Raw genomic sequence first — 66,813 nt, forward strand, 5'->3', positions numbered from 1 at the left:
ATCATAGTAGGTGCTCAATAAACACCCACAGTCCTGCCATCCCCACCCTCATCCCCCAATCCAGCCGCCCACAGAGCTGCCTGCTTCCCCAGGAGAGCGGAGAGCTGTGACCACACATCCTTCCAGAGCCAGGTGCACCAGCCCCTCCCCCACCTGGCTCCGAGTCGCCACCATCTGACCCATACAACCCTCTGTCCTCAACTCCCCAGCCCATCCCCACACTCTCCCCTAGGACCTGGCCCTGCCCACCCCCTCCTGGCCCTGGCCATCCTCACCTCCCTGCAGGCCTGACCCACCTGTTGCAGGCCAGCCTGCCTCAAGGTCAGGTTCACTGCTACACCCTCCTTCAAGGCGTCCTCCGCAGCCACCTGAGGCCAGGCCTGTCTCCCTCCAGGCTGCGAGCTTCCCAGGACCCGTGCAGGGAACAGGACACCTCAGTGCCTGATGTGGTGACCAGAGCTTCTTGCTCTCCCAGTGCCCCTGCCTGCACGCTCTGTGCGGCACAGCGGGCGTGCAGGACTGGGGTGCTGGCCTCAGCTCCCAGCGGCCTGGGGCAGGCTCCCCCACGCCTGGACAGGGGCCTTGGCCATGGGACTTGCTCTGGCCAAAGGGATAGGACATGAGCAAAAGTCAGAAACGTGTTTGACAACTGTCCCCTTATGGTCCTGCCTTTCGCCAAGAGAAGCCCAGAGAGCCACCGGCCCAAACAGGGTGAGAGGCAGCAGATCTGGACCCCACCCACAGCCTGGAACCCAGTCCAGTCGACCCTCAGACCCTCCAACAGGGAAGGGAGGGAGAAGTGAGTGCCCCATGCTCCCTGCCACTGAGCTTGTGGTGTTAGTGTGGCTAGTGGGGGGGGCGAAGGGGGCGGTGCCTGAGCTGTGGAGCTCCCTGCGGCTGCTGGGCTCCAGGGCTGTGGCCAGAGGCTGAGCCCTCAGGTCCCGTTCCTTCACCCGTCCAACTGCCTCCAGGGCCAGAGGCAGCCAGACCTTTCCCGGAACAGACTGTGTCTCAGGCACAGAGACCTCGCCGCCCTCCGCTCCTGATTGAGGGCAATCCTGGGAAGACGCTTGAAGGGATTCAGAGGAGAAAAGCTCACGGAGCAGTCTTTTCCCCCCAATTTTTTATTGTGGGAAAACACATGTAACATGAAGTTTACCATCTTAGCTATTTTGAGGCATGCAATTCCCTGGTTCTCAGTCATTCATATTGCTGTGCAGCCATCACCACATCCAGCCCCAGAACTCTTCCCATCTTGCAAAGCTGAAACTCTGTCCCCCTTAAACACTAACTCCCCATCCCCCAGCCCTGGTAACCGCCATTCTTTCTGTCTCTGTGAATTTGACTCCACCCAGTACCTCATTTAAAGGGGATCATACAGGTGTTTTGACTGGCTTGTTTCACTGAGCAAAATGTCCCCAAGGCTCATCCATGCTTAGCATGTGTCAGACTCTCCTTCCTCTTTGAGGCTGACCACTACTGCACCGTGTGTAGAGATCGCCCTTCGCGTGTCCATTCGTCCCTCGGTGGACACGGGGGCTGCTTCCACCGCTTGGCGGGTGTGCAGGAAGCTGCTATGAACCTGGTACCCGTATCTCCTCGGAGCCTCTGCTTCCGGCTCCTCTGTGTGTGTCCAGGAGTGGGACTGCGGGACCACGTGGGGTTCCAGCTTTTTGAGGAGCCATCAGACTGCTTTCCACAGAGGCTGCACAGGGGCCGTTCACAGTGAACCTGAGTTTGACCTTGACGGTGACCCTTGGCGTGTAGATGTGGGGAAAGGCCCTGCACACGGGGATGGAGGGAGAAGGTGCAGCCTGAGCAGCAGGCTGCGGGGGAAGAGGCTGGGATGGGGCCAGGGCAGAGGGCTTTGCGCATCTTAATGGTGGGTGTGGCCCTCATCTGGGGACAGGAGCCCCAGAAGGTTTTATTTTGTTTGTTTGTTTTTAAGATTTCAACTTTTTATTTATTTATCTTTAAAAATATTTTTTATTGCTTTCAGAGAGGAAGGGGGAGGAAGAGAGAGACAGAAACATCAATGATGAGAGAGAATCTTCTATCAGCTGTGGATTGAGCTCCCAACTCGGGCATTGCCGTGACCAGAATCGTAAGTTGATGCTCAACCACTGAGCTGTGCCAGCTGGGCAACATTTCAACTTAAATATATATATATCTCATTGATTTGAGAGAGATCATCAGCTGCCTCCCAACTGGGGATCAAATCCGCAACCTGGGTATGTACCCTGACCAGGAAACGAACCCGCGACGTTTCAGTGTATGGGATGACACTCAACCAACTGAGCCATCAGGGCCACAGGTTTTGAGCAAATGAATGACTGGACCCCTCTGTCCCCAGAAAGCTACCGGGCACTGAGAATGAAGCAGACAGTGGCAGAGGGTTTGGGGGGTTGGGGAGCCCAAGAGCAGGCTCTGGCTGGTTGAAGCAAGAGCGAGTGGAGATATGAAACCAAGGCCACAAAAGGAAGAAGAAAGAGCAGTGAGGATGGAGCCAGGCCAACAGGGCAGGGACCAGCGTGCAGCCAGTGAGGCACTTGCCGCGGGCACACAGGTTTAAATAAAGATATTTACATTTTATTTAAATGAAAGAAGTGACAGGGTCAAGATCAGGGAGGGGCGGGAGAGGCATTGCGCCAGTGCAGGGTTGGAGCCGGCTTTAATTGAAATTTGAGGCTTGGCTCATGGCAGAATGTTTGCATTAACGTGTATCTGAAGATACACGTTATCTGAAGATACACGTTATCTGAAGATACACGTGTATCGGCGTTGGGGGTGTAGCTCAGTGGTAGAGCACGTGCTTCGCATGTACGAGGTCCCTGGTTCAATCCCTGGCACCTCCACTTTTCCTTCCACCAACCCCTTTTCTCATGTGTTTCCTGTTCGTAGAAAAAGGGAGCCTAATGGATAACTTTTGTTGTTCTCCCACTCCCTGGGGCTTGCCAACTCCCAGCTCAGGGCACTGGCAAAAGGAAGGTAAGAGGGAGGAGGAAGGAAAAAAATGCATTAAAATATTACTTATCTTGCCTTAGCCATTTTGGCTCCGTGGATTGAGCATCGGCCTGTGGACCAAAGGCAACCAATTGATGTGTTTCTTTCACATCAATATTTCTCTCTCTCTTTCCTCTCTCTAAAAATCAATGGGAAAATACCCTCAGGTTAGGATATATATACTAGTGGTCCGGTGCACAAAATTTGTGCACATTAAAAGGGAATTAATTAGAGGAAATGTTTTAATATTGCTATTTGCCCTTTCTCTATAATAGAAGTGTCAGAGATGAAAGAAAATTAGTAAAATGTATATGAAAATATTCCTCCTGTCAGAGTCTGGGGCGTGCCGCGGGACCCGGAGTCAAGTCCCCACCCACCTGCATGCACCTCAAAATTGCATGAGACCCAGAACCGGCTGGCCCCACCCACCTCAAGCCCCGTCAGGTGGGGGGCACAGCCTGAGGTCGCCATCAAGCCCCGCCAGGTGGGGGGTGCGGCCTGAGGTCCCCCATCAAGCCCCACCAGGCGGGGGGCACAGCCTTAGTCTCCCACCCCAGCCTGGCGCCACGCAGCCTCAGGTCCCTGATGATCACTTGTTACGGCTCATTACGGGAACCCCGCCTCCGCTGTGGGCACAGCCATCTTGTGATGGTGTGATGGAGTGAGGGCCAATTTGCATATTACCTTTTTATTATATAGGCTATTACATATCCTGATCACTGAGTTTTTGGTGCCCCTGGAACTTCACTCCAGAGGTGAGCACCTCATTCACCCACCCTAGTCCTGGGCTGAGGGACAGATCCCTATGGTCATCCAAGGGCATTCACTGGGGGGCCAGTGATGTGCCTGCAACTGCACAGGGATCGGGGGTCCAATAATAAGTGAAGTGGTCATAGTTCTCTGTCCTCAGGTTTACGGCCACGTAGAGATAATAAATCCGAGGGGAGAGCCCGGGCAGGTGGTCTCCCCTGTGCTAGCCTGGAGGGGATGAAAGAGTGGGACACGAGGAGACAGACCTGGGGCTGCTGTTTTGCTTCATTGTTTTTCCGCCCACTCCCCGAACCCTATACCACGGGGCTTGAACCCGTGGACCACTGTCCTCTATAGAACCCAAAAATACCCGCCACCCATGGCCTCTAATTCCCTTGCACCCCGGGCCTTCCAGGCTCACCGATCAGATGCACTGGCCCAAGACTTCAAAACAGAACTTGCGCTGCAGAGCAGAGGGCTTCTGTGCTGAGCGCCAGGGCAGCGGTGCCCGGGGCTGGTGTCGGGTGTGGGCACGCTGGTCCCCGGGGGGCCGCCGCATCCTGTGGGTGTTCGCCGGCTGACCTCATGGGCCGTCTGGGACTACCGGTCCTGTCTGCTCCCCGCAGCCCAGGTCTCCAGCTCACTCAGGATTCATGAGTCACCCAACATTCTTCGAATACCCTTTTGAATATCTCTTCTTTGAACATCCTCTTCTGCTTAAGTTCACCTGAGTTAGTTTCTAATGCCTGCGCAAAGAATGTTGCCTTATATAGAAATCGGTGCCAGGGGTGGCTGCAGACAATAGGTGCTGGAGGAAATTCAGAGAAGCGGGTAGATTGTCTGATCTGCTTGGCTGCACCCGGTAAAACCCCAACATGTGACGAGGGAGCGGGCCTGGAATCCTATGCATGCAGAGGGACAGGGGAATTCAGACTCGCCGCCCGAGTCACCTGGAATGAAGAGCCCATGGAAGGCACAGCTTTGAGAGGGAGACTCCAGCCCTTGGAGAGAATGAAAGGCCGGGCATCGGACTGTGGGTGTGGCTGCTGATTCTCACAGTGCGGCCGGACGGCTGAAGAAACAGATGACAGGCAGTGCCCTCGGGCTCCTGGATCTGTCTCCTGCTTCAACAGTGTTTGGACAGAACAGACCCAGGGATGCCCCTTCTCCCAGCCTCTGACCCCCCTCCACCGTCTTTTCCAGTCGCCACTTTCGGAACCACTTCTGAGACCAGCCGACACACCGTTTTTTCCTACCTTAACTCCTCATTGCCAAACAAACGTGAGCTCCAAAATCTGTCAGCGTTATCCCACCGAGGTGGAGGCTGGCCCCCGGCCTCTGCGGCCTCCACACCTACCTCTCTCTGGGCTTCTGTTTCCACTGGGACGGTGTGGCTCTCCAGGGCGGGGCCCCTTCTTCCTCGAGTTGGTGGAGAAGAAGCCGAGGGCTCTGAGAGAGTCTCTTAAAGATGCAAAACCAGTGCGGTGGCCGCATTCTCTTCCAGGACGTGCAGGAACCCCCCACGGTGAGTGGCAAAACTCAGGGCGCCATGGCAGCCGCCCTGGCCTTGGAGAGGAACCTGAACCAGGCCCTTGTGGTGCCGCAGGCCTGGGTCCTACCCGCAGGACCTCCTCTCTGCGACTTCCGGGAGAACCACTTCCGGGGTGAGGAGGTGAAACTCATCAAGAAGATGGGCGACACCTGACTCACCTCCGCAGGCTGCGGGCCCCAGGCTGGGCTGGGCGAGTATCTATTCCCAAGGCTCAGCCGCAAGCACGACTAGGAGCCTTTGGAGCCCAGAGGCCTTCGAGTGGCCCCTCGGCATTCCCCTGTGTCTGGCTTTTGTCTGAGCCGCTCCCCAAACCACTACCCATTCTTTTAACCACCCTGAAGCCCTCTCCCATGCACTGGACCAAATGGAAGGAAGGAAGGAAGGAAGGAAGGAAGGAAGGAAGGAAGGAAGGGAGGGAGGGAGGAGGGAAGGGAGGGAGGAAGGACAGAGGGAGGGAGGGAGGGAAGGAAGGAAGGAAGGAAGGAAGGAAGGAAGGAAGGAGGGAGGGAAGGAGGGAGGGAGGGAGGGAGGACGGAGGGAGGGAGGGAGGGAGGGAAGGAAGGAAGGAAGGAAGGAAGGAAGGGAGGGAGGGAGGGAGGAGGGAAGGGAGGGAGGAAGGACGGAGGGAGGGAGGGAGGGAAGGAAGGAAGGAAGGAAGGAAGGAAGGAAGGAAGGAAGGAAGGAGGGAGGGAAGGAGGGAGGGAGGGAGGAAGGACGGAGGGAGGGAGGGAGGGAAGGAAGGAAGGAAGGAAGGAAGGAAGGAAGGAAGGAGGGAGGGAAGGAGGGAGGGAGGGAGGGAGGGAGGGAAGGAAGGAAGGAAGGAAGGAAGGAAGGAAGGAAGGAAGGAAGGAAGGAAGAAACAGAAGACAATCTCCTAAATCCTGAGCTCTTGGCCCCAGACCCAGTTCAATGACGGAGGACGCCCATGCTTGCTAACAGGGCCTCTTCATCTCGCAGCCACAACGATGAGAGACCCAAAAATGAAACTCAAAATCTGGGCCCCCAGAATGGCGACCGACCCATCGGCTGCTGCCTGGCCTCACCCGCTCTGCCCGGTGGAAGCGAGACTGCTGAGTATGAAAGAGCAAGCTCAGCATTTGCACGGAGTCACAGGGGAGGGTTTGGGTGAAGCTGAACCTCCCGAAACCCCACCCCCCACCCAGCCCCCCATGGCGGGCAGAGCAGCCTCTTCCCCCTGTCTGATGCCCGCCTCTCCCCGCCCCTCAGTGTCTTCAGACCACAGCTGGGGCAGAATTGAATATCAACCCAAACCAAAATCTGGGCAGAACTTTGCTATTTCATATCATCAAAAATCTGGTGGCAATGTGTGAATGGCTCCGCTGAGTGGGCTGTTAACACAGAGCACCAACCGGCGGCTCTGGCTTTCGGTGCCAGCCTCCTCTGGGGGTGGCGCTAATTGTTTCCGGGGCTGGCGTGTTGGCTGGCACCGGGCACTGGAGCCTGACGCAGCGGTGGCCCCCGCTCGCTGACGTGGAGATGACAGAAGTGCCGAGTGTAACGCAGAGACGGCGTGCAGATGAACCACGGGGGACCCCGCACCCAGCCCGCCCCTGTGAGAGCCCCACAGCCTCCCGAAGACCTCGGTGTGTGGGAGAAACCAAGGCCCTGGGAGGGCAGAGGCCCCTGGCAGGTGTGGGTGGGGTTAATGGGCCCCAAGGTCCCCGGGGCAAAATGGGTGAGTGACACGCAGGCTCTGGGCTTCTACACGCAGAAAGGTCTGGTAACCAGAGGTCTGGCTTGAGCCCCCAGAGGCAGACCCTGGTGCCTGCCCAGGCCCAGACCCCAGTGAGTCCACAGACCCAGAGGCCCCTAATGAGGAAAGGACCTGATGTGACCCCCAGGGGCCGTGGCCGCTTACAGGAGACCCGTGTGCCCTGGGGAGGGGGAGGGGCTTGGACCTCCCAAATCCCTGCTTCCTCGTCTGTAACACGGGACAATGGCACCGCCTGAAAGGACTGCCGGGTTAATTGAGTAGAATAATGGGATGGTGCCTGGAATACAAATGCATGTGTTGGCTGCAGCTGAACTTTTAATCCCTCTGTGATTTCTTGGTCATTCTTTCCATCTTCACTGCACTGTGATCAGCCATTTGCTGGGTGAGAGTTAAAAAATAACCCTGCCGTGGACTGCGGGTACAGTACACACCAGGCGCCATGCTTGGGCTCATGTCTCTAACCTACACAACAGCTCTGCCAGGCCGTGCAGTGGGAGCTAGCTAGCAATGCTGGCATGAGGACCTCATCATGCGCTGTCGCTAAACCTGTGTTCTCTCTACTGGGGCAACAAGCTCCTTAGAAGTTAATAAAACGAGGTGGCAAGTACAGATCTTGGGACATGGTGACAGTGATAAATAGAGAGGAGATAAAGGAGGGGGATAGGTGGGTGGGTAAATGGCTGGACAGGTGGATGGATGGATGGATGGATGGATGGATGGATGGATGGATGGATGGATAAGTGGATGGATAAGTGGATGGATGAGTAGGCAGATGGATGGATGGGTGAATGGACGGACGGACGGATGGATGGATGGATGGATGGATGGATGGATGAGTAGGCAGATGGGGGATGGGTGCATGGATGGATGGATGAGTAGGCAGATAGGGGGGTGGGTGGATGGATGGATGGATGGGTGGATGAGTAGGCAGATAGGGGGGTGGGTGGATGGATGGATGGATGAGTGGATGGATGAGGAGGCAGATGGATGTATGCATGGATGCATGGATGGATGAGTGGATAGATGAGTAGGTAGATGGATGGATGGATGGATGGATGAGTGGGTGGACGGCAGGAAGGAGAGGTGTAGACATGGAAGGAGATAATGGCTGGTAGACTTAGAAAATGGATTCAATATAGCCCCACCCTTGACGATCCCTCAGTCCAGGAAGCTGCAGTGCTAAGCAGGGAGCCAGCTGAGGAGCTGGAATCGCTCATCGGTGGTTAGTGACACCCTCAGAGTCTGCAGTTTTCGAGCCACACCATAGTGCGTGCGACGATCAGCCAGGCAAGCTGTGACTTGGACCGACACACTTGATTGCTCCAATAACAGACCTTTATGTTCATTCATTCGACAAGCATTTACTGAGCACCTACTGTGTACCAGGCACTATGCTAGACTCTGGGGACAGTGTCATGAACAAAATAACTCCATGTGGAGCTTCCATGTGGAGACAAGGAAAGAATAGATGTGGGAGGAGCCGACGAGGAGCAGTGCTATGGAGATAAATAAAGCAGGTAACAAGGGGGTTCTGGAAGGATTGGACAGAGGGGGCCTGCCGGTCTGACACTTGGTTGGAGGCCAGAAGTAAGGGCGGGGCCCAGTCAGGCCTGGAAGTCAGGCCGGGATCTAGAAGGAGCAGTGACGTTCCTAGGGTCACACAGTAACTGGGCTGCTGAATGGGGACTATAACTCACAGGTGTTATGTGCAGGTGTTGGGGTTCTGGGGCTCCTGGTCTGACCCTAAAACAGAGCGGAAACACACCAGATACGGTGTCGGCAGAGGGGACCTTGCCGGGATCCGGCCTGCGAGGAGCTGTGTGACCTTCATCTCTCTAAGCCTGTGGCCATCACTGCGCCGCTCATGTTCTTCTCCTTTCCTTAAACCAAGCTGCGAGTATTAAGGACTCACAGATACGTTACTTCATAAGCGGTGAACACTCGCTGTTTTGTTATTTATGGAGGCAAATGCTAAGCGTCCAACGAGGGCTAGGGACTGCGCTGGCACAGGCCTGGACCCTCTCATTTCATCTCCTGGTGAAGCTGGCCCCTCCCCCTCCAGCCAGAGCCTGCCCCGGTGCCCGGGCCCAGGACACAGTGGGTTTGGTGGCGAGGGGAGCATCCCACACACAGGGTGGGGCAGGCAGGGTGAGGAGTTTCCAGGCAAACCCCTCTGACCCGCTCCACCCACCACCCCACAGGCCGACTCCGCTTCCTCCAGCTCAGGGCTAGGAATCCCAGGATGAACTTAAACCGCGTGGTTATAAAAGCCCCAAGTAGAGGCAGCCATGTGCCAGGGGCTCCAGGAGGTGAGCGAATGAAGGAATGAGTCGATCACTCAACCACTCCGCCCTGGGGAACCCCAGTGTTGTTCACGCCAACCTCAGCCACGGTGTCGCCGGCTCCACTTCCACACTTCCAGGGCCAGGGAGCTCACGACCTCCAGCAGCAAACGGTTTCAGTATGAGACAGTCCTGTGAGCCATTCTCCACCCCCTGGTTCCCCCTCAGCCCCCGCCGGCCTGCAGATGGGACCCAGAACGCGTTTGAAATCTGTTTCATGGGATGTTCCCAGGTCTTCGCAGGGAAAGCGCAGAGCCCACCGCTGGACGTCAGAGGCCGCAAGGCTCCTGGCCTTCGTCTTGTTTCAGATGAGGCTTGGGCCCGAGAGGGGCTGTGCTTGCCCAAGGCCACAGAGCTGGCTGCAGGCTCAGCCACGATCAGACTGTACACCCCACTTTCCACTGAGCTCCTTCTCGATGCAGAGCTCCGCTGGGACCTCCTCCAGCCATCCCCACACTGAGGACCCCTCCCTACAGCCAGCCCAGCTCTGTGATGGGGAGCATCTGCTTCTCTTACGGGGACCCTCGGGCCGGGGAAAGCATCTCTGGTCACTGCCAGTGAGAGGCACGTGGCCGGGGCCTGGGGTCCAGGCCTCAGGAGCTGCTGCAGGGCCAAGACCCACAGGGACGACTGTGTGGCTCTTGCCCTCCCCCCCCCCCCGCCCCAGGCAGAGGCCTCCCTGGGAGCAGCAGGCCCACACGTGTGCGCACGCATGTGTGTGTGTGTGTGTGTGTGTGTGTGTGTGTGTGTATGAGCGTGAGCGTGCGCCGAGCCTCCCGGAGTGAGAGGAACACGCAGCAAGCTGTCAGCAAGTTCTGCCAACGCGGAAAGGGTAATCACACGCACGGTGCCAACAGACAGACCTCCAGCGGATTCATTTGGTTTGGTTTTCGTGGTTATTTTTTTTTACAACTTTAAATACGGAATATAAATAAATTTTACATTTAAAAAATAAAAGGAAAGCCCCCAAAAATATAATCACCGACTTTACAAACTGAAGGAAGCAGATTGGGGGGGTAGGGGGGGAAGTGCAGTAGAAGATGGGAAGGGAGCTCAGAACCCACCCCTAGGGGCCTGGGGATCTTTTCCCTTCCCCTCCCCCCAGCCCAGCCACCAGAGATGGAACTCAAAAGGGTCTAAGATGGGGGAGCGTGCCCCTCCCCACACACACTGGAGACTTCCCCTTGAGTTTTCACACCTGCCTGGGAGCGGGACTGCTTGAGCGAGGACGTGGGGAAATGGAGGCCAGACGGACGTCTTACCTCCGGCCCTCCATGAGCTCACTCCTGTCCGGCCACTCCAAGCCAGGGGCCGGGTCAGGGGCACAGCCAGTGCACACGGAGCCTTTGTGTCAATTAGGAAAAGACACGTGTCCTCCCCCTGCCCGAAGCTGTCATAATAAACACACAGATGGGCCGTGCCTGTGATGGGAGCAGTGGTCCCGCCTGGGTGCGCTGGGCAGTGCGGCCTGGGCAGGGCGCCCTGCACGGCCTTGCACGGCAGTGTGGGCTGGGATGTGACGGGAGCAGGCCCTCGGGTCACAGGAGCCTCCAGGAGGGGCGCCCCCTCGGTGGACCAGAGGGAGATGCAGGGTGGAGGTAGAGAGGTGAAACGGAGGAGGACGCAAAGGGGAGCGCGGAGGAGGCAGTGGATGCCCAGGTCCCCACCTGCACCCACCTCCAGGGCAAACTTCATCTCTAACCCCTCGAAATGGCTCTAGGCTGCCTGGCGCTTGGGCCGCACTTGCCCGGAGGAGTCCACATCTTCAAAGATGTCATATGTGTAAAGGAAAGAAGGCCGCTGCGCGCACAGGTGACCAGGGAGCGGCGACTGGGCCTGCCTGGGCTCTGTGGGAGGGGTTTCTCCAGTCTGTGCTCCCCCCTGGTCTCAGCCACAGGAGCACCGGGCACTCCGGCCGGCCTGGGGGTGTTCCCATCAGACTGCCCAGGGGCCAGGACCAGGCAGGCCGCGCCGAGAGGTCCTCGGGGCCGCGGGCAGGGTTCTCGGAGCCAGTCCGCAGCTCGGGGTGGCCCGGCCAGGGGGCCCCCTCCCCCCTCAGTCTCTTGTGCTCTTTTCCCAGGTCCTCGGGGTCGGAGGGAGGAAGACCTCGATGGAGTCCAGATCCTTCATTTCCTTCTCAAGCTGCCGGGCAAGACGCTGGAGGCCGCTGAGGGGAGACCCGCTGGCAGAGGGGTGGACGGACGGACGCGTGGAGGGGCGGGGGAAGCACCATTGGCCGTCCGAATCAGGCATCGAGACAGACGGACGAGGGGAACAATATTATCACTCCAAGGACCCCATGGGGGCGATACAGCAAATACCTTATTAAATAACCCTGTAAGCCAAGCAGAGGGACACGGGGGCTCAGAGACATGCCCTGTGCACAGGCCCCCTTGCTGGGGGCAGGGAGCTGGGGTCCACCGGTCATCCTGATCTCCAGCAGTGCTGGGGCTGGACAGCTGAGGTTTAGGGCGCCCATTCTCTGCGGACAGAGCTGGGCTGGGGTCTCCAAACCTCCCGCCCACCTGCCCCGTGGGAAAACTCCATTGATAACTGGGCAGAGGGGACCCCAGCTTCGGGCCCACATGGTGTATGGGAAAACGCCCCTCCTCACCCCTCCCACAGCCCAAGCCCAGGCCGCAGGGCCTGGGCCTCCATCTCCCCGCCTGCCCTCACCTGCCCGCGCTCTCCTGCAGACGCCCTAGGCTCCCAGGGTCTCCTTCAGCGCCTTCTTGTCATGCGTGTGCTTGAACTTCCTGTGCTTCCCCTTGGGGGGCCTGCGGACTCGCACCGTTCGAACGGTCACCCGAGTTTGGGGCGTCTTGGCTGCTTGAGAAAAAGAAGGTATTGTCAGCAGGCTGACAGGCCCTGTGGGGTAGGGGTGGGAGGGGGGTCCTACCCCTCTCCACCAAGGCCTGCCACAGACCTCCCCAGTGTCTCTGGGCTGAGGGAAGGGGCCAGACCTCCTGGGTTCGAATCCCAACTCCACTGCTCACCAGCTGTACGTGCTTGGGAACAGTTACTGACCTGCTCCGTGCCTCAGTTCCCCCATCTGTGAAATGGGGGTAATAAGGCTGCCCACCAGATGGGACTGGTGGAAGGAATGAATGGCAGTGTCCTGGCGAACAGATTGTAGCTTAAGTTCGTGGTCAGTGCCCCACTGACATGCCCTTTATTTCCAGGCCCCTTGAACTTGGATCTGTTAACCAATCAAAGGAGGCAGAGCGGCGCTGTGCCAATTCCAGGCGTGAGCCTTAAAAGGGCCTGGCAACTCCCACCTTTGCACCTTGGGGAGCCCTGTGCCACCACATAAGAAGTCTGGTTGCTCTGCTGTGGAGCCCACACAGGGAGGAGACGCCCTGGGTGACAGGGGGCGGGACAGAGGCCCAGCTGTCCCCATGCAGCCTCCAGTGACTGACTGCAACTACAAGAGATGCCAGCAGAACCGCCCTGCTGAGCCCCGACAGCCCACAGACCAGACAGAAGGAAATGGCTGTGGTCCTGGCCACAAAGTCCAGAGTAAGGCGTGATCAGCGACCAACTGGCCGACCGACCGGCAGCTGCTCTTATTCACTGTTGTCTTATTTCCTCTGCTTGACCCCCTACTGAGTTCTCCTCCCACCAACCCTGCAGCCCCTTGCAGTCCTGGGCTGTGGGCCAGAACCACACACAGAGCTGGGCCTTTCCCGCGGTCGCACCTGTCACCCGCCAGGCCCTGCCACCTGGAGAAGCAGCACAGCAGGCAGGCCAGAGCCGGCGCCGGGCCAGACCACCTGGGTCCCAATCTTTTGTGTTCTTTGGGGCAAATCATGTAAACTCTCTGGGCCTCCATTTCCACATCTTTAAAACTGAGCCCTGGCCTCCTGGGGTGAGGAGATAAGACACAGAAATAGCCAGAAACTCCGCGCTGGCTCATACCACGCACCTGGCAACGTTTGCCCTCACAGAGGGTGTACGTGTCTACATTTAACAGATGAGGAAACTGAGGCGGGGGGGAGGGGGGGCTGGGATGTAAGCCAGGGATCTGCCTCTCCAGTCCACACTGGGAAGCCCTCTGCTGGAAGTCGGGGCAGTGAAAACTCTCTGCCAAGCTCAAGGCCCGTCTCTTGTCTCTTCCTGGACACTCCTGAGTTCTCCCCGGCCCATCGGCTCTGGGGGGCCAACACCTGACCTCCCACGAGGCAGCTGCCCCAGCTCTGCGGTGCAGGGACTCAGGGCCTCTGCACCAGGAGAGCCACTGACGGGCTGGAGTTTCCCACCCAGAGACCAGGCCACCAGCAGGACGCTGGGCTGGCGAAGCCCGAGCCAGCTCAAGGTTGTCACACAGCTCAGAAGGGACAGAGCAGAGGTTTGAGCCCAGAGGCCTGACACTGACCACCACGTCACACGGCCGCACCACCCAGCCTGGGCCCAGCCCTGGACAGCTGCCAGGAGCACCATCCCACGGGGCCAACATGCTGCACCTGAAATGGCAAGGCCTTATCTACATGCTAACCGTGCGACGTGCCTCCCAAGGAAATGGTCTGGAAAACCACGTGTCACGAATGCATGTGAAAAAAAAAAAAAACACAAAACTATTCTAAACGTAAAGAATAGAAATTTTCCTGGGTAGAAAAGTCATTCTCCACGTTAACTCTATAAATACTCTACAATACATCGGTTTGCAGCTGTCAGGTTATCAGCCTTCCCAGGGCATCCGGGCCCCAGCGTGGCTCTGGGAACAGACTGAAAGGCTGGGACGGCCCTGCCTTCAGGAGGCTTGTTAATAAGAAATCACGGTGGCACCGTTCTGTCCCCTAACAATAGAAAGCTCCTGAAAAGCGCCTGGCCAGGGTGGCTCAGTGGTTGAGCACCACCCCATGCACCAAGAGGGTCCCAGTTCGATTCCCAGTCAGGGCTGTGTTAATTGCATTATCTTAATGATTCTCATTGGGTCCTTTCTGCAAACTTTTTAAAAATTATTTTTATTGCTTTTTTTTTTGAGAGCGAGTGAGAGAGAAATATCAATGTAAGAGCAAAACATGGACCCACTGACTCCTGTATGGCCCTGGTAGGATCTAGGATTGAGCCTGCACCTGGGCATGTGCCCTGACTGGAAATGGAACCGGCAACCCTTCGGTGTATGGGACGACACCCAACCAACTGAGCCACACCAACCAGGACCTTACTGCAAACTTTTGAGGGAGAAAAGGCAGCCGATACAGTCTAAAGCACCCAGAACTAGATGTTACAAGACCTGGGACTAGCTGTGTGGCCTTGAGCAAGACCTCAGCTTCCCTGGGCCTCTGTCCCCCACTCTATACAATGTGGAGGAGGCCATTGAAACAGATCATTTTTTGGTCCTTTTCAACTCTTTAAGCCTAACGATGCCCCTGATTTGTGAGACCTAAAGATGGGAATGAGACTTTGGTTCAACCCTGTCTCTCACATCCCTGCTGCACGGCTGCCCAGCCTCTGTTCACACACCTCCAGTGACAGGAAACTCACTCCATCACAAGGAAAGTGATGCCATCCTGGACCCCTGACTAGTACATGAGTTAAAATCTCTGTCTGCTGGCCTTGCCTCTTGACCCTAATTTCTCCCTCAAGGCCACAGGAATTAATGTGTCTTTTCATCCCCAGGATAAGGTGTCAAATATCTGAAGATGATATGCATGAAGCCTTCTCTTCTCCAGGCCCCGGTTCCTCCCCATTCCATGCTCTCATTCAACAAAGGAGGGGGCTGTGGCATCAAACCAGCTGCCACGGGAGAGGGGGCTGCCCGGCTGAGCAATCAGAGGCACACCCTGGACCGACAGGTACCTCGCTGCTCCTGGGAGCTCCCTGTGGTGCGGCTCACGGGTCGTGCAGGAACCACAGTCACACACCGGCAGGCCAGGTGGTCCTCCAGGGTCACGGTGGCCTTGTTGAAGATCAGCCTCTTCTGCACCATCTCAATCTTTCTCACCTGGAGGACAGAATCACCCCAGCGCCTCCGTCAGACCCGCGGGAAGGGGCTGAGGGAGACACCTGCCTGCTCTTCCCGCCCCAGCCTCCCCTGCGGGGATCTTTCCTCGAAAGCCTGGAGAGCTGAGAGCCGCAGGGCAGACACTGCGGCCCAAACAATAGCAGGACCTTGGCCTCTGCCCTTCTCGTAGCTTTTCCATCAAAACAAGCCCTCCCACCCTGGCCTTCGGCTTGGCCAGAGCCCCCTCGGACTCCCAGAGAGGGGGGAAGGCATTTCCGGGCGGGAGCCGGCCTGTGGTGTCCTCATTCCTGGAGCGCCAGCCAAGGTCAGGGGCTGTGGCAGAGGCGGGGAGATGGTTGTCTGGAAGGAAGTGGGGGAGGCTTTATCCAGGAGGGAGGCGGGAAGGGGGAGGGCAGCTGTCAGGTGTCCATCTTTAGAGCTGAAGCGTTGGGGACAGGAGATAGCATGACAGTGGGTGGCGTGGTGGAGAGGGACACGTCATCTCGGGCGCGGGGCCCAGGCCTGTGGTGGAAGGTGGGCGCGAGGAAGGGGAGGGGGCGAGGTGGGGCCAGCAGAGTGTTGGGTCCAGCCCCAGCTGGTGTGGGGGTGAGGCTGGCCGAGGGGTGCAGAAGCCCTCCCGCACGCACGAATCAGAGAGGCCGAGGCCCCTCTGACACTGCTGTGCCAGGCTGCGATCAGGAGCTCCCCGGGGCGGCCTCCACCCTAAAACGCCCCCTTGAGTCAGGGTGACCCAGTATTTCCAGGAAAGAGGAGTCGGCGTTCAGACTCCTGCTAAGGGCTGCCCCCCCACCCCGGCCCCCCTCGCCTCGTGCAGTGCCCTCTTTATTAAAGACACAGCTTGTCCCGGGGAGGTGAGCGGGCCTGGCAGACACAGGGGAACCTTCCTCTCTGTGCAGGGCCAGGACAGGGGAGAGCTTTGGCGGACTCTGAGCAGCTGCCCAGCACATTCTGAGCGGTCGGTGTGCTTGGAGAATGTCTCTTCCAGAGACACTTGGGGTTGTGTCCCTGCAAAGGAGGAGGCAGCACCGCGACTGGACGTCCTACACCAGCCTGCCTGGGGTCTGCCTGTGGCTCTGGGTCACAGCAGCTGGGCGGCCACAGAGGATGCTGGGGCAGCCTCAGCACAAGGGTCCAGAGAGCTTCCTGAGAGCGCCCGCTCTGGACAGAGCCGACCCATTGAGCCTGGTCCGTGAGGCACAGCCCCTGCAGGCAGCCGGCCAGCGGCTGGGCCAGTGCAGGGGTGGGGGTGCACCTGGGTGGGGGGTTGGGCCAGTGCAGATGGGACGGGGGGGGGGGGGGGCGCTCACCTGGACGGGGCGCAGCTGCACCTGGGTCGGACGGCACTGCACCTTGTGGTTGTTGCAGCAGCCGGAGCAGCGCTGCACCTCCACGCAGGGCGGCCACACCACGTAGTTGGCGTTGCTGCGGTCGATGAGGCTCCGGGAGATCTTGAACACCTCCGTGCGGATCTTGCACTCGGCAATCATGGCTGGCTCAGCGACCGTGGAGGAATCTGAAGGGAGAGGGGACTGCTGTCAGGAGGGAGGGCCGGCCCAGAGCCCCCACCTGGCAGGAAAGCGCAGCAGGCACCCCTGCGCTGCTCTCTTGCCGCGTGGCCGCCCAGGCCCCTCTTCCTCCCGCGTCAGGAGAGGCTCTGAGTCCTGGCCGCCGTCAGCCGTGGGGCTTGAGCTGGTCCCCACGTGCAAACGGGGTGACCTATACTCCAGAACCATTGTTAGGGTCCAGTGGGATCACTCGTGTGGTAAAGGTCAGACTCCTTCCGCCAGCCCTCACTCACTTCCCTCTGTGATTTCACACCCTGGGCGTTTGTCCGAATGTGGCCCTCACTTGTATGTTATCGTGTGATCACTTTGCTTTGCTGTTTTACACTGTAATCTTTCCTGACCTCATTGCTTCTTTTGCAGCCACAGTTTCCTCATCTAGGAAATGGGAGAATGGCAGCGCCTAGCCAGCACCTGCAGACCTCCGCACGATATGCGTGACACCTGGCCGCCGGCAAGCGGAGAGCCAGTGCTGGGCCTGTCACTGAGCACACAGAGACCCGAGGCTCGGACAGCCGATGAGCAGCCCGCGCCCACAGAGCGAGGAGCGGGACCCGGCACCGGCTCTTATACGGCGGTCCCCCGGCACCATCTACAGTACCGGGGGGACTGCAGGTGGGAAGAGAGGAGGAGGGGCTTGGGATGGGCACTTGCTTCGCTGGGAAGGCTCCCATGGGACCTAGGGATCTACATGGCCCTTGGGGCTCTGCAATCGAGCGGGAAGCAGTTCCAGGCTTTGCTCCGGGCCTGCTGTCCAGGCCACAGCCTCAGCCACAGCAGACACACAGCCAGGAGGGCAGGGGTTCAACCGAGAGGCACTCTTGGGATCCCAGTCCTACTGCTGCTAGTCAGCTGTGTGGCCACGCCTACTTCTTTCCCTTTCTGGGCTCCAGTTTCCAACTCCATAAAACGGGGTTAATAATATCTAATTCTAGGGTTGAAGTAGTGAAAAGTAAGCTTAAAAGCATTATATTTAGGAAGCAGTGTGCGCTGGGGGGGGGGGGGTACATGAGGACCCAACTCAACGTAAGCTATTTAAGGGTGCTATTGTCCCTTAGCTCAACTCAGTCCAAAGTGGGGGATGAACGGGGTTGACCCTCAAAGCCCTGAACAGGGGCCTCCTTCCCTGGCTCCCACCTTCGCGGGGGGGCCCCACATTCGCCCCGGGTCTTACCGAGGCTCCTTCTCCCTCGGGACAAGCTCTCGGGCTCGCCTCCGGAACGGGACCGGGTCAAATTCAGGTCCAGCTCGGCTCCATCTTCATCTGCAAGAGCAGGACAGTCAGATGCACTCTGGTCACTGCTGGCTGGCCCGCCCGCAGCGTGGGGCTCCCCTCTGGCCCCCGGTAAACCTGAGTCCTAGCTCTAAGGATCCAACCCTAGGTGACTTGGGGCTTAGGAGGGGGTGGGACCCTGACGGTATCCTCTGGGGGGGCTTCAGCCCCACTCTGAGCTCCTCAGTCACATTTCTGGACAGAACTCATGTGAATGGAGTTAAAAATAGCCCTTCCCTTCTGCTACTGTGAGCGAACCCTCCCGGGCAGGGCAGAGACCCAGAGCTCCGAAGGCCACTTTCCAGTGCCCCTCCGCCCAGCGTTCCCATAGGAAGTGCTGAATGGAGAAATTCCCAGAATCCCCAGGGGGAACCGCATGCCCAGGACACAGCCCCTCTGGAGCCCCTGACAATGGCCCAGTTGGGCGGGAGAGAGCGAGGGAGGGAGAGGGATGGGGGTGGGGGCTGAAGGCAGAGGGGTGGGGTGCCGGGGCTGCTGGGATCGGGGAGCCTCACCCAGCCCTTCTAGATCTTGCTCTCTCTCCACCTCCCAATCTCTCACTGTGTTTCTGTCTTTCTCCCTCTGACCTCCTGCCCCATGTCTGCCCTACACTGTCCATTCCTTCCTAAGGTCACAACCACACCGCAGCCCCCTGCTCTGGCCTGGGAAGCCCTCAGTTCAGCACCACCCCATCCCTCTCTCCGCTGCTGGAGGCGAGGGCTGGGCAGGGGGACGGTGACTTGGTGCTGACGGTGGGCAAACTCCTCTAGCTCTCTCGTGGCTGAAAGCCGGCAAATACCCTGAGGTGTCGGGGACCAGCTCCCGCCCCTCCACACAGCACCTGAGGCTCACAGGGTCTCCCATCCCACTGGCCCTGCTCGGCCCTGCGGGCTCCCAGGGGGTCCCGTGTGGAGGGGGCGGCCCTAGAGCGGGTGCGCCTCCCTCCAGCTACTGTCCACGTCAGCGTGTGTGCCTCCCGCTCCCTTCCTCTCTCTGCATCTCTGGAATGTCCCTGGTGGGGAGGAGATGGGGAAAAGATGTGCTTTGTGGAAAGGTTGCGTTGATTAGGAAAAAATAGCCACATGGTTGCCTCAAAACAGGCCTGCTATTGAAAACCTCGTCTCCGGGCCCGACCCCCACCCGGGGTGTGGAGGGGCTGCCGAGGGTGGGGGCGAAGGCCCTTGGAAAGAAATAGCAGAAAGGCTAAATTTGGAAGTTGCCCCATTGTGTTGGCCAGGGCTGGCCAGCCGGGCATGGGGTGGGGGTGTGGGAGACGTCGGGTGGGGGGGGCCTGGTGAACAATAGGTGGGCCCAGCTGGGGCCCCCTCCCGCCTCCCTCACCAGCCCCCAGCGCAGGAGGGTTTGAAAGGGCCCGGGAATGCTTTTGAGAGGGAGCCAGGGGCCCAACGGGGAGAGGAAACAAAGGCAGGAAATGCTGTCCCCCGTAGATAGCAGTCTGGGCAAGGATTACAAAGTGACAAAGAGACAAAACCCCAGAGGGAAGGGGAGCTGGGGGTGCAGGGCGGGTGATGACCAGGGCTCCAGGGAACAGGCCAGAGGTTAGAATAGAATGGAATTCGCCCTGAAGACAGCGTTTATAAATACATTCCCCACCCAGGCCGCCAGCCCCGCCACGTGTGTGCCACCGAGCACGTGCCCATTCGCTGAGTGTGCTCTTGGGCACGGGCAGGGCAGCCCGCTGGTCTGGGCCAGGTGTCCCCGGGAGACCTTGCAGAGCTGGCCCCGGGCCAGAGGGACAGGGAGACGGCTCTTCCACCACCACCACCACCACCACCACCACCCCCCGCCCTGGCTGAGTTCACACCTGGATACTCATTGGGCAGATGCCCTAGGCACCTTCTCCCCGCCCGCCCCCTCCGGGCGCCCCACCCTCCACAACCAGCCAGAGACACATGTGGGTGCTTCTCCTGCCACGCCCACGTCCCAGGTACCAACCCGTCTACCTCCTCAGCCCTGCCCCAGACAGGTGTGGCCCTGCCCCTCCCGGCTCCCAGGGACGCAGGGGAGGCCCCGAGCAGCCGAGGAGGATTCCATTTACCTACGGAGTCTCCGTGCAGCAGCCGCTGGAGGTCATCGAAGGAGCGGATCGAGTGGCCACTCAGCATCTCGTAGAGCTCCTCAGGAATGGGGTCCCCCTGCCGGGCAGACACATGGGATCCAGTGAGCTGGGAGTGAGGGCTCTCCAGCCATGGCCCTCTTGCCCCCAGCACAGACACAACCTCCCATGGGAAATTCCCACAGGGCCCTGCGGCCACGGACAGATGGACAGCCAGGCGGGTGTGGGCAGGAGGCGGATGCCAGGCCTGACAACCAGGAGCACAAAGTCCCAGGAGCCAGAATATGCCAAAGCCTGTAAGACCCAGCTCAGATGCCTCATCCCCCCCAAATAGGAGCCCCAGCTTGCTCTGAGCTCGGTTGGATTGGGCCCATCCTCCTCCATCACGCTATGGGTTCTGGAAGGCTCCACAATCTTTTTGCTTCTCCTCCACACCTGACAGTTAACGCCAGCCAGCATTTGTCTTGGAAGATCTCATTATCCCCATTTTACAGATGAGAAAACATAGGCTCAAAGACGCAACCCCCTTTGTCTGAGTCCTGAGCCAGTTATCAGCAGAACCTGCCTTCAAACCCAGTCTTCCTGACGGCAGAGCCTGTATCCCAGCCTCCTGGGCACACAAGGTGTTTAAGAAATGCCTGAAGAGCCGGACGGTCTCAGGAGGCCACCAGTACTAAGGCATTTATTTGGTCTCTCACGCAAAGAGGAGAGCAGGGAATCCTCCGAGGCGGCCGGGAAACCTGAACGCTTACCCGTGCCCCGTGCCCAACCAAACCCTATTTTTAGAGCCCCTCTGGCCTCTTCCCAAAACACTTGAAACTGAATAAGCACTTTAACAGGCCCCACTCGGAGCCGGGCTTCCTCAGGGAAACCGCAGGTCCCACAATGACATGAGAGGAGCCCACGGCCCTCAGCCCAGGGCGCCCCAAGGGGCTGATGCTGAGGTCTTGAGAAAGAGGTGAGGGCAGCTGAGAGGCGGAGAAGCACAGTCCCGGAACCCACCGCCTCCGGGCACAGAAAATGCCCGAGATGCTGCTGCACATCCGAACTCACACCCGTGTGCACACAGGCAGGTGCACACAGACACGGGGCGGCACGGCCTCGCGGAAGGAGCCTGGGAGGGTGTCAGCTGACTTGGCAGATCTAATTACCCCCATTTTACAGATGAGAAAACAAAAGCTCAAAGATGCAACACCCTTTGTCTGAGTCCTGAGCCAGTTATCAGCGGACTTGGAGGTTCTCCCCAAAAGCTCCTGTGATCGATCGTTTCTAGCCTCTGCCCAAAGCTCATCTCTAGACGCTCCTCCTGGGGTCGGTCCTCCAGGGGTCCCCCCATATCCAGCTGCGGACACCCAACTCGACTTCCTTGAAACCCCTGAGCTCAGTGTCTTCATTTGAATGTGGAGCTTTTCCTCTGGCTGGTGTCTAGGGCTGTCAGGAGGTTCCCGGCAGGGCGGGGTGGGGGTGGGGGGTGGGGGCGAGCAGTAAGTCTGGCTGGAAATCGGGGTCTTTCCTTCAGGGTGCGTGACTGCAGCCAGGGGGCCAGGGCTGCGAGTGTGAGACGAGGACAAAGGGGCTCCGCGGCCCCTCGGTTCCTCCCCCATGTCCCCCGGGTGCCGCCCCCTCCAACCCAGGGCAGAGAGCACACCTTTGGGGGTCTCCAACTGTGGGCACAGGACCCAACCCGAGAAGAGAAGGCGGGCGGCGGGTCTCCAGTTAAGACCAAGGCAGGCCACCTTCCGGAAGGTTCTGTCACCCCCCAGAACTGGTGGTCCGGGAGCTGGAGTCCACCCTCTACTGCTACCAACCACCAGGGACCTCAGGCTGGTCCCTGCCCCGCTCAGTACCCGGATCTCACCGGTGAATGGAGGGGGTTGAAGACATTGAATCTGGTTCTAATTGTGCCCAGGGACAGCAGAGCAAAGCCAAGGGGCCAGTGCAGCAATGGCTCACTGAGCTCCAGAAGAGGGGCTTGAAGGCCCCGTACCAAATGGCACGTACCGCTCATGCCGAGACCTCCTTGCCCACTGGCGAGCTGGCTGCAGCCGCCAGCCGTGGCAGAGGAGGCAGACCCCCCCCCCCCCATCAGGCCCCGCAGATGCCCTGGACCCGCCCTACGATGCACAGGAGACGACATCTTATGGAAACAAACCCAGAACCCCTCCCAGGCTGCATGGGGAAGAGCCCAGGATAGAGGCGGGGGAGACGCACACAGGAGGTGCTCAAAAAATGCAGGTAAAATGCATGAAGGACTCTCCCCTTCTCCCTGGGACTCTCTCCTGTATGATTCTCCCGCCTCCTCCACCAGGAGGACCACCTGGGATGGTCTCCCCACCCCCCAGTGCAAACTGCCTCCTGTAGAGTCCACTTCATTCTAAGCAGAGGTCCTTCCGCTCGTGCTTCCACTAATTCGGCCACCGGGTGCCCAGAACTCAATAGGAGCCCCTGGATCTGATAGTCAGACCACAGCTCACTTTTACTAAATGCTGACGGTGAGTCAGGCACCGGGCTACGTGGTGCAAGGCCAATCCCAGGAGGCGGGTGCTATTTTTATCCTCGTCTTCCAGATGAGGAAGCTGAGGGTTAGGAAAAGTACGTAAATGGCTACAGGTCAACAGAGCTGGGCCCTCCCTCTTCCAGCCCCCACGGAGCTCCTCAGCACTACTTCCGGTTCATGCCCCTCTTCCCCTGCGGGGGTCAGGGGGCAGAGCTTCTCACCTCAGGACGAGGGGCCCCCAGGGACACTGGCGTGTCCGCAGGCATTTGTGGTTGTCACAAGGACTGGCATCTAGAAGGTGCAGGCCCGGGATGCTGCTAAACATCCTACTATGCACAGGACAGCCTCCCACAGTGAAGAGCTGTCTGGCCCAGAACGCCCACAGTGCAGAGGCGGAGAAACGGTAGCAGACGAAAGAGCAAAGGGAGCCTGGATTCTTGGAATAAGTCTTTTAACAACCTAAACGCTCAGGTTTCTAATCTTGTAAGTGGGGCTAAGAATACTTCGCTAGGGTTACTGGGTGGCCTAGTTGCACCCAGCAGAGCAGCCAGCCGGTAATGGGGGTGGGCGCCTCTGAGGGCAGCAGCGAGCAGCGCGCCCGCCGGGGGCCAGCAGTACAGGGCATTTTTCAGGATGACAATGGGTAGGTGGAGAGCGTGTGGCTTTGCACTATCCCCTGAGCTGGGCCACAGGAAATGACACCCTAGCCCCACAATGGCAGTGTGGGCTGGTGGGTTCCTTCCAGGGCGGGAGGTAGGTGAAAGGTGACAACATTCAGTCTGTGGTCAGCTCGGGGCACCTGCTGCGGCAGAGGTTCCTCTTGATGTGGGAGGGTGAGCCCAGGGTAGGGGTTGGTTCTAGAAGCCTCCTTAGGTGGGCAGCTTGCCTCAGAGCTGGGAAAGGAGGCCAGGCACCCTGAGGAAGCTGCCCCAGATCTCAGGCCGGGGGCTCCTGGCAGGGTGAGGGCGTGGCAAGAAGGCAGCTGGGGCACAGCCAGCCACGGAGCCAAGGCAAACAGCCTGCTCCCCACCCACCCCACCCCCAACGCCAGCTGCAGAAGGTAGGAAGGGCACCAGCTAGCGTGAGGCTAGACGAATTACCTGCTCCCAACCAGGCTGGCAGATCAAAGGGGCTTGGACCCCACCCTCCACCTGGGCCCCAGCACACACACACACACACACACACACACACACACACACACACGCCGTTACACTCTCCCCAGCCCTCCTGCCCTTCAGCTGAGAGAGACGCACAGGCCGGGCCCACGCACCCAGGGGCGTTGTCTGTGGCTGGCAGAGGGAGAGCCGAGCAGGGAGCAGGCCTCGAGCGCCTGCCTGCCTGGGTCTCAGGCCTAATTTAGATTCAATGCCAAAGCCAAGCCCTTTGAAGAAACCTCCTCTGGGCAGACCACAGAAGCCATTAGAACCAGCCTTCCCACCTTCCATTTCCCTCCCCTATGGCTCCCGGGACCCTCCCCCGGCCCCACCCCTCCTTAATGCGCGTGCAGCCTCCCACTGGGCTCCCCACGGCTCCCTGCAGCAGCAGAAAGAGAGGGGCCAGGGCAGCAATCCAACCCCAGCAGCTCTCCCCACCTCCCCGTGGCATTCACTGCCCGCCACCCCACCTCTGTCCCAGCACAGGGCGGGGCCCAGGACTCTGCATTTGCAAGAGGTCTGGGAACTCCACTCTTGAGGAACTCGGAGCTAATCCAGTCTCCTCGAGTCTTTAGGTGGCGGGGACTGAGGCCCAGCTCAAGATACACGGAGCCTTTGCAATCTGATTTTCCTGCTGTTTCTTCCCCTGTCCTGTCCAATCTCGGCAGCCCAAGTCCCAAGACATGGAAAAGAAAGGCGCGCTTGTCTCTCAAGATGGGAGGGGGGCAGGGAGTGGTGGCTCGACTCGGATGAGGAAGCCTGGTGGAGGGCAGTGGCCGTGCCAGGCTGCCCGGGGTTAAGGACTCAGTGAGATGGTGCTTATAAGGCACTCAGCAAGCACAGATCTGGTCCCTCTCCCCCTCTCGATTCATGGTCTTTTCCACACATATTTACAGATTATCCGCCATAAGCCAGTCACAGGCCAGTAAGCAGGGGAGACAGTGTTACTAAGACAAACGCTCTCTAGTGGAGTTTATACTCCAGGGAGGAAAAACAGGTGATAAACATCTAAATAAGCCCAAAATGAAAAGAGCTGTCCTTTTCAATGGGGGGTGAGGCCCAAGGCAAGCACTTCTTTACCACTCCTGCTGAACCAACCAATCTCTCTCCCTCTCTCTCTCTCTCTCTCTCTCTCTCTCTCTCTCTCTCTCTCTCTTTCACACACACACACCCGCCTAGGTCTTGTACCAGAGACTCCAAATTCTGTTTGATCCTAACCTTTAGACACTTCTAGGCCTGGGGGATTCCAGCAGGTTGATCTCCCACCACCTTCCTAAGGCATTAGCAAACCAGATGGAAGCTGGGTAGTGAAGGGCAGAAGGGTGCTGAGGCCGGAGGCATCACATGACAGTGGGAGTCACCCTCCCCAGAAGCCAGCTCAGCTGATGGAGATGGGACCTCACAGGCCTCAGCCCACCCCCTGCCAGACCCTGCCTCCGACTTCCCCACCCTCCTGCCCAGCTGCTGAGGCCTCCGCCTGAGGCTCAGTCCATGCATGCTTGAGACACAGCCAACCCCAAGGCCACCTCCACCAGCAAGTCCTCCCAGAGTTTCCTTCCTGAACTGGCCCCCATGTCCACGGGTTTTCCCTTTAAGTCTCTTCTCCCAGAGCCGCCTTGAGGCTTGCTCAGGCTTAGCAGGAAAGTGCCTGGTAAACTGCAAAGCACCACTAGACGGGGTGTTTGAGGATGCAATGATTAAAGAGGGAGCGAGGCACCAGCTTCTGTGCCATCGCCTCCCCGCCAAACACACATACCCGTGGAGTTTGGGAAAGGAGGAGGAGGTGCTGGATGAAGCTGGGAATGGTAAGGGCAGGCCTGGGAAAGCCTACTCAGCTGCTACCCAGCCTCTGCTGAGCATGCTGGGATCAGCAAAGAGGACAGAGTTGGGGGGCTCAGCGGCTCAGGGTCCTCTAGTCCTGAAGGCTCAAAGAAGAGCTTACTGGAAGGGAGAAATGCCCTGGACATGACAGTGGTCCCCAAGCACATCACCACTTTCAGCCACATGGGAGTGGTTGAGAAAGAGCAATCGCAGAAGAATAATGCTTGAAGGGCGTGGAGCTGACCTTACCCGGCAAAAAAACGGGTGCTGCGGAGCCCGGACTGAGGGGAGGGTCCCCGTTTCCCTCCCTCACAGCACCCAGTGAGAAACGAGTAGCTACAGAGGCAGGGAGGTGAGGGGGCCACCCTGGGCCCACCTGTGGCGCGGGGGTTGGCACCTGGCGCTGGGCTGTGCGCGCTGGGTGTGTGCGTACGTGTGCTCAGGCCGCGTGTGCGGGGAGGAGGGGGGCACCGTGCGTGCGGTGTGTGCGATGCGCGCGCGTGTGCCCCGCGTGTGCACGGGCGTGGCGGCGGGCGCGCGACCCGGCCGCGGTAGTGCGTGCCCGTCCCTGCGCGCCCGCCCGCCCGCCGGAGCGCAGCATCGCCTCCGGCCAGGAGTGTGCATGCGTGGGGTGAGTGAGCGAGCCGGCCGAGCGGGGTGGGCTGCGGAGCGCCGCGCCGGGGACGCCGTTCCCAGGACGCCCTGGCACCGGCCCAGCCCCGGCCCCGAGGCGAGGCGGCAGCTGGGGCCGGCCGGCGCCCCCTCCCCAACAGCTGGCCGCAGGCCGGGGCTCCTGGAGGAGAGGAGGGGGCGCCGGGAGGGGCCTGCGGGCAGCCGGGCCGAGGCCCGCGTCCCCTCTCCCGGGTGCGGGCCGCGGGGGGCGGCCGCGGAAGGGCGGGGCCCCAGGGCGGGCGGCCGGCGGCCCTCAAGGAGCCCCGAGAACAAAAGGAGACGGCGACGGCTCCTCCGCGGTCAAAACAACCTGCGCTGGCGGCGGCCCAAGGCCCGGCCGCGGCCTCCAGCCCTGCGCCTTAACCCCTTCGCCGCCGCCGCCTTCCTGCCTCGTGGGAGCTAAGAGGGGCCCGCCCTCCCCGGGAGCAGGCGAGGCGCGGGCTCCCGGCCGCCGCCGGGCAGAAGCGGGACCGGACCTGGGCACCCGCGCTCCCCGCAGCCCTCTGCCCCCCTCATCTCGCGCCTCCGCCCCGCCCCGCCCCCTTTCCCACCTGGATTCCGGGTACATTTGCCAACTCACGGCTACGTGAGGCCCGGAGGGGTGGGGACGGATCCGACCCGAAGGCTCGGGCGGGGGTTTTACACCCCGCGTCCCCTGCAGCCAGGCTCTCCCCGGCGGCGCGCTCCGCACCCCGCGAGCGGGGGAGAGGGCGCAGGTACTGCGGGGCCTCGGGCACACGCCGCTCGGGGCTAGATTCCTTCGGAGCCCCCACTCCTCCCTGATCCGACTGCCCGAGACCTGTCTTTCGCCCCCCCTCCGCCCCCCTTCCTCCTTGCCCAAGACACCAGCTGCCCCTGGACCGCGCTCTGGGGCCCGGGAGTGGGAGCAGGGTGGGACGCAGCGCGCTTTCGAAGGTTGGCGTGGCTGCCACCAGTGCGGCAGCTCGCAGCTCCCTGCCAGCCGCGTCCCAGCCAGAACCTGAGCTGGCAGCGAAGTGGGCTCGGGAGGTGCCTTCTGCACCTCGGCGCCACCCCACCCTCTCCATTCGGCAGGGAAGGGGCTGATCCAGTTCCTGGGGGGGGGGGGGGCGCGGGAAGGGGACCACACACACCTTTCCCCACTTAAAGGTGGGAGACCTCGGATCGTCCCCGAGAAGGCAAGCCACCTCTGCCCCCTCCTCTTAGAGCCTGGCACCTCCCGGCCCTCGGGTTTCAGCCCTCGGAGGTCACCTGGCGCCCGGTGCCAGGCACTTGGGCTGCAGGGGTCCAAAGTTCACTGCAGGGAGGGGAGAGGGCGGCCGAGGGTGGGGGCGGGGTGGGGGCAATGAATGAAGCGAACCAGCCCCGCCGCCGCCGTCGCAACTCACCTCGGCGCTGACCAGACGCAGGTAGCAGCAGAGAGACAGGAAGAGCGCCCAGCAGCGATTCATGCCGACTCCGGGCCCGGCCCCGCGGGGCCCCGGACGCGTGGACCGAGCGCGCGGCCCCCACGGCCAGGGTGGAGGGCGGGGGCTGGGGAGGGAGGTGGGCTCGGCTGGAGTCTGCGGCGATCAGGCGCTCAGGCCGCTGCAGCCGCTGTCGCGGCTCACCCGCATGGCCCCCGGGTGCCGCCGCCCCCGGCCCCGGCTCCGTTGTTGGGGGACTGGGGAGGGCCTGGGCGCGAGACCAGGGTCCGAGGCCACTACCTGGGCGGATCCCGAGCCCGAGCGAGCATCCACGGCCGGGGGGCTGCGTCGCGAACCAGCCGAGGTGTCTAGCCGTGTGGGGGCGCCTAGGGGACTCCAACCTCCAAGAGGAAAAAGAAGGCGGCGGTCGATGGCTCGTCTTCTCTCTTCTCTCGCTGCGGGTTAACGGCGTCTTCCTCTGCCCGCTGGCTTAGCTTTTTTGCAACATTTTCCGGGAAGGGTCCCGAAGTCGGAAAGCTAGAGCTGGGCACCTCAAAGCCGAAGTCTCCCCCTGAAAACTTTTTCCAAAGTTGGCTTTGCAGCGGCGGCCAGAGTACCCAGGCAGCGAGAGGTGCAAACTCCCTCCTGGGCCGCCTGGGGGGTGGGGGTGGGGGTGGGGGGGCCGGAGCGTGTGCGCCCTGGCTGGCGGCCCGGGGCGGCGGGCACGGCTGCTCTGCGCGCGCGGCGTGCCCGCTGAGCTCTGGGCCGGCCGCAGCAGACAGGTGGACGTGGGGCGAGTCTGTCGGTCAGTCTGCTCGCCACTCTGGGCGTCCTCAACGGGCTGCAAGCTGCGGCTGCTCCGGCTTTCTCTTTGCAATGAGGCTGGAGCGTGGGCTTTTATTCCCCCTTCTTGCGTGTGTGCGTGCAAAATATCTCTATCTCGGCAATGAAAGATGGGCGCTGGCGGCCGGAGGAGAGCCCTCGGGAGGCCGTGGGGGTTGGCTGCGGGCTGAGGGGAGGCAGGCGGGCTGCTCCTGGCGTGCGTGCGGCAGGAGGAGAAGTTGCCACCCTTTCAGCTGTTCTGGCCTTTATAGAGATGGGAGAGGTGGGTGGAGCAGCCTTTCCTCTTCTGGCGGAGAGTCAGCACCAGGAGGGAAGGGGGGGGTGGCAGGAACTTGGGAGGGCCTGAGGCACGGATGGGGCCTTGGGGGGTCTCCAAGAGCCCAGCAGCCCCTCTGCCCAGGAATTTGGCCCCTGGAAAGGGAGAGCTAGAACCCAGCAGCCCCTCAGCACAGAGAGGGTAGCCTGGTTTCACGTGGTTGGGGAAATGTCCCCTGAACGGCAGCCAGGAGCCCTAAGCGGCTTTTCCAGAATCAGACGTTTGCACCCGCACAGGCCTGGTGGAGGAAGGGTCGGGCTCTGGCCTTGGTTCAGATCCTGCCCTGGCTCCGAGGTGCTGGGTGACCTTGGGCAAGTCATTTCCTTTCTGCGCTCCTCCGGCTCGCCTCAGAGCGGGAGAGGGTTACTGCAAGGGCTCAGTGCATAAAGCACCCAGCCCCACGCCAGCCACAAGGCGGTCACTCACCCCCCACGGCCAGTGCCATTCGGCTGAAAGCGGGGCTCAGATCTCCTTCTCCTAGCCGGTGGCCTGGCACACAGCAGGCACTGCTGGCATCGGCCGCATTTGAATTTGTGGAACTGCAGAGTCACACAAACTCCCACACGCCTGCAGCCTCCTAGTCACCCTGGTGTTTACTACCTCCCGCGGCCCCCAGCCGTGGGCCCAGGGCCCACCGCCCGCAGCAGCATCCACACAGTTAGCACCTCCCACCCCCAGCTCTGGGAGCGGCTGTGTCCCTGCCTTCAGCAGTCACACGGTCACACTCACAGAGTCACACACACACCCGCTGAGCCCAGCACCCAGCTCACTGCATCACCCTGCTCCCGGCTTCCGGGTGCTTGATCTGGTCCCCATGCGGCGTCTCTCATCTGCCCTTGGTACCCAAATAATGGCAGCCTGCTCCTCACGCATACACACACCTTCCATCACTGAGACACACACACCGTCATCTCTTCAGAGATCTTCTCCTTGGACTGAGCAGGGTCACCTGCTCAGAGGACTTCTCCAGAGGCCTCTTCACAGATCGCCACACCAGGAGTGGTCTAGAGTAGACTCTAGGGCAGTGATGGCGAACCTATGACACGCATGTCAGAGGTGACACGCGAACTCATTTTTTTGGTTGATTTTTCTTTGTTAAATGGCATTTAAATATATAAAATAAATATCAAAAATGTAAGTCTTTGTTTTACTATGGTTGCAAATATCAAAAAATGTCTATATGTGACACGGCAACAGAGTTAAGTTAGGGTTTTTCAAAATGCTGACACGCCGAGCTCAAAAGGTTCGCCGTCACTGGGCTCGAGGCTCAGACACGATGATCCACGTGGAGGCACAGAGCAGGCTGCCTGGCGCACAGAGTGCGTCTTTCCTTCGAGCGCGTTTCCTGGCGGCCAGGTACTGTTCCAGGCACAGCGCTGATGCAGGCTCCAGCCCCGGAGGAGCCCGTCCAGAGGAGAGACAGATGCATAAAGAGAGAAAATAGGAGACAGTGATAAGGGAAATCGGGGTTGGGGAAGATAACCCCAAAACTCAAGGTCTGAAGTTTAAAGACTTAGAGATTAAAATGGTTCCACTGGACAGCCAGGTGATTTTGACCTTGACCTTCTATATCAGTGGTTCTCAACCTTCCTAACGCCGCGACCCTTTAATACAGTTCCTCATGTTGTGGTGACCCCCAACCATAAAATTATTTTCGTTGCTACTTCATCACTGTAATTTTGCTACTGTTATGAATAGTAATGTAAATATCTGATATTCACGATGTATTTTCATTGTGACAAATTGAACATAATTAAAGCATAGTGATTAATCACAAAAACAATATGTAATTATATATGTGTTTTCCGATGGTCTTAGGCGACCCCTGTGAAAGGGTCGTTCGACCCCCAAAGGGGTTGCGACCCACAGGTTGAGAACCACTGTTCTATATCCTTATCTGTAATAGGATGATAATAGCTACCATTATTAATATTTTTAAATATATTTTTATTGATTTCAGAGAGGAAGGGTGAGGGAGAGAGATAGAAACATCAATGATAGCCCTAACTGATTTGGCTCAGTGGATAGAGCGTCGGCCTGCACACTGGAAAATCCCAGGTTCGATTCCCATCAAGGGCATGTACCTTGGTTGCGGGCACATCCCCAATAGGAGGTGTGCAGGAGGCAGCTGATCGATGTTTCTCTCCCATCGATGTTTCTAGCTCTCTATCCCTCTCCCTCTCCCTGCCTCTCTGTAAAACATCAATAAAATAAAAAATAAAAACATCAATGATAAGAGAATCATTGACCAGCTGCCTCCTGCATGCCCCACACTGGGGATCAAGCCCACAACCCAGGCATATGCCCTGGCTGGGAATCAAAACCGTGACCTCCTGGTTCGTAGATTGACACTCAACCACTGAGCCACACCAGCCGGGCACCACCATTATAACTGAGGTGACCATGTGGAAGGTAGTGTTCTTACTCCGGGTGCAGCCTCTCAATGCTCCTATGAAGTATGTTACTCTTATCTTACAAATGGAGACATTGAAGCACAGAGAGGGTAAGCAACTTGTTCAGCGTCACACAGCCAAGCAGTCCAGCTGCAGAACCCACATACCTAAACCACAATGACGTGCTGCCTCCTGGCAGGTGATGATGATGACAATAATGACACTTTTTGCCCAGGGCTTGTGTAAGCATCAAACACGTTGATATATGGGAAAGTGCTGTAGCAACGTGAACTCTGGAGTGCCGAGTGCTGCCGGAGCACAAAGGAGGGAGCGCACAGCTCAGCCTCGGGGGAGATGCAAACAGGGGAGGCCTACTGGGCACAGCATCACTGAGCACCTACTGTGTGCAGGCCCTGTGTGAAGCCGTGGGAAATGCAATGAGGAAGCACACCCAGTCCTGGCATCTGGAGTGAGATAGACACAAATCATTACCATCCGGATGTGTCTGCCCTGGTTAGAAGTGGCAGGACAGGGACCACAGAGGCAGCAGGGACCATGGCCCGGGGCCTGACCGCTGTGCTAAGGCGAACCCCCTTCCTGTACCCTCTCCTTGCGGACACCATGTCAATGTGTGTGTCTTTCCACACATGCACTTCTCTGAAGAACACCTCCTCTCACCCCCTGTCAGGTCAGCTTAGTCTGCACCTCCTCCAGGAAGCCCCCCGCCCCCGCTTACTGCTTGCCCTGGGTTCCATAGTGTGTTCCATGGTTTTGTCCTTGCCCGGGTATAGGTCTAGCACCAGACTGGGCTCCAGGTGAGCAAGGGCCTGTTGCAGCTCCCACCGCACAGTAGCTGCCTTATACATGTCTGCTGAGGATGAATAAATGGGTAAACACCTTACCTGTTTCTCTTTCTGAGTCCTGGCCTGTTGGTGCAAAGATGTCAGACCCTGCCTGAGGGGTGGAGACGGGGGAGGAGGGGCTTAAGCCTCTAAAGTCGGAAGCAAAGGGCACGACGGGCACTGGGGCCACGGAGGAATCAGACTTTCCGCAGGGCTGGGAGCGGGTCTCTGTGGGGTGGGGGCCACATCCCCATAACTCTCACCCCTCCAATCCCCTGACAACTCTGAACCAAGTGGAAAACCGAGTGGCCACAGCCCTCAGCCAGGTGCTGGCGGGGTGGGGGGGTGGGGGGGGGCACCTGCCCAGGGCGAGGGGTGTTTCGGGCAATCCATGCACACTCTCCTCCGTTAAAATCATCTCACACCCTCAGGGCGAGGACCAGGGCTGAGGAAGGAGCTGGCTTCAATCCCAAGGGCAGGCTCAAGTCCAGAGGGTGGGAATGCCATGTACCAGTTACCCCCATTCCGCCAAGGGTGCCCTGGCAGCACCGGTGCCAGGCAAGTGTGCTACTGCTGACTTGATGGAGAAGGACATGGAGCTCCAAGCTGGGGACAGCCAAGGCCACGCCACAAAGGGCCTGAGACCGCAGCCCCAGGCTCTGTGACGGCAAAGCGCATTCTCCGTGCCATGGAGCCCAATCTGCTCCCCCGGCACCCGGCTGCCCTGTCCCCGCCTGCCTGTCTGCACAGCTTTGCCCTGCTTCACCCTCACAATCACCAGCGAGCGAGACATTACATCAGACGTGTTCGTTTTACAGGCGGGGAAACTGAGGCTCAGAGAGGGGGTACGGGACCAGGTTTCCTCTCAAAAACTGCCTGGGTTCAAAGCCCTGCTTACCATTTACTGGCTCATGACCTTGAGCAAAGTACTTTGTCTTTCTGAGCCTTGGTGCGCTCCTTGTTAAATTTGGACAACAATGGCAGTTACCACGTGGAGGCACATGAGTTATTGCATCCTGAGTGTTGGAAGCAGGAATAAGCAACCCGTAAATGCTGGTTATCAGGCTGGTCATTATCATTACTCCATGCTGCATGCATATGTGTGCACGTACACACACACACACACACACACACACACAGCATGAACCACAGAGACAGCTCTAGGCGAGGAGCCCAAGGCTGGGAAAGCCAGGACACATCACTGGGGTGGGGGGTGTCCTCACAGTAGACCCCCACCTTGGGAGGCTCTGGCCACTGTGGCTGTGAGTACCAGGGAGGCAGGAGAGACCCCAGGAAGGCAGGTAGACAGACAGACAGACAGACAGACAGACCCCCAGGCCCAGGGCAGCCTGGGAGCCCACCTCGCTGCCTCTGTGGCCTTGGCCTTGTGTCCTGTACACAAAGGCAAGGGAAGCGCAGTGTTTGTTTTCCTGGGCTAAGCGATACATTTTTAGCTGCTCCTGTCTCCAGACAAGGAAGAGGATGTTTGGACGGGGCAGCTCAGATCTACCTGTCCTGGAAGCTGGCTGGAAACGGAGCGAAGCGCCCCCCTCTGGGCCACGCGGGGCTCGGAGAGGACCCCACCGGGATCTTGTGAGAAAGCTCATCCCCGCTGCACCCTTTGCTGGGCCTCGGGCCCTCTGACAATGTGACAGCCCCTTACAGAGCATCACCCCGGGCCAGGTGCTTTACCCGAATGGCCTCAGTGAGGGGGGCACAGCAGATTCCCGTTCTATCAACGATGGGCCATGGCTGAGTCCTTACCCGCTTCCGGAGGGATGGTGCTCGGACGGTGTTCACACCTGGGGACGGGGCACTGAGGCTCAGACCGGGGTTCTAGCTTGTCCCGCGTCACCCAGCAAGGAAGTGGCAATGGCAGGATTTGAATTCAAGCTCACACTTCCACCAGCTCCCTGTTACATGATACCTCCCATGTGGCCTTGGTCAGAGCTGCCCATCTTTTCTTGTTAAAAATATCCTCAAGTGATATTTTTATCCTCAATTGATTTTTTTTTTTTTTTTTTTTTTAGAGAGAGAGAGTGAAAGAGAGGGAGGAACGGGGAGAGAGAGGAATATTGATGTGACAGAGACACATCGATCAGTTGCCTTCCACATGCACCCCAACCGGGACTGGGGATTGAACCTGCAACCCAGGTACGCGCCCTTGACTGAGAATCGAACCTGAGACCCTTCAGTGCACAGGCTGATGATGCAGCCATCGAGCCACACCGGCCAGGGCAGAGCTGCCCATCTTTTCATGTCACTTTACACACAGAAAAGTAAACAAACGAGCTCGATGGAGGAGGCTGTGCAGGACGGGACTCGAGGCCCCCCGGACCCCCAACACCCCAGGGCGAGCAGGCATTGCAGCCCCCCAGAGTGTCCTGGGTCAGCCAGCCCAGCGTGTCCTTGCTGCCGTGTCTGAGGATTTGACTCGGGATTCTGGAAGGATGGGGCAGGTGGGAGAGGGGCAGGCAGGTAGCAGCGGCCCCTCTTGGCGGGGGTCTGGCTAGGACAGCAAGGCCCTCGCCGGCTTTCCAGGGGAAGGTGTTTGTGGCTGCAGGAAACGCGATGGGCCTGTCAAAAGAATGGAAGCCAGCCCCAGGGAAAGTCTCCAATGTCTCATCAGGAGTCGTAAGAGCAAATGTTTACCTGGCGCTCCCGGTGTCAGCAGCTGGCTCCAAGCCCTTCGGGTGCATCAACTCAGTTAAGCCTCACAACGTGCCTACGAGAAAGAGAGGCGCTATGATCACCCCCATTTTACAGGTGGGGGAACCAAGGTCTGGAGCAGCTTTGCAAGGTCAAGGATGAGTGAGGGCAGAGCTGGGCTTTGAACCTGGGCAGGCCGGTGCCAGCGTCGCTCTCTGGACATCTATGTCCATCTCCAGGCCAGGCAGAGATGAACACACAGCTGCCCAGCTGACCTGGGCCCAGCCTCACTCACCCAGTCTCTGGCCGAGCCCCACCCTGTCTGGGGAAGTCCCGGGGGGAATGGGGGGTAGGCTGAGCCCCCGCCTGAAGGAGTCTCCTCTCGCTGTAGTGAGCAGTGAGCCACATGGCGGGCTGATGCCGACGGGGGACCCTAGAGGCCTGAAAGGAAACGCAGATGGAAGGTGCGGTGGCCTGTCCACTTACAGGTCATCCCGTCCTTGTCCTCCTCCCTCCCGGCCGCCTCCTCCCACCCCATGTCCCCGTCTCCCACCGCCGTGAGGAAGCTCCGTTTGGGAGAAGGTCTGACACAGCAGTGATGTTCAAACCCTGTCCCCACAGGACAAGCCAGGGGCGTTCAGAGGGGGCACTGAGGTTCAGAGACATCATGTGACTTGCCCAAGGTCACAGGGTGAATGAGGGACAGAAATGGAGTGACAGTCCTGCCAACTCCAGGGACCCCGGCCCTCCTCCGTGGGGGGAAGGGCCCCTGGGCGGGACTCGGTAGAGATGGAGGGGAGAGAAGGGGTCGGGGGAAGGTCGGGGGGGGGGCTTATTTTTACCCCAAAACACACCCACATCCTCACCACGCCTGCCTGCCCGCTGGCGAGCTTTCCCGGGGGTGAGCTCCCAAAAGAGCAAACTGTCCCTTCCCACCACTGCCTGGAGGCCACGCGAAGATGCCTTCATGTCCTGGGTGTATCCTAGGTCCCCACGGGCAGGGGCCAGGGGCCTGTGCAAAGGTTTGGATTCATGGACCAGGACCCTGTAAAGCCCACAGGCCCGGCTTTGGGACCCGGGCGTGCCAGTCTGGCTGTGTGTCCCTGGGTGGGACATTGACCTCTCTGGGCCTCGGCTTCCCCATCTGTAAACGGGGGTGGCCGCGTTTGCCTGGCAGGGGTGCCATAAGGATCGGTGTGAGGCTGGGCATACAGGCGCCAGCCCAGTGCCTGGCACAGCCCAGTGCGTAGTCTGGTCTACACTGTTGCTCCTGAGAGTGTGGCCCACTGACAGCAGCCGCTCCCCGGGCGCAGTGCCAGGCCCACCTCAGACCAGCTGAGCGGAACCCGCGTGTTAAGAACATCCCTGGAGACTCCTGGGCCCCGTGTAGAAGCACGGATCCCAAGGGTGGGTCACAAATGGTCGTGATTTCACGTGGCTCCAACGAGTACATTAGCCCCTGAACCGCCTGACAATCCAGGCAGAGCAAAGATATCATCCCCGTTTTACAGAAAGGGAAACTGAGTCCTGGAGAGATCCTCTGACTTCCCTTATTCACATGATCAGGAGGTGGCAGAGGCGGATTTGAACAGGTGCCCTGGGCATCAGAGCGACACCTCCTGGAATGGTCATCCCAGGCCCGCCCCGTGCTGGGCTTGGAGGAGCAAAGTCCGAGACCTCGGTGTCCTCATCTGTAGGATGGGATCCCAGCACCTCTGGTTGTGGGGAGGGTGCGCCGGCGTGCCCGGCCTGGGTTGTCCTCACGCAGGATTGGGGCTCGGTTACATTGCCAGCGCATCTCCCCAGAGGTGAGGCAGGCAGGTGGGAGACGGACAGGAAGACGGAGACCAATGTACAAACACCCTTGGGTGGTGCTTATGTAAGTCCATAAGCGAACAGCGGGCAGCTGGCGGGTGACAAACCGTCCTAAGAGTGGCTCCCACAGCAGTGAAGATGCGCCCCCGGCCACTGGGGCACATCCCTGCTGAAGCCACAGGCATCGTCACGGACGGTCCCAGGTGGGAGCACCAGGCCCAAGGGAACTGGACCCCCTCCCCCGCCTCCTTCCTCCCCCCCTCCCTTCTCCTCGGGCCTCTGATGAGATGCCTTCATTCCTCCTGGGGTGGGAACCGTGCGAGAAGCCCAGAGTTTCCCAGGAGCCTCCACCACATCCCAGCGGTCTGACCCTGGGTGGGTCCCTGCCTCTGGGCCGGAGATGAGGATAATTCTGGAACCGGTCACATCTGGTGACGGGGTTGATCTAGTGTAGGCGCTTGGCACAGAGAGTGGCGGTAAACAGGAGCTGTGGTCCAGCTCCCCTCGCTGGGACCAGGCAGTCCCGCGATTTGCCCCCGAGGGAATGGCCGCACCCTTGTTACAGATGAGAAACTGAGGCGCAGAGAAAGTGACTTCCCCGAGGTCACGTGCTGGATGGGGTCGGAGCAAAGTCATATTGGAACTTAAGCCACAAGCCCCCCAGGACAAGGCTCCAGGCCAGTGGGAAGCAGACAGGCGCCCCAAGCCCCACCCAGAGGGAGGCCTTTTCTCCTGCGGGTCTGGGGGGGGGGGGGGCGCACAGGGATGGGCAAGCGAGTCTGAGTGGCATGGGAACTGGGCGAGACGTGGGCATCTGTGCGTATCCATGAGTGCACACGGGCCTGGCGGAAGGGAGCAAAAAAGCGCCCCCGGGGAATTGGGGCTGGCCCACAGGGGTCACCCAGGGCCTGCCCTGAGCCAGAGGGCCCCCCCAATGCCGGTGCCGGGGGGCTTGCCGTCCCTAAAGACCACCACAGGGTGGAGGAGGCATCTCGGCCTCCACCCGGCATCTCCCCGTCCCCCCTGCCACCACCCCCAGCTCCTTCCTGTTTTGATGGAAGGAAAAATTTTCAGCTTTTTCCTTCTTTATTTTTCCAGACGGGTGACTCGCTCGGGAAAGGAATTCCCCCCTCCCCAAACCATCCTAGTACCTATATATCGATGCCACGGATCCAGGCCCATCCTGTTGTGCTGAGAGTCGCGGTTATTTTTGGGTGCCTGACGGGGGTGGTACCCCAGGGAAGGGCATATGGGGGTGCTCAGCTGCCTTCTCCCAGTCCACATCCCCCTCCCAGGGCCCTCCCCACCCCCAGCCCATCCTCCCTGCCTGCTTCAGGGAGGAGGGAAGGAAGCCAGGGTATAAATAACTCAGGTGGTTACTCAGCTCCTGAGAACATGATAACATGAGTCATGATGTGAAATCTAGAGGAGCCGTGAACAGCCTCTGGCCGCGAGGCCCGGGGCAAGGCAGCGGGGCTGCGGGGAGAGATCAGGCGCCAGGAGGACCCGCAGCGGGCAGGCCCAGGAGGACGGGAAGCTGCTGCCCCCAAATGGTCTCAGACCTGCCTCCTCCCAGCTCTGACCCTCAGTTACTCACGTGTAATGGGCTGGGGGTGGGGAGGGGCTGGCTTCATGCTCAAGGCCGTCCCAGAGCTGGGAGGAGGACGGAGGGCATCGTCGGGCCTCTCCCTGTGCCTGTCACAGGTCAGTAGGGAGAGCGGGTCTGTTGGAACTTCTGGTCCCCTCCCCCATTTCCAAGGCCGCCTGCCCCCGAGTTCCCTGGGCGCCCATGGGACTTGCAGGATGGAAGGTGGGGGCATGGGCAGCAGCATGAGATTCCTGGACACTGGCCCGCAGAGCCTTCCCCCCACAGGGCGGCCCGGAATCGGGGACAGTCCTCACCCTTTGTTAGCTGCCCGGCCGCAGGGTGGCATGAGGCGTGGGTGCAGCCGCAGGATCACTGGCCTCACCCTTGGGATCAGCCCAGGCCCAGGCTCCGGCAGGCAGGGCCCGAAGGCTCCTGCAGCCTCGGCCTGCTCACCCAAGGAAACCCTCTCCAGAGCAGGGCAGGCCTGGACCCTGGGTTGCCATGGCGACTGGTTCTGCAGCCCTTGCAGGCAAGCCACCCTCTCCTGTCACCCAGGGCTGCCTGGCCTGGTGGGAGGGCCGCGGGCCAGGGGCACGGCTGATTGAGGGGGACTCGGGCTGGGAGTCAGGACACGCGCCCATGTGGCCTTCAGCAACGAGCTCCCGGGTCTGAGCCTCGGGCGCCTGGCCGATAAAATGGCGAGTGGAGAGGGCTAACGTGAGTCGGTCGCACAGTGGAGCGGCTGTTACCCACCCAGGGACCCTCCTCACCCGGGAGGCATCCTCCCGCCACCTTCAGCCTTAGTCCTGAGGGCAGCTCCCAAGCTGCACCCCCAGCTCCACCCTGATGACCCTTGGCCTGGGTTCTCCCTGGCAGGCAGGAAGGGGCCACCCCTCCCACTGCCCCCGACCCCGGCATGCCCAGACAGCCTGGCATGGCTCAGACCCAGCCATTCAACGGACGTTCTGCCCTCTGGCCCCTCACAACAATGGGGACTCCAGGAATATTGTCCGGCCTGAGCTGAATCTAACGCTCTAAATATAGCTCCTCTGATTCGTCCTCCACTTCCTGCCCCTGCTGCCCTCGTTCAAGGCGATGAGGTCACCCCGGAATCACACCCCAGCAGCCAGGCCCAGGGGGTTTCCAGGCCCAAGGCTGCCCTCCTGCTCTTGGGGAACTGGTGACGAGGGGCCTGGGGTCAAGGATCTGCCCGCCCTCCCTGCCCCACCGGACCCTTGGCTGCTGGGCCCACAGCTGAGTCCCCAAGAACTTTGCCACCAGCCTGGGTAGGGGAGGCCACGGCGGGAGGAGGGGGCATCAGGCACCCGTGGAAAGAGCACACAGGGAAGGACCAGGGGCCTGGGCAAGTTGGAAAAATCACGGAACCCCACAGGCATCCGTTTGAAAACGGCCTGCTGAGGGCCCGCTGCGTGCTGGCCCCGCGCTAGGCACAGAGCCCGGCGTGTCCTCCTGCGTGGACCGTCCACAGGAAGGACAATCAGCGGGTAAACAATAAGTGACCACAATCATTTTAGTTGTGACAAATGTTCTGAAGGAAACGGATCAGGGAGATCTCAAAAGCTGGGGGGGGAGGGGGGCTGAGGGCCCTGGTCCAGGGAAGGTCAGGGAAGGCCTCTGAGAGGTGACATTTGATCCGAGTCTTGGATGACCAGAAAGAACTATTCGAAGGTCTGGGTGGGGCCGAGCCATCCAGGCTGGAGGAGGGAGCCCAGGAGAGAAGAGGCTTGTCTGCCTGGGGCAGTGGGGAGTCTGGGACAGCACTCCCAGGGGTCAGGGTCAGGAGGCAGCATTCCCTGTGACAGCGGCCCCTCCCCGGGGCAGTGAGCAGGGGAGCTACTGCTGTCTGCTGAGTAGAGAAGTGACTACAGGGAGACCGAACCTCACACCTGCTGGCTAGAGGGCATCTTCAAGATCGACCTGCTTGCCTGGCTGCCTGGCTCAGTAGTTGAGCATCGACCTATGAACCAGGAGGTCACAGTTCGATTCCCAATCAGGGCACGTGCCCGGGTTGCAGGTTCAATCCCTGGTGTGGGGTGTGCAGGATTCTCTAATCATTGATGTTTCTATCTCTCTCTCCCTCTCCCTTCTCCTCTGAAATCAATAGAAATATATTTAAAAAAAAAAAAAAAGATTGACCCGCTTCAGTCCTCTCCTGCGTCTCTGAGGCCCAGAGAGGGCATGTGTCTTGCCCAAGGTCACACAGGGAGGCGGAGCTTGGCCTGGGGAACCTTTGACAGGTAGTAAGAGAAACTGCACCTGAAAAGGATGTGTCTTTTCTAGGACACCATGTCCGAGGCACTGCCCTCGCCCAGCCCCCCGTTCCGCAGTCTGCACTGTGGCCCCTCCCAGGCTCCTGTTGGGGTGCTGGTGGGCAGCGGGAGATGTGCAGTCCCTGGGGGACCCGTGGGGGTCTGCCCAGTCTCTGGCCAGGCTCCGCCCACATCCTGTGGACAGGTGCCCTGACTCTGGCCCCTCCCACAACCCTCTCCAACCGCCACCCTCACCCCCATGCCCCTGCCCTGTGCATCTCCCAGAAGCCCCTGCTCTCCTGTTCTGCCAAGAATCTGGGGTTGGCAGGGAGTTGCGGGGGGCCTCTGGAATGTCGCTTTCCGGTGCCAGCACCAGTGTGCCAACCTTGGCAGAGGCCTCGGGGGCGGATGGGGGATCACCAGATCTTGTCTGGAATGGGGAGGCTGGCAGCCATGAGCCACTGGGGGTGGCGGGGGGGGGGGCGGCCTGCCTGCCTCGTCTCAGGTGGGGGACACCCTGCATCAGAGCTGCCCTGACGACTGCCTTGCTCTCTCTACTTGCCATCCTTCCAGAAGTGGGGGAGCTAGTTCCCTAGCAACAGTGCTCCCCATCACACTCTCCCCTCCTGCTGCCCACACCCACAGTGCCTCCAGGTTTATGCTTGAACCCTGTTGGGGGAGGGGGAGGTAGTGCTCTATGTTGCAGATTCCTATTAACCCTCCAGACATGGGGGTAAGGAAAAGAGCTTTGGGCTGATCTAGGTTTAATGAGGTAACACCCTCCTTCACCCCTACCCCCCCCACACACACACACACACACGTGCACACAGGCCTGGCTGCTTCCCTCCCTCCTCTGCCCACTCCCACTCGGTTTTCCCATCCCTGACCACTTGCAGTGGTTCTCAACCTTCTGGCCCTTTAAATACAGTTCCTCATGTGGTGACCCAACCATAAAATTATTATCATTGCTACTTCACAACTGTCATGTTGCTACTGTTATGAATCGTCATGTAAATATCTGATATGCACGAGGTCTTAGGCGACCCCTGTGAAAGGGTCATTCGACTGCCAAAGGGGTTGTGACCCACAGGTTGAGAACCGCTGACTTAGGGGACTTTTCCCTCTGCTGGCCCCGGGGAGGGCCCCGGACAGGAGCAGGGGGAGGGGGAGCACTGACTGATGAGGGGCAGGGTTCCTGATGAGGATCCTCACTCAGGAGTCAGACAGACCTGGTTTGAGCCCTGGCCCCTCCAGTGACTGTGTGGCCTTAGGCAGGTTGCTAAGCCCCTCTGAGCCTTGATTTTCTCACTTGTCTAATGGTAATAATAGCAGTGCCTTCCGCACCACGGGGGCTGTTGGGGCGTAGCTATTATTGTCAGCATTATCAGCTGGTGGGGAAAAGTGGGTGTGGGGGGAGCTTGTGTCCCCCGAAGCGGCCCCAAGTTGTTGGAAGCTTCTGGTGAGGGTTAGGGGCAGCCTCGAGTGGCCGGAGTGAGGAGAGGCAGCCGAAGGCAGCCGGCACCCAGACACCCTCAGCCTTTGCCTCTCGTGGCAGGACAAGCTGAGGTGCCGGTGATTCTCGGGGACCACCCACTGCTGGTGGTGCCGCTGGGTGAGGCCTCCATTTGCAGCCAGATGCCCTTCAGGCCTGGGGCACAGCCCCCCCTCCTCCCCTCAGCCAGCAGGGCCCAGGCCAAGATGCCTTTATTTTTAAACCTGAGAACAATGCCTGGCCGCACCGCCTCCCGCGGAGGACAGTGCGGATGGGCTGGGAGCCCGTTTTCTGGGCCAGCACCCCTCACCTTCAGGCAGGTGCCAAGGGGACAGAGAGTCTGCTCCTAGAGTGCTCCCTGGGCCCTGTCCCCTGGTCGGGACAAACCCGCCCGCCACAGGCATGACGGAGGCACACGGGTCCCATGGGTGCCAGTCCCAGGAGTGGTTTCAGGACCCAGGACACCTGGCCCCGCAGACTCACTCACTCTCACCCCACAGGCTCCCAGGACCAGGCTGAGCCCCGGGCCCCCTCGGGGAGGCTCCCGCCTGCCCAGCGCCCATGAGGCGCAGCTGCCCACTCCCACTGCTCCATGCACGGCTCTCCAGAAAGGGTCTGGTGTGTGCAGCGGAGGGCGTGCACCTGGCGGGACCAGGGGCTCAACTCTCCCAAAGGGGCGGGCGAGTGAGGGTTGTGAGTCTAGCCCTGGTTCTGCTGTCAACCCTGGCATGACCTTGAGCAAGACCCATGCCCCCTTTCCCCATTAATCTCCTCTTCTATAATGGGGGACAGCAGGCCCACCCGCTCCCCTCTCAGGGGGGAGACGTGTGTGGCACAGAGCCTCTGGGTGGCAGGAGACCCTGGAAAGGGGTGTGCCCGACACACAGTGGTGCCCATGATGGCCACAGACACCAGACTCCAGAGCCGGACAGCTGGCTTCAGATCCTGGCTCTCCACAGTCAGGCTCAGACTGTGGGCACCACCCCCTCCCCACCTCTGTTTCCCCATTTGTGACCTGGGATCCTGAGGGTGCCTGCCTCGCAGGGCTGGTGGCGAGACTGAGCATGGTGGGTACAGAGCAGTGCTCGGTAAGCATCAGCTCCTACTGTGTGCAGCAGGCCGAGGCGGGCGTGGGCACGTGCATGTGCGCCAGTCTGTATGTGTCTGTGCCCACAGGCTGTGCTCCCAGCGAGTGCGGAAGCCATAGAATGGGTGTGAAAGCGATGCGCACCCAGATTGGGGTATGGACTTGCACTTGGACCAGAGCCTAGTGTTGTGCGCGTGCCCTGGTGCCCGAGGATGTGTTCTGTTCCCAGGCCGCGTTCACAAGGACCCGAGCCGGCTTGAGTCCCCTCACCCTGACATTGGGGTGGGAGCACAGGTGTGTCCATGTGTCTCCTCCACTGTCACCTCCTCCTGCTGGGATAGGAAGCAGCAGGTCCCCTCTCCCAGGGCCGGGCCCCACTTCAGGGTGCTGAGGACCCGCCTCAGAGGGGCACCCCTGGGAGGAAACATGCCCCTGGAGACCGTGGGGTGAACTTGGGCTCTCCTGTCTCCCGCTCATGGCTCCCTGCAGAGCATCCGGCCTGTCACGTTCCCGTAGTCATTGCGTCTGTGGGCTCCCACCGCCCCCACGGGATGGGGATTTTGTCAACTGCGCCTAGAACAGTGCCAGGCACACAGTAGGTGCGCAGCGAGCACTTGGATGGCTGAGGAGCCTGGGCAGGTTTTGTTGCTGCTGTCATCTTCATCAGGGTGTCAAACCTCAATGCAAATAGGCGTGTAACCTCCACCTGGGTCAGGACGTGTAACCTTTCGGTCGCCCTAAAAGTCCCTCCGTGCCCCGCCCCCGCCCCTGGCAGCCGCTGGCCTGCCTTCTGATGCTGTGGCGTTGCCCTTTCTAGAATCCCACGCCTGTATCTGAGGAGGTCACTCAGGCAGCCGCTGGGGCCTGGGGAGGAGGACCAGGAGGACAAAGGGCCCTGCGGGATGGAGCGACGGTGACAGGCCTGGCCCAGGAAAGGTGAGGGGGCCCCTGAGGACTGGGTTTGAGAGAAGAGCCTCAGGCCCAGGTGAGCATCTGGCCCTGGAGGATGCGGCCAGGTTTCCTGACGGAGCAGCTGGCTGGCGGCCAAGAGGCCCCTCATGGCTTGGTTGGGAGAGAGGTGCTCACAGCACATGAGTTCATGGGTGTGCACACGCAAGCACACCTGTGCACACTCATGGCCACAGGGACATACACACGTGTACACACAGGAGGAAGAGGGCAGCCGAGGCGCGGGCCCCTGGAGGCACAGCCATCCACACCTGTCTGCGTCTTCTCCGTGGAGGAGACCTCTCCAGGCTGCACGGTGTAGCAGCCCACGGTTGGTGGGAAGCGGGGAGCAGAAGCTCAAGTTCACGGGGCCTGTCCCTGTCTGCAACCCCCACCTTAGAACACGGCTGGTATCTGCTCTCTCTTACAAACGAGGAAACGGGGGCGTGAGGGGGCTGAGCAGTTTGCAGTGACAGCACTCAAATTGGCTTTTCCAATCTGCGACAGGTTGCATTTCCCAGAGAGAACCACAGCCATATTTTCCATCCCACTCAGTCTTATAGTGGGACGCTGGTGTTCCTCCCGTGAAGACGCGCTCCTCCCGTATTTCCGCCCCTTGGATCTGGGTAGGCTTGCACTTGCAGAAACAATGTTTTGGATTTTGAGCTAGGTCCCAAAATGCAATGTGGCTTCTGCGTGGTTCTCCTGGGACACTGGCCTCTGCCGCTCTGAGCCGCCATGTTGTGAGGAAGCCCAACCAGCCCACGGACCGGCCACAGGAGAGGCCCCAAGGAGGCAGGCGTGCAAGAAGGGGAGAAAGACGCACTGCTCCCACCTGCTGTTCCAGCTCCAGCCACCGGCTGCAACCCAGCCAAGCTCATCCCAAACTCCTGACCCACAGGAACGAGGAGAAACAGTAAAAGTATTCTTGTTGTTAGTAGCTACTCAGTTTGAGTTGGTTTGTTACACAGAAGGAGTTCATTGGAACCCAACCCATTGCGAATCCTGTCTGGCCGATGAACAAGAAATAATCCAGAATCCAACTGCTTCTCACATCTCCACCCACCTCCCTTACCTGGGCCGCCATCATCTCTTGTCCGGACAAATGCGGTAGCTCCTGACTGGCCTCCCCCCCGGCCCCCCGCCCACCACCTTGCAGCCTGGCCCCGTCATCTCGGATCAGAATGAAGTGAGTTCCTGCCCACAGGACACTGCCTGGCACGCGTCCAGGGCTCAGCGCTGTGCTGTGTGGGCCCGCTGTGTGCGGACACTGTGCTTGGAGCTGGGGGCTCAGTGGCGAACGAGGTAAACCAGCCTCTGTCCCCATGGAGCTTATGCCCTGGAGGGGACAGGCACCAGGAGGAGCAGGGGACATGAACTGGCGGGCAGGCGCGATGGCAATGACGAGTGTTGGGGGTAGGGAAGGCGGATGGGGATGGGGGTGCAGTTAGAGGGAGCGGGAGACTTCTCTTGGGGCGTGACATTTGAAGGGGTGCGTGATGAAAAGAAGCCCAACCAGCCCACCGGAGAGGCCCTGTGGGGCCGAGGAAGCAGCAGGTGCAAAGGCACTGAGGTGGGAATGAGCTGGATGCCTGGGAGAACCAGTGACGAGGACAGTGGGAAGTGAGTGAGGAAGTGAGTGGTGGAGATGAGGTCAGAGCAGCTTGTTGCTGGGTCCACTTCCCTCTCCCCCTTCCGGCCTCCGAGGGACCAGCACCCTGACCTGAGCTGGGGTGCTGCTCTGCCACGGCAGCTCCTGCCTTGTGACCTCCGCCCCACCCAGCCCTCAGCCCCACTTCCCCTTCCAGCTGTGCCCCAGGAAGGCAGCAACTGCATCCTTTTCTCAAAGGCGTCCCCTCCCTCAGCCCTCCAGAGTGGACAACGGGGAGCAGCTGACCCTCAGCCTGTGGCTGACTCCCTTCATGTACTTTCCGTCTGCCTTCCCGTCCATCACCCCGCCCCCCACTGGCCCTGGCGGTGCCAGGCCCTGACAGCCTCCTCTCCTCTCTAACCAACCCTCCCAGAATCCATGGGGTTCCCCAAATGCATCAGCCATTCCCTAGGCCCAGAACGCCCTTTCTCCCTCCTCCCTCTGACCAAACCTCAGCTGTTACCTCCTCCCAGAAGTCCCTGGGTTGTGAGCGAAAGATGTGCCTTGCTCATCTCTATACCCCCAGGGCCAGGCATAGGGCTTGGCAGCAAGAAAAATCTTAGTGCCTCACAGGATGAATGAATAAATGAATGAGTGAACAGGGGCGCGGTTCCGGGCCAATCGGCCCATTATCCACGCGTGTGTCCTGAGCATGTGCTGGGCACAGACGCTAGGGATGACTCTGCCGGACAAACCTGCATTCATGTCCAAAGAACCCGCTCCCCAGATCCAGGGTCTGGAGCAGGTCTGGGCTCGGCCTCACTTGCTGTGTGACCTTGGGACCCTGACCTGTGCTGAGCTGCTCCTCGTTGCCAAAACGGCAGCTGGCAGAGGCTGCCCGATCGCAGCGCATCGCAGGCTCACCGTGGACTCGAGCCAGACAGCCTGGCTGCCCATCCGGGCCCGGCCCCCTGCTGGCTCTGTGACCTTGGGCCCGTCTCTTAACCTCTCTGAGCTCCTTTCCACCACCTGTGAGTGCTGAGGAGCGTCCGGGCTGGTCCCCCAGAATGGCTCCCTGCGGTGGCCCCTGCAGAAAGCCCAGCCCTGGCAGCCCTGGCCCAGCACTAACCACGTGGTTAATTAGACCGTGATGAGGTCGGAGGTCCTGAGCTGTGCCGACACGGATGAGACGGGTTTGTGCAGACACCTCTACTGCGTGTCAGGCAGGAGGCTGGGAGTGTCCCAGACTGAGACTCTGAGGCTGCTGGTGGCGCCAGGGACAGGCGACTCTCACCCCAGGCTGGGCGGGTGCAGGCTGCTGGTACACACGGTCCCCCTGAAGCAGCCTCCACCCTTTTCCGAACTGCTGGACCCTCAGAGGGGTCAGTGGTTGAGCGTCGACCTATGAACCAGTAGGTCACAGTTCAACTCCCAGTCAGGGCACATGCGGGTTCGATACCCAATGAGGGTGTGCAGGAGGCAGCCAGTCAATGATTCTCCCTCATCATTGATGTTTCTATCTCTCTCTCCCTCTCCCTTCCTCTCTGAAGTATATATATATATATAGTGACAGACAGTCACTTTTTGAGAGGAACTGAGGGTAACCCCACCATGGCAGACTGAGCTTCTAGAGCCCTCCCGGGAAACGTCCCCCACCCCACACCTCCCAGGGAACAATGGACTAGGACTGAGGTCACAGGCCAACTTGGGAGGTTCTGGAGACCCCAGCGTGTAAAGTTGCTTCTCAGGTTCTGGGGCCCCTGCCTGGAAGGGTCTGGATGAGATGTCCTTGCTTTAGACGGAGAGGTTAGGAATCTGCGTGAGCCCTGTGCCCAGAGCCGGTGGCCCAGGGCAGCTGACACAGGAATGTGAGTGACTCGCCCAAGGTCACACGGCCGTGGAGGAAGAGCCGGGACGCAGGACTCTACCCCCACACGGTGATGTGCTCCTGGAAATCACCCTGATCCTACTTTCCAACATGAGTCAGGGACACCTGCACCTCGAGGGGCCAAAACACCCCCGGGGCTGGCTGACAAGGATGCTGACTTCTTCCTGAGGCGTCTGATGTGCAGCCGGCCTTCGCAGGATGGCTAATAAACAACCATTCACTTCACTCGGAGTCCCCACGGCCTTATAAAGCCGCGTTCCGGTCCTGTCCTCACCACCCCCTCTGAAACGGGGGACCAGGCCTGCTGGACGGGTGATGCCCACAGGGTGTCACAGGCAGCCCGGAGTCTGACACTCGGGTGGCCAGCCCCAAACCCAGAACCCAGAGCCTTTCCTGACACCCGGAGGTGACTTTGACCTTCCTTCTGGGAGACTAGGCAGATCTGAGACCAGCGCCCACTCCCACTCCCCAATCCCAGTTTTTATTTCTTCTTTTTTTTTTTCATGGCTTTACCATCAAAGCAACAATACATGCCCACTTATGAAAGTCTGAAAAATGCAGAAAAGTCAAAATAAGGAAGAAAAATCACCACCCACAGCCCCACCACCCAGAGACAATCATTGTTAAGGTTTGATGTATTTCCTTCCATAGTGTTTTGTTGGGGACTTTTTTAAAAACATGGCTGAGATCATCCTGTATATTAAAAGAGAAAACAAACCCGTGGTGCCCTGCCCTTTGACTTGCGTTCTATCACGGGCGCGTTTCGGTAATTCACTCTCCGCAGCCCGGCTTCCTTTCCTCTTCTCTGAGTCTCGTTTTCATTGGGTGCCTGGTGTTTTGTGAAGTGGAAGTTCCATAGTTTATTTAGCCGTTTCCTTATTGTTGCACATCTCAGTTAGTTCCACTTTTTTGATGTTATAAATAATATATTTTGGTAGCTCTTTGTACGGAAAGCTTTCCTTTTCCATATATAGGGGTGGCTCCATGGCTGGGATGGAATCACTCGGTCCGTGAGTCACATATGTTTCTGCTGTACTCAGTCAGACTGTTTTCTGAAGGACCGGACCATTCTACAGAAGGGCAAGGAGAGGCCCAAGAGGTGCCATGAACTGTCTGTCCCTCAGTCATGCCTGAGATCCTTCCTCTGCACCTCACCTCTCTCCATCACCACCTGTCCCTCTACTCACTCACTCATTCATTTATTCAAAGGATATGGTGCACCTACTGTGTGCCAGGCACAGGTCTAGGCCCTGGAGATGCTGCAGTGAACAAAACAGACAAACCCCTTGCCCTCCAGGTGTTTCTATCCCAAAGGCTGGAGGGAAGGAGCAAACAGGAAAGAGGGCAGGTGCATTTGCACCTGCCTTTGCATTTGGCTATATGCACATCAAGGTGCTCATTTGCATCAGGATGCTCATTTGCATATCAAGGCCCTGGGCCTTCTAAAGCAGTGGTTCTCAACCTTCCTAATGCCGCGACCCTTTAATACAGTTCCTCATGTTGTGGTGACCCCCAACCATAACATTATTTTCGTTGCTACTTCATAACTGTAATTTTGCTACTGTTATGAATCGTCATGTAAATATCTGATATGCAGGATGTATTTTCATTGTTACAAATTGAACATAATTAAAGCATAGTGATGAATCACAAAAACAATATGTAATTATATATGTCTTTTCCGATGGTCTTAGGCGGCCCCTGTGAAAGGGTCGTTCAATCCCCAAAGGGTCGCGACCCACAGGTTGAGAACTGCTGTTCTAAAGCCATATTCTAGTCCTGTTCCATATCAGAGGCCAAAGGCAGAGGGTGGCATCTGGCTGCCCCTGGACCAGAGTCCTGCCCAGTTTTCTTGACCCCAAATTGTTTTCTAAAAGTTGGCCGTTCCTTAAACATTGGAGATTTCACCGGAGCCTGGTTTATGCATCTCCTGAACACTGCACACCTGGCCAGGCTGGGCCCGATTCTCAGATGGTCCCTGGGAACCAGTGCTCAGCAGAGGCGTCCCCACTGCGCAGGCCCTGCCTGGCCACCTCGACCCTGTGGCCATCCCTCCCACATGCATCAGTCCATGGGCCTTTCCTAATGTGAGCGGGGCGGAGGGGCTCAGTAATAAGAACAATCACGATAGTAACACTGTGATAAGTAACGAGAAGGTGAAGTCGCGAGGGCCAGGTGATGGGCCTGTAAGCGACAGAGGCAGGGTTGGGACTGGGCAGTCGAGCTCTGGCATCTGGCGGATGGTGCAGCGTGGAAGCCGTCAGGGACCAGAGGTCCCATAGGTGGGCAAGACAGCCCTGCCTGGGCCACAGGAGGCTCCGAGGAGCCCCCGGGACAGCACAGGCCCCCGAAGCAGCACTGAGATGTGAACCCGGAGTTGGAAGTGAAGTCAGAACGGATATCTCCCATCGCCTTGAGCCTGGAGCGCCCTCTGCTCAGAATGCCCTCTCCCTCTGCCTTTGCCTGCCTAATGCTTCCTCTTGCTCAGCTGATAGGCCTCCTCCTCCGGGAAGCCCTCCCCCAAGGGAAGGGTTACAGCTGGCCCCCGGCCCTGGTCCATGGGGCCTGGCCGGGTGAGAGGGACTGGACCATCAGCAACACCCACATCCTCAGGTTCCCACAAGCCACCCCATGGGAGAGCCTCACTCCCCAGCCCCGATCCCCGCCTCGGCTCTGTGCAGGTTAGGAGAGAAGGGGAGCGGGAACAGTGACACGGGACGGTGGGTGTGGCTGGGGGCCTTGAATCCTGGTGCTATCCCAGCTTCAGCATTCGCTCACCAAATTCCTTAACCTCTCCGCGCCTGTTTCCTCACCTCTCACACCGACTGCGATGGCGTCTTCGCTCCCAGGCACCGTGAGACTGAGCTGGGGCAGGCCTGGGGCGGACGCCCAGTAAGCACTCACCCTGTTATGAACGAACAGGGAGCACCCACGGGGTCATAGGTTCACGGGGGCGGAGGGGGATTGGAGCGCCCCAGCCCCACTCGCCCACTTTACAGCTGAGGAAACTGAGTCCAGACAGGAAGGAGGCCAGGCCTGAACAAGAGCCCTTTACCCCACTCTAGTCACTGTCGCCAGCTGCCCTGGCCCAGGTCCTGGGTCTGCACCCGGAAGGAGTTTCCGATAAGAAGAGACCCAGGGACCCATGGGTGAGCAGCCCTCACCCTGGCCCCTGCCCTTAAAGGGCCACCATGTGCCTTCTGTCCCGGGCCCTCCGGGGCCTGCTCCCTGAGCGTTCACCTCTCGGGGAAGGAACCTTCCCCCCAGAGACCGCGGCCCTGGCCCTGGAGGGAGGGGGTGGCTTCCTGGCCTGAACAATGGTGCGGGATGTCCCTGAGCCGGCATGCAGGGGTGTGGGCCATCTGATGAGGATGCCATGACCATTCGGGAGCACAGGGGATGTGGAGAGGGGGCTGGAGGCCGTGGCATCACTGGGGGTCACCCTCAGCCTTGCTCCTGTGACAGGGGCCTCTCGCCCGGCCTCAGTTACCCCACCGTAAATGGGAGAACTACAAGAGCATCTACCCCAGAGGGAGGCAGTGGTATTAACCCAATTCTTTCTGTAAAGGGCCTAACCCAGCGGGCGGGATCAGAATTCACACGCAAGGTGAGGTCGGGCAGCGAGGGCAGCCGCAGCCACCCTTGAGACCCTCACCCTGCTGCTTCCTGCTCTGTGGCCTCGGGCAGGTTGCTTCATGTCCCCGTGCCTTTTTTTTCTCATCTGTAAAAGGGGAATAAGAGTGTGCCTCTGCAGAGGGGCGTTGGGAGGCTCGCCGAGTTAACACAGGTGAAGTGCTTGCCGCACGCCCGGCCCCCGCGTGCGCAGCATCTTTAGTGCCTCCTCACCTTCCGTATGCGCTTCCTGTGGCTGCTGTAACAAGCGGCCCAAACGTAGTGGCTTCAGCAACACAGTGTTTGAAGATCTTACAGCTTTTGAGGCCCAGATGTGGGCAGGGCGGTGTTCCTCCTGGAGGCTCGGGGGACTGTCGGTTTCCTGGCCTTTTCCGGCTTCCAGGGGCCCCTGCATTCCTGGGCTTGGTCCGGCTCTGAGGCCAGCGACGCCGTGGCTGATCTCTGCTTCTGTCGCCACAGCTCCTCCCTGGCTTCGACCCTCTGCCCTCCCTCCATGTTTTTCCTGTTGCTTTTTATTTAGAACTCACCTTAGCTTCGGAGAAGTTATCGAGATAACGCAGGGTTCCGAGACCTCGTCACCCCAATTCCCCTCACGTGAACGCCTAGCATAACTGTGCTGCTAGTGAGCACACGGACACGGGTACACCCTGTAAGCCACGGCCGCCACTCAGGGTCCCCGCTTTGCTACCCGGTCCTTCCCCTGTTCCAGGACCCGTCCGGCCCCCGCGTGGCCCTTGGTCGCCACCCCCTTCGTTCCTTCCACCTGTGCTCTTCCTCACTCTTCCCCCGTGGCCACTTTTGAGGAGTGCCGCTCGGGTAGTTTGAAAAGTGTCCCTCCATTTGGTGTTTTTCAAACAGTTTTATTGAAATAGAATTCACACACCATACCTTTAAAGCATACACTTCCCAGTACAATCCAATGCTTTGGGTTTGTTATATTATTAAATTTCTAAACTGACAGTAAAATATATCTAACATAACATTTGTCATTTTAACCATTTTTAAATGTACAGTTCAGTTTGTCACCTCTTTTTTAAAAAATGTTTATTACTTTTTTAATATATGTGTTTTTATTTTTTTTTTTTTAAGAGAGAGGGGCGGATAGAGAAACAGAAACATCATAGATCATCAGCTGCCTCCTCCATGGCCCGTACTGGGATTGGAGCCCCTGACCGGGAACCGAACCAGTGATTGCTTGGTTCCTGGGTCGATGCTGAACCACTGACCCACACTGACTGGGCAGTTTGTTGCCTCTCATAAAGACCCTGGTGACTATACTGGGTCAACATGGATAATCCAGGCTAATCTCTCATCTCAAAGTCCTTAACTTAGTCACATCTGCAAAGTCCCTTTTGCCAGTAAAATGACATAGTCACAGCCCCAGCCGGTTTGGCTCAGTGGGTAGAGCATCAGCCTGCAGACTAAAGGGTCCCAGGTTTGATTTGAATCAAGGGCACATGCACGGTTTGTGGGCTGGATCCCCAGTGTGGGGCGTGCAGGAGGCAGCCAATCAATGATTCTCTCTCATCATTGATATTTCTCCTCTCTTCCTCTCCCTTCCTCTCTGAAATCAATAAAAATATTTTTTTTTAATCATAATAATAAAATAAAAGTTTAAAACAAACAAAATGACATAGTCACAGATTTCAGCAATTAGGACACAGCCATCTTGGGGGGCTGTTACTCTGTCTGCCCGTGGACCTGGCCCCCGGAGAGCAGGGCCTGCCCACCTCCCCTGCTGCTGTGTCCCCAGTGCCTAGGACGAGGCCTGGGAGACCTGAGCACAGGAAATGGCCACTGTAGTCCAAAGAGGTCAAATCGCAGCCGTCTCACCAGGGCCCCTTTGTTAGGTCAGCACAGCCTGCAGCCCTGGGCACAGAGGGGCTGGCTCCCCTCAACTGCCTGTGCAGAACAGCCACTCTCAGGCCCATTTTACAGATAGGAAACCGGAACCACACCCACCCAGGTGCTAGGGGATGTGGGAGACCCAGGAGGCAGGTGGGTGGCAGTTCCCACCCAGGTGTCTCTGCCCCCCAGGCCCCCCACCATGACACCGTTGGCTGGGAGTCACCAGGAGGCCTTGCAGGTTGCTAAAATCTTGAAATACAGCACAAGCAACTGGTACCTAACCTCTGCTCCAGGCCTCCTAATGCGCCCCCCCCCCCCCCCGCCAGGACCTCCCCCAGAGCCCCCAGGCCCTCCCCGAGTCAGTAACACCGCAGCCGATCCCAACAGGGGGGTCTCTGGACCTGCTTTCCGGCCACCTGACTGTCCAGTGCCTGGGCCACACAGGGTGTGAACTACTGTGACTCTCTCCCTGGCTCTGGCACATAGTAGGTGCTGAGTGAGCGAAGAGGGGACTTGAAAATGCTTGAGGGCCCCTTACTCCCTGCACCATACTTGGTCCAGGCAGACTCATTCTGTCTCCCCCTGAGGCCTCGGCGATGCAGTAGTGCCCCCCTCCATTTCCCGGGGGGCCAGTGGGTATGAGGGGGTCAGAACAAGAGGGCTTTGAGGCAGCTCTATCTCCGGAGGGAAGTAGAGGAGATATCGCAGCTTCTCACGTTCCCAGCTTGTCCCAGACCAGAGATAACCCGGGAGACGGTGCCGGAGCCCTGCCCGCCGCGGGCCACCCACCGGCCCCCCGGGTCTCCCACGGTCCCACTAGCACAGACTCCAGGCTGAAACCTGAGGAGCCGCTCGGAAGAGCCGCGGAGGCGGACAGATGATAAGTGGGGCCAGAGCTGGTGGGGAGGGGGGTCGGTCTCCCGTGTCCCCAGGAAAGTGACCCACAGGCTGTCGCCGCCCTCCCTCAGCCTGGTTCCACCCACACCTCCCCCAGGAAACTCACCCTGAGCCGCCCCGGGGCACAGCCCCCACCAAGGAGCCCTGAGCAGCGGGCCAGCCCTCTGCTGACTTGGGAAGGAGCTGGAACCAGAGAGGTTGGGGCGTGGCAGGGAGTGGAGGGGTCACTCAGCACCTTGACGGTGGAGTGAGGGCTCGAACCCAGATGCCCCGGCTCAGCACACCAGACAGCCGTCCTCACACCGAGCCCAGGTCCGAACGCTAGAGGGGGGGTGCGGCACTGAGAGGAAGGGGCACATGGGCTGGGGAGGGGCCCAGAGCTGGGAGCGGGACACCAGGTTCTGCCCTCGCTCTGCCCTAGCTCACGGCGGCAGCTCGGCACCGTCCTGAGCCTCAGTTTCCCCTCCTGTAATGGAGACAATGCTCGTTCCCATGGGTGCTGCCCAGGGAATGAAGTGATTGAACTTGCTCGAGGGCCCTGGACAGCGCCCAGCCGCTCACAAACCGCCTGCGGCCTGGCCCTGTGCTGCGGCCCTCTGCCCTCTCTCTTGCTCTCCTGGGAGCTCCGTGAGGGCAGGGGAGTGTACTCAGCTCTCAGCAGGGGGCCCAGGCTCGCTGTGTCCGCCCTCCAGCAAGTTTCCTAAGGTGATGGCCACGCTGTGGTCAGGGCTGGCATCAGGAAGGCCCGGGCTGTGGAGCGGCAGCACCCAGGCCTGGATGGATGACTGACGAGTGAACAGTGTAAGTAAGGGAATGGATGAATGAATGAATGAGTCAACCTGCGCGGTTTCTTACCAGAGGAGGGCTCTCAACCTAGCTTCCTTTTTTTTTTTTTTTAATATATTTTATTGATCTTCCACAGAGAGGAAGGGAGAGAGACAGTCAGAAACATCGATGAGAGAGAAACATCGATCAGCTGCCTCCTGCATATCTCCCACTGGGGATGTGCCCACAACCCAGGCACATGCCCTTGACCGGAATCGAACCCAGGACCCTTTAGTCCGCAGGCCGACACTCTATCCACTGAGCCAAACCGGTTTTGGCAACCTAGCTTCCTTTTCAGCCTGCCCCCGCCCTGCCCCCTGTGGTAGCTTCCACCTGCTGCTTCCACCTGGGAGCAGGGGTGGACAGTGGGGAGGACGTGCTCACCCAGCGACAAATGTGCTGCTTCCCACAGACCAGCGCCCGGGCACTGCCCACCTGCTCTCCGCCAGCCTGAGCAAGGTCCCCCTGCAGGCCCCGCACCTCCCAGCATCTGGTGCCCAAGAGTGCAGGTTGGCCCAAGTCCCAGACAGACCCCGCCCACAGCCAGCCCTGCAGGCCAGCGACTGAGGGGGAGACCCAGGAGCCTGGAACTGCCAAGCCCTCACCTTGCCTTCAGTGAACCCACTTGCAGCACCAAATCCGATCCTCACAGCAGAATAAAGGCATGGGCAGATGCCCAGCTGGTGCGGCTCCGTGGTTGAGTGTCGACCTCTGAACCAGGAGGCCACGGCTCGATTCCTGGTCAGAGCACATGCCCAGGTTGTGGGCTCGATCCCCAGTAGTGGGCGTGCAGAAAGCAGCCGATCAATGATTCTCTCTCATCGTTGATGTTTCTATCTTCCTCTCCTTCTCCCTTCCTCTCTGAAATCAATAGAAAAATATATTTTTAAAAGGCATGGGTCGATGGGGAAACTGAGGCAGACAGAAATAAGATCAAGAGTTCAGTTCTTCCAGTCTGCAGTTCCGGGGGTGGGGATGGGACTCCTCATACCTCCTGTCCCCCCACCACACACTCACCCACACCCTCCACTCCCACGATTGTGTAATGCATGGGGCCCTTCCTCCTCAGATACAGTGCCATCCGGGGAATTACCAGATGACCCAGTAATCCCCCACCTAAGTGTATGCCCAGAGCTCGCCAGCCCTGCCCCTGCCATCTCTCATCAGCTTCTCTGCACCTCAACTTTCTCATCGCCATTGGTGGAGCTGATGATAGTACAAACCTCATGATGTTGTGAGAATTGGATGAGTTACTGCCATCTGAATAGACATTTTTTCCAAGACGATCTAATGGCTAATAAGCACATGAGGAGAGGATCAACATGATCAGTGGGTGGGGAATCAAAATCCAAACCATGATGAAACACCAGCTCACACCCACTGGGATCGCTCTAGTCAGAAAGACAAATAGTGACAAGTGTTGGAAGGCTGTGGAGGAATTGAAGTCCTCGTGCCTTGCTGGAAGGCATGTGGAATGATTCAACCGTGTTGGAAACAGTTGAACCGTTCCCCAAAACGTTAAATATAGCGTTACCAGGTGACCGGTAGTTCCCACCTCAGTCTATACCCAAGAGAAATGAAAGCTTGTGTCCACACAGGGCTTGTACGGGAACGTTCAGAGCAGTTTTCCTCATAATAGCCAAAAAGTGGGAACACCCCCAAGGCCTGTCCATGGGCCAGTGGATAAACCAAATGTGGTCTATCCATACGATGGAGTGGCAGTCACCCCTAAAAAGAATAAAGTGTGCCCTGACCAAGTTGGTCAGCTGGAGCTCCGTCCCATACACCAAAAGGTTGTGGGTTCGATCCCTCGTTGGGGCACATACAGGAGGCAATCAACCAATGTTTCTCTCTCACACTGATGTCTCCTTCTCTCCCTTCTCTCTCTAAAATCAATAAACATGCCCTGACTGGTTTGGCTCAGTGGATAGTGTCAGCCTGTGGACTCAAGGGTCTCGGGTTCGATTCCAGTCAAGAGCATGTACCTTGGTTGCAGGCACATCCCCAGTGGGGAGTGTGCAGGAGGCAGCTGATCGATGTTTCTCTCTCATTGATGTTTCTAACTCTCTATTCCTCTCCCTTTCTCTCTGTAAAAAATCAATAAAATATATTTTTTTAAAAAATCAATAAACATATCCTCAGGTGAGGATTAAAAAATAAGTAAATAAAATGCTGATACATGCTACAGCATTTTGCTAAGTCAAAGAAGACACATATTGTATGATTCCATTTATATAAAATGTTCAGAACAGGCAAGCCAGGGAGAGGAGGTTGGTGGTTCCATGGGCTGGAGCAGGTGGGTGGAGTGACTGCTGGTGGGCACTGGGGCTCTTTTGGGGGCGATTTAAAATTAGATTGTGAGAATGGGGGTACAATTCTGTAAACTCACCAAAGACCACTGAACCAGACACTGTAAATGAGTGAGCTCTACGATTTGTCAATTATCTGTCAATACATCTGTGTTAACAAATGAGATGCTCCCAGCCACCCGCTGGGGGGCTAGTTAGAGCTCAGCGAGTGGCAGCAGCTAGGATGGAGTTCCTGAGATTGGCATTATCATCTCTTTTGTTCTTTACAACCACCTGTGAGGTGGGCATTTGGCAGGTATGGCGAAGTGAGGCTTAGAGGAGTGGGGTGTCCGACACGGGAAATGATGGGACCCCCATGCCTCCCTGGCCTTCTGGGAAAGGAGAGCAGGGTGGGGGCTGCCAGGACAGCATGTCCAGGGGAGGCGGGCTGGGGCACCCTGAGCTGTGTTTCACGTGCTGGGCTCCGTAGTAGACGGGGAGGGGGGCCGCAAGGGCCCCAGGGGCTGACCCTCCCACCGTTCCCAACTCCAGGCTCTGTTTTCCCATCTGTCTCAAGGGCTCTGGCAATGGTTTTCAAACTGTGTTCCAAGGCACCCCGGGACCAAGAAGCGGTTTCAAACACCCCTGAGAGAGGATGCTCCTGAGGTCCCCCCCAGACTCCACCCGCATCCCTGCCTCCCCTCAGGCCTGGCCCAGCCCTGAAGGCAGGATGTGGCTGCCAAATGTAGGTGGGGAAGAGGAAGGCGTGGGGGGTCGTGCGCAGGAATCTGCATCCTGGGGACCAGGAGATGGGAACTCCAGGTGCCTGCAGCCCAGCTTCCGGCTCCAGCCCAGAGAAGAAGCCTCGGCAGCAGCTTCCCGAGACGCAGCCGCCTGGCTCGCAGCCCAGAGCGCGTCCCGGAAATGGTGCCGGCACTTCCGCTTCCCTCCTGCTGGGGAGACACTCTGGAGCCTCTAGCTCAGGCCGGTCCCCAGGCCTGGGTTAGCTGTGGCTCCCCCTACCGAGCCCCAGGCCCGTCCGAGGGTGAGGCCGGGCCTCTGGGCAGGTCACAAAGCCCCCGTGAGGTTTGTGTACCGCGAACCCTAGCGTCCAAGGCCCTCCTGTGGCGGAATGAATGCAAGTGAGCAATGGGGAGGGGTGGGGCCTGCGGCCAAGCGGAGCGCCCTGGCCCCAGCCAAAGGCCTCCAGCAGCTGTTGTCAGACTTTTGATTTTTCAAGAGCAACCAGACACCTGAATTTCAATGTGAAATCTCCAGATGTTGGGAAAACTGGGGGCGTGAAACCCACCCACGAGCAGGATACAGCCCCTCGGCCACTGTTGGCAACATCATCTCCTTGGGGATGCGGCCGCCATCTTCCCGGTGAGAAGACAGGCAAAGAGAAGCCTCCCGCGTGGTGCGTAGCGGAGCCCAGACCCCCACCGCGTCTCCCGTTCCAGACCCCGGGCCCCCTTGCTTTAGTAAATAAGTAACCCTCCCACCTACCGCCTGGTTGAATTAACGCTGGACGCCCCATAGGCCGCAGCCACGGAACAGAAGGAGGAAGTGTTGTCTGTACTGATGCAGGCCTTCCCCAAGGGGAGAGAGAGTCGGTCCATATTCAACGTGTCTCGGAGAGACTCCAAAGCTGGACCAGGGAACCGGGTGGGAGGGGAACTTTTCACTTTTCAAAATGCTTTTATGTATTTTGATTGTTGGGCCTGAGGGTGTATTAGCTCTTCAGCTAATATGTAGTTTTTGTTTGTTTGTTTTATTGTCCCTTCTCCCCCCTCATTCTCTGGGCCTGGGACATGAGGGGGATCTGCCAGTGCCCCGGGGCCTGGGGCCAGCAGCTGCTGGGGAGTCAGAGCTGATGGGGGAGGGGAGCTGCCCGAATGGCCTGCTGTGTGCCAGGCCCCTGCACATCAGCCACTCCGATCTCACAACAAGTCCGTGAGGTGAGGCCGTTATAACCCCATTTTACAGATGAGGAAACTGAGTCACACAACCAGGAGTTATAGAAGCTGGCCCAACCCCAGGCCACCGGCTCCTTCTCAGGCTCTTTCCTGAGAGCTGGTGGGATGGTTCCCGACTGACCCAGCTACTCACACTCCTGCCCACCCAGCTGGGCTCAGAGCAGCTGGTTTCCCTCTGGGCACGGCTCAACCTCAGGCCCAGAGACCATCTAGGTTCCAGCCAGGAGCTTTTCCGGCCCTGAACCTCCAGTCCAGCTGGGGCTGCACAGCCCCCGACAGAGTCTGTGCCTGGGGATCCCCCAGTGCATGCTGCCCAAGGTGGGATTTGCACCTCAAGAATTCATGGTGTCCCCTTAGACAACACACAGCATCGCCAGGAGGAGATTAGCGTCCCATTGATTCCTCTGATTGGAGACCAGAGAGCTTAGGCCATTAGCCTAAAGTCACACAGCAGATGAGGCAGGGCCTCGGCTCCCCTGTGGAGGAGGACAGAAGGACACCTGCTGTGATGGGGAAGGAAGGAGTGAGGGGCCGCAATGGGACAGGGAGATGGAAAAGACGCGCTTCCCTGCCCTTAGAAGCTCCGGCTCTAGAGACAAAAAACAGGCTTGACTTCCAGATGAGCAGCCGAGACAGGGGTGGGAAGTTCCGAGGACGGCCAGGCTAGCCTGCGGTCAGCGAGGGCTTCCTGAGGAAGGGGCTAGGGAAGCCCAGGGACAGTGCAGCTAAAGCGGAAGTGCCTTCTTTGGGGTTGACAGAACCCTCCCGAGGCCAAGGGTATGGCCAGACCAGGGCAGGAAGCCCTCAGGGGCCTCCAAGAGGGGCTTTCTGGGCGGAAGTGGAGGTAGGTCCCTCAAGGTGGAGAATGCAGTCAGGGCTTGGCCATCACCAGGAGGTGATTCCTCCTGGCCTGTGCCTGCCCTGCCCAGAAAGATGGCCCCGCCACCAGCCAGTGGTCAGGCCTGGCTGTCCAATGCCCCCTGTGCTGACTCATGTCCGCCCGGCTGGCCCTGGCTGCAGGGAGGGGGCGGACCCCACTCCATGCTTGACCTTATCAGGCCTTGCTTGTGTCCAGTGGCCTGGATGTGGGCAGGGCCTTGGCACTTCCCCACCCCCTCCCTGCCCTGGCTGAGCAGGGCCTGCATGAGCTCATGGGAGCCCATGGCAGGGAAGGGCAGGCAGGGCGGTGGCCCAAGAAGGGAGGAGGTCAGCAGCTTGGCGAGGGTGCCCTGTGGGGCTGCCCATCGGCCCCCTGCCTGCTGGGACAGGGCTGGGCATGGCTATTTTTAGTTCTCAAATGAGGGATGGTGGGACCCGATGTAGCAGCTGCTACAAGGAGTCTTTTCAGTACAGCAGCCTGCCCCGGACCTGCGCATGCACACACACGGACACGCCCATGCACACAGCCCTCATGCAAATACGTGAGCGCATGCATAGGCATGTGTCACGCACAGAAGCATGTATATGGGTGTGCACCCGCTCCTATGCACAGAGACACACCCCCACGTACCTGCAGACATGTGTACAGTATTCAGGTGTGCACAGACTTGCACACACGCACCTTGTACAGGCCCGCCCAAACACAAAGAGGCCTGCCTGCACCCCAGGCCCCCCAAGTGTACACTCCGGGTGCACAGGCTGGGTGAGGATCATCAGCTCCGAAAGCACCCCAGGGCCCTGTGTGCACACAGACCCTGTCCTCGCTGCAGACATTTCACCACTGGCTGGCCCTGCTGACGATGCCTGCATGGAGCTCCCAGCCCAGCGGCTCTACTAATAAACAGGCCACGACCACACAGTGGGTAGAGCAGGGGCTGTAAGTGCACAGAGGAGGCTGGGATGGGGGGAGGGGGTGTTGGCTTCCTGTGGCTGCTGGTAACAAACCACAAACGGGGCCGCTTAAAGCAACAGACATTTACTCTCACTGTTTTGGAGGCTGAAGTCCAGAATCAAGGTGTCAGCGGGGCCGCACTTCCTCCGAAGGCTGTGGAGAGAATCCTGCCTGCCTCTTCCAGCTGCTGGTGCGTCCCGCCACCCTCGGCCTCGTCGCTGCCTCTGTGTCACATGGCTTTTCTTGTGTCTCCATCTTCACATCTGCCTCTCCCTTCGCTTTTTTAAAAAATATATTTTTATTGATTTCAGAGAGGAAGAGACAGGGAGAGAGAGAGAGATAGAACATTAATGATGAGAGAGAATCATTGATCAGCTGCCTCCTGCACGCCCCCCATTGGGGATCGAGCCCCCAACCCGGGCATGTGCCCTGACTGGGAATCAAACCGTGACTTCCTGGTTCATAAGTCAACACTCAACCACTGAGCCACGCCGGCCGGGACTCCTCTCCTTTCTCTTAGGAGGACACTATCGCTGGATTTAGGCCCCCCCACTCCAGTGTGGTCCTTACTCTAACTCATCTGCAAAAACCCCTATGTCAGCTAGGTCTTATTCTGAGGTTCTGGGCAGACCTGAATTGGGGGCGGGGGCACTAGTCAACCCCTCCAGGGTGGGAAGGCCAATGTGCCTTCTAACAATGAAAGGGCGTTATGAATTTAGGTATTACTTCTGTTATTTCATTTCAACTTTAAAAAATTCTCACCTCCCAGAAGACCAGATGTCACCAAAGAGCCCTCCTGGCCCAGGGCCGGTGTCTCGGGTTTTCTGGGCGCTGGTCCCCTCAGGGACAAGGTGAAAATGGGCAGAGTGGGCAGGGCTAGCGTTCCTCCCACACCTACCCCGGCTGGCCAGGCCGGAAGTCTCCTGGGGTCCTCCACCCCCAGACAATGAGCCTTCCGGTCCCTGGAGATGACCCAATGACATTCACAGCCCAGCACCTCCCTCGGGTGTGAGCTGGGCGCCCTGGAGCATGGTGGGGCAGAGGGAGCGGGGGACTGGCGCTCAGCGTGGCACCAATAACCCACTCACCCAGCAGCGGCCTCCGGGGCTTGGCATTCACGGATCCCACCCTTCCTCTCCCAGGCGGGGAAACCAAGGCCCAAAGAGAAGAAGGGACCTGGCCAACGTCACCTCCTGCACTAGGCACCCTCTGTCCCCTCCGACGGCTTCTCAGCAGGAGCCCTGTCCCCAGGTCTCCCCGACCCAGACCCACCGCGGCAGCCGTTCCCACTCGAGATCATCCTCCCAGTTTGCCCGGGGGCGGGCAGGCAGTGAGGTAGATGAGGAGGCGGCGGCTCGGTCTCGGTCCATCCTGTCGGTCACTGGTGCTGGACTCAGGACACGAAGCTCCCAGGGTGCCCTGTGGGTTCAAACAGACCCCGTGAGGCTGGGAGACGGGGACCTGGTCAGTCGTGAGGTGCACTCCACCGATCCCCCTGGGCCTTGGGAATTCATTCATCATCAGGCCGTTTAAAGATTAACGACAGCCGACCGTGGGAGACAGGGTCACCCGTGACGGGGGCCCAGAGGAGGAGCTAACCCCTGCCCTGGTGACCCCTGGGCCCTGTGACAGGGTGGGGGGGTAAAGGAGGCGGGCTCTGCACCCCGGCCCTCACTGCCTCTGCCCCTCTCCGCCTCCTCTGGTCTCCAGGGGGCCTGGGGAGCTGGAGGGTAAGATGGGACAAGGAAGTTCTTCCAAGGGCCAGAGTCCTGGGCTTGGTCAGCCTCCCTCCACAGCACATGTCTGGGCAGCGTGGCCTTGGGTGGGCCGCTCTCCCGTCTGAGACTCAGTTTCCTCCTCTGCAAATGAGGCCCAGACAGCAGGCTGGTTTGTGGTTCTCCGAGATGACATGGAGGCCATGTGCCTGGAGCTTCTTAGGTGCCCGGTGTCTTCCTTCTAGAGGCCTGATACCCTAAGTCCTGGCGCCGTGTCCCGCCCCACCCTCACGGCAGAGTCTCTTCCGAGAGTCACAGTCAAGTTCAAGTTCTATTCCAACCCAGCGGGAAGAGAAAGTAGCACTTTCTCCAGGGCCAGGCAGGGCAGGTGAGTCAATTTTCTCACCTGGGCTGATTCACATCTGTGCTGGGGCGGCGCGGGGAGGAGACAGACAGACAGACAGGGACGGATTCCTTCACCTTAGGGTGCAGCCACATCCAAAGTCCCAAGCTGGCCAAGTCCAGCGACCAAGTGGGACTACAGGGGGTGCATCCTAGATGGAGCCCCAGAGGCAGTGACATGGTCCCTGAGGCTCAGAGGGGGCTGGGACGCCCCCACACCGCACCCAGAGGCCACGCCAGGGCCTTTCTCCCAGCCCTGCCACCAGCACTCAGCACACCTCCCTCCCTCAAAGATCCCCGGGGTCAGCGAGTGAGGCACAGGTGAGTCATGGGCGGGAAAGGCCTATGAAGTCATCCAGCGCCCGGGTCATCTCGGGAGTCTGTCTGGCCCTTGGACTCGCCAGCCGGGGAGTTCCCCTGGAGGGGAGCCGTCTGCTCCCCTGGCTGACCAATGGGGACCAGCCACAGGGACTCCCAGCCCTCCACTCCCCCTGCCCAGACCGCCCTCCTCACAGCCCCTCACGGAGAGGAGACGCCTCGGACCAGACCCTGGCCCAGGGCCCAGAGCTTGCCCGAGTGGGAATCTGGAACCGTGACTGTGTTGTTTTTATTGCTCGCTGGGCCCTGCACCTGAGCCTTCCAAGCTGTTAGTACGTGATCCTCAGAAAAGCGAAAATCCAGTGCTGCCCAGGACCAGAGGCTCCAGACACAGTGCCGAGGTTCAAACCCCGGCATTCCCGCTGCAAGGCTCGGAGCCCTTCACAGCCCAGCTCTGGGCCTCAGTTTCTCATCTGTGAAATGGGGATAAGAAAGCTACCCGGCCCAAAGGCAGGGTCAGCACCCTGGCAAGAAAAGACATCAGGGGTTTCAGGAGAAAAAATCCTGGGGAGGGACCACTCTGAGCTGTGGGCAGGAGGGGTGTGGAGCCCCTGGAGGGGAGGGGGGCTGCCTATGACTATCCGCCGAGCTGAGGGGCGTGGAGGGGCCGAGGGGCCTGGAGCCAGTGAGAGGGAGGCGGGCAGGAAGGCCACACACAGGGAGCCTGGGTAGCCGCAGCCGGGACCAAGGAAGGGAGCGGGGAGAAGCCCCCCTCCGGGTGCCAGCGTTCCCCAAGCTCTTACTCTCCGGGCTCTCGCCTGTCTGCCAACCTCGGAGCCTGCGGTGCAGGTGCGGACCTAAGACGGCATGTAGACGAACCTTGTCCTCAAGGTGAAGGTCAGACAGGCGGTTTTCTCCCAGGATGAGGGAGTTCAGAACCAGCCTGGTGACAAGTTACACCAGGAGGACAGAGGCCTCCCCATGGGGACTGGCCGAGAGAGGAAGTGAATCTGGGGGTGAGCCCGGCCGTGGGGGCTCACTGGCTGAGCACTGACCTATGAGCCAGGAGGTCAGGGTTCCATTCCCGGTCAGGGCACGTACCTGGGTGCTAGGCTTGACCGCCGGGGGAGGGGGCATGCAGGAGGCAGCCGATCAATGATTCTCTCTCATCATTGATGTTTCTATTTCTCTCTCCCTCTCCCTTCCTCTCTGAAATTAATAAAAAGATATTTTTTAAAAATCTTGGGGTGTGAGGGACCAATCCTGTAGCTTCCTAGGAGCCACCAACATACCAGACCTTCTAAAGCAGCCCAGTGCCAGCCCACTGTATTGTAATTCCCCCCCATTTTTATTAAACTTCTGGTTTACCTGAAAAAAAAGAAAAAGAAATACCCCCTCCTGTCTCCTCCCACCCTCCCATCAGCCAGTGCCTCCCAGCTGAGCACCCACTGCCCCAGCACCACTGCCCCAGCACCCACTGCCCCAGCACCCACTGCCCCAGCACCACTGCCCCAGCACCCACTGCCCCAGCACCACTGCCCCAGCACCCACTGCCCCAGCACCACTGCCCCAGCGCCCACTGCTCCAGCGCCCACTGCCCCAGCACCCACTGCCCCAGCACCACTGCCCCAGCACCCACTGCTCCAGCGCCCACTGCCCCAGAGCCCACTGCCCCAGCGCCCACTACCCCAGCACCCACTGCCCCAGCACCACTGCCCCAGCACCCACTGCCCCAGCACCACTGCCCCAGCGCCCACTGCCCCAGCACCACTGCCCCAGCACCCACTGCCCCAGCACCACTGCCCCAGCGCCCACTGCCCCAGCACCACTGCATGAAGGCGGGCAGGGCAGGGAGCAGGCAGAGAAAGGCCCGGAGGGCAGCCAGCGAGCGGAAAGTACTGTGAATAGTAATGAAGGCGCCTCCTTCAGCAAGTGGTTACAGCACCTCCGTGGCCAGGCTTTGCTCTGGGCCCAGAGGACAGGCTGGTACCTGAGACAGATCAGGACCCCTCTCCACGGAGGGGAGAACGAGTTGAGGGAGATGGCTGGGCCATGAGAGGTGTTGCAACCTGAGGAAGTCCCTATAGGGCAGCGGTTCTCAACCTGTGGGTCGCGACCCCTTTGGCGGTCGAACGACCCTTTCACAGGGGTCGCCTAAGACCATCCTGCATATCAGATATTTACATGACGATTCATAACAGTAGCAACATGACAGTCATGAAGTAGCAACGAAAATAATGTTATGGTTGGGTCACAACATGAGGAGCTGTATGTAAAGGGCCAGAAGGCTGAGAACCACTGCCCTATAGGGTGATCAGAGGCCACAGATGGGGAAGCTGAGGCCTGGAGGGAGGCAGGCACTTGCTCAAGGTCACCAGCAAGTCAGCGTCATGGGAAGGCCCCGCGCCCCACCCCCATCATTTGTCATTTTTCCAGCCCCAGAGCGGATGCTCAGGCTTGTAGGGGGTGGACCCAGGAACTTCCGGTCCATCAGCGCCTCCCTTGGCCATTCCAGGCCCTCAACCCCGTGTGGCAGGGTGGGTGAGGCCAGTGAGGGAGCCCACCACGGGGGAGCAGACGGCGAGGGGAGCCGTGCGCTTGAATTCCCAGACAAGCCAGCACATTCCTGCTGGGGTGCCACCGTGCCATCCCCAAACCCCACCCTGTGCCCCTGCACACAGTGCCCATTGTCTGCCCCAGACACTTGGCGCTGCCTCTGCCCCCGGCCTCCAACACCGCCCCACACCCTCCCCCACCCCGCTCCCAGGTGGGGCTCCACCAGCCGAAGCACCCCTGTCCCGGGCCCAGCCCCGAAAGGCACCCGTGGCATTTACCTTGGAACCAAGCTAGGACCAGAGTGGGGCGGTGACTAGCCCCAAGTCACATGGGCCAAAATCCAAATCCCAGGGCCCCCAATTAATTACTCTCCCTAGGAACCCCTATATCTGGTGGGCTGTGGGGCACCCCAGCTCCCGGCTCCTCCAGGGGGCCAGGCCTGGGCTGTGATGGCCCCATTTTGCAGTCCAGGAAGCTGACTGACGGAGGGAGGGAGCTTGCCAAGGCCACCCAGCGAGGAAGCAAATGAGATGAGATCTGGCCCACGCCCTGCGCTCCTGCAGGGAGCAGCCGGCACAGGGCGGCCCTGGTGGGCGGCACGGAGAGAGCATCCAGGGGCAAGGCCATGTCCAAACCAAACTCGCCTCGAGGACATGTGCCCGGTCCACAAAGGCAGGCCACTCTGCTCCCGCTGGCTCACGCGTCCTTGGCACGCCCACGGGGCAGGCGGGCAGGGCTGAGGCTGAGATGAGGGAGGACACAGGATCAGCTAGAGAGAAAACAGACTCAGATCAAGTCCGATGAGTGCTCTACAGGCAATAAAACGGCATTAAACATCAACCCCTGAATATACCAACGACCAATTTCAGCCCCTAAAATGACAATTCTAATTGCCCCCACCCCCAGTTCCTAGTTCTCCTCAGTTGTCATGGTGACCTATTCTAGCCCGTGACAGCATTTATCAGGACATGCTCCTGATTTCCCTCCCAGGACACCTCGAGAGCCTCATGG

General features: G+C 59.3%; 1 protein-coding gene across 1 annotated transcript; it reads right to left on the bottom strand.

Moving 5' to 3' along the window:
* Window positions 1-10,240: 10,240 nt before the first annotated feature.
* PDGFB (platelet derived growth factor subunit B) lies at window positions 10,241-27,952 on the bottom strand. Its single transcript, XM_081084601.1, has 7 exons — window positions 27,774-27,952; window positions 20,245-20,341; window positions 18,087-18,176; window positions 16,658-16,863; window positions 15,185-15,329; window positions 12,059-12,208; window positions 10,241-11,717 (listed from the first exon to the last, which is right to left on the bottom strand). The coding sequence occupies exons 1-6, from the start codon at window positions 27,834-27,836 to the stop codon at window positions 12,084-12,086; spliced, it is 726 nt and encodes a 241-aa protein (XP_080940727.1). The 5' UTR covers window positions 27,837-27,952; the 3' UTR covers window positions 10,241-11,717; window positions 12,059-12,083.
* Window positions 27,953-66,813: the final 38,861 nt, after the last annotated feature.

The sequence above is a fragment of the Myotis nattereri genome (genome assembly GCF_964212035.1).
Source record: "Myotis nattereri genome assembly, chromosome: 2".
Classification (NCBI taxonomy): domain Eukaryota; kingdom Metazoa; phylum Chordata; class Mammalia; order Chiroptera; family Vespertilionidae; genus Myotis; species Myotis nattereri.

Coding starts and splice junctions, on each gene's coding strand:
- PDGFB (XM_081084601.1), bottom strand. CDS start 27,836: ATGAATCGCTGCTGGGCGCTCTTCCTGTCTCTCTGCTGCTACCTGCGT. Junction 18,177..20,244: donor GCTGCACGGAGACTCCGTAG/GTAAATGGAATC, acceptor CTGCTCTTGCAG/ATGAAGATGGAGCCGAGCTG. Junction 15,330..16,657: donor TGCAGCTGCGCCCCGTCCAG/GTGAGCGCCCCC, acceptor TCTGTCCTCCAG/GTGAGAAAGATTGAGATGGT.